We start from the raw sequence: 71,464 nt of genomic DNA, 5'->3' as shown, positions 1-71,464 counted from the left end.
TCTTTTTGCATCTATTTGCCACGTCTCTCTTACCCCTGAACACTTACCTTGTTTCTGTGTAAGTAGTAAGTCTGTCTGTCTCTGTTGTGTGTTTCTAGAAGGTTCATCAAAGTTTGACCAATTTTAGGAAAGACTCTGATTGGCCACACCTGAGTAACATGCACCCCTCACATGTACAATACATGGGATGCAGACAGCAGACTTCCATTCACCTCTCAGTAGGATCATGGACAACATAGATAAGACCTTTCTTGTCTTGGTGATGCTGAAGAGAATCCCTAGTGTGAAGGTGTCTACACCTGCTGTGTGGGGCACCCCAGCCTCCAGACCCCATCACAGTGGAGCAGCATAAGGGGAGGTTTGTTTCCTGTGGACCCCAGGAGACAAGTGGCAGAGTTTCCTCTGCTTCCTGGGGTGCACTGTCGGTGGTGCTGACTCACACTGATCCCACCCTTTCTCCCCAGCACAGTCATCTGAAGGCACTGCTGAGCTAGATTCTCCAAGGAGAGAGCTTTGCTTGGTGGTGGGCATAGTGACCTGTTGAATCCTGACAACATTTTCTCCCCAGGTGTTAAAGAGGTCACTGCACACTGAGGCTCCCTTGACGTGAGCCCAGCACTGAGGCTGGTCTCCATCTCTGTCTGTTGGTGTGTTATGCGGACAGGTGGCTGGGGGCTTGTCTTTGAGGCGAGGAGCAGGCGTCCCCTCCTCCCTGCTCCCTCACCCACTCACTCAGCCTGAGGAGCCAATGGCAGCTTGCTTCTTCCCTCCCATGGACGAGGTCAGGATGGAGAACTAGTCTTGGGGCCACTGACTTCCATATCTCAGGCTGTAAGCAGCCCCCTCCAGATGTGGGCACCGTGAATTTGTGGACAAATGCTGACACTCAGGGGGATTCTGTTCCCCAAGATCACAGTCAGAAATTCCCAGAAGGAGATGCTGAGTGGTCAGAGGTTTTGTTATCTTCCTCAGGGTGGACATGGTCACTTTCCAGAGGAGTCAGGAGGGAGTGACACTTAGAGAAATGGGGAGGACTTGTGCTGGGTGTGCAGGGAGCCCTTGCTCTCTATGGAGCTCTTTGGTTTTGACCCTGCAAAGGAGATGCAGGGCTGGATACGGAACCTGACCCAGAGTTTACAGAGACACTGAGGTCTGACTTTTCCAGTTGAAACATAAGCCCGATAATAAGGGTAAGTGCTAGAGTGTATGCTAGGACATTCTTAAAGTTCCACGTTGTCACAATGGCCCCATGCTGGAAGATGTTTTTTAATGAAAGAGTCAGAGTCTTCTTCCTGTCCAGTGACAGTTTCATAAAAAGAATTATTATTTTTTGCATCCAGATTTTATTGGATAATATAATCTTTAACTGATAATTATATCAAAACAACCAAGTATATTTTTATAAACAAGTTTTCTAACAAAAAAACCCCTGAGTCTTAGTAGGCATGCATTTTGGAGAAGGTTTGGAGTGTACTAGAAGAAAACCTGGTAGTTAGCCTTTGGCTTCATCCTCCATCACATTGGTCAGTGTGTTTTCCAGGGACTGGGGCACTCGCCAATATTCCATCAGCTTCTGCACATTTCCCAGATTCCTCTGCAGGTAGGTTGGGATCATGTGACTGGTACCAGCCAATGGAACGTAATAATGGATGTAAACTCTATCTGCTTTGTACTTTCCTATTACTGCAAATCTGAAAGCCATTGTTGAGGTGAATAAATATAAAATGCTGGAAACTTAATATCCTGAGTCCCTTAAATATTTGTAGAATTGAGTCCCCTTTATTGAGTTAAACCACTGAGGATTAATTTTCACTGCAGGTTAGTATCTTACAGCAACGTGACATTGCCTTTTCTGACTCTCTTGAAATGTTTAACTTATGGAGAGTTTGTAAGTTAATAGGGTGAGTCAACTGAGAGATGATGAATTTCCAGAAACATTCATTTCTTTGTTTTCTTTTACCCCCCAATACATAAATTCCCAGTGACTAGAACAAGTGCCTCTGTGGTGATACTGTCCTAGCCTCCTCCCTTCAGTACTGAAGGATTTATTCCCTCAGTTGCTGGCTGACCGTCCTCAGCTCTCAGCCCTTAGGATCCCTTAGGTGAGGGGGGGTGTGTCTCACCTAATCTCAGCTCACTTCCCAGGGGCACTCTCTCCAGTGACTGCTCAGTATGGGGCTAGCAGGTTCTGAAACTCCCTAATTTGGGCCAACACTGAAGGGCTCTTAAAGCTTCAGAACTCCTTTTAGATTTGAAAGAGGACCTTTTTTTTTTTTTTGGCTGTATAATAGTTCAATTCTGAAACCCTGCTTTAAACCATGAGTCACCTTACAGCATCCTTCTTTCAGTTACTATTGTGATTTATACGCATTTATTTTTGTATCTTCATCTCTTAAGTATGGGCTTCTTGGAAGGTGAAGTTATTGGCATGACTGCTCTTTCTTCCTCCTCTCCTCCATGCTTCCACTTCCCAAACTGATATATCTGTGCTTTTTATTTATATTGTCAAAGTTGAAAATTTTAACATTCTATTTTAACAATGAGTGTTTTGGGGGTTTGTTCATATTTAATTTCTAAAAGTTAAAAAAAGTTGTTTAATGCTTTATTTATTTATTTTTATATTTTATTTAGTGAGAGGAGGGGAGGCAGAGGCAGACTCCTGCATGTGCCCTGACTGGGATCCACCTGGCAAGCCCTCCAGGGGTGATGCTCTGTCCATCTGGGCATTGCTCCCTTGCAACTGAAACCATTTTTTTTAAGCGCCTGAAGTGGAGGCCATGGAACCATCCTCAGTACCTGGGGCCAACTCACTCCAATTGAGCCATGGCTGCAAGAGGAGAGGAGAAGAGAGAGAGAGAAAGAAAGAGAGAAAGAGAGAGAAATGAGAGGGAGAGGGGTGGAGAAGCAGATGGGTGCTTTTCCTGTGTGCCCTGGCCAGGGAATCAAACCTGGGACATCCACATACCACTGAGCCAATCAACCAAGGCTTTTTAATGCTTTATAAACATAATTTATGTTGAATCTTTTTAACAGTGATTTTCCTGGTTGAATACACTGTTTCTTGGGTTCCCTTCCTGCAACCCCTGCCCCTTAAAAATATGTCAAAAGTTTTATTTAACCCATTAATTAATGAAAGAACTAGCATGATGTAATAGGTACAATAGCCTCTCTTACTCATGGTTTTGCTTATGTTGTTTTCATTACTTGTGGTCAACTATGGTCTAAAAATATTAAATTGAAAATTTCAGAAATAATTAAAAAAAGCTTTGAGAGAGAGACCACATTCACATTGTTTCTATTATACTATAATTGTTGCAATTGTCCTATTTTATTAAATGTGTTGTTATTAATTTTTGTTCCTAATTTATAAATTAGTCTTTATCATAGGTGTGTATAGGAGAAACATAGTATATATGTTAATCCAAATTCGGAGGGACCCGAAATATGGAAGACAGGAGCAAGGTCCGTCGTTTACACATTAAAGCTTTATTGTCTAGCTTGGCCAAGCGGTGGGAACTCCGACAGAAATCTGACGGAGAGCGCGGCCCTTTGTTCTACTTAGTTTTTATAGTTTTGTAAGTGGGAAGTACAGAAGCAAAAATTGCAATTAGGAGCCCCTTACCGCTATTGGTTATAGTCATATGTCCTTTAACATGATAGGACCACGTTCAATTTACAAACCACACATCATTTTGGAGAAAACAAAATTTACAAGTCAACACAATGGTAGAAAGATGTCTCTTTACATATTAAAGGCTTTCCTATATTATCTAGTGTTTATCTGCTATCTCTCTGTCCAGAGTCACACACGCATTTACATAAGAGAGGCAGTTTCGGTGGGGACAAATGCCCGCAAATGGCTCATTGCTATAAGAAAAGGTTTATTTTGGCTTTTCTCTTCCTGCTAGCCATTCACCCCTTTCCCCACAGGTGTGGTGGAATGTCTGGGAATCCATGTTTTCCTTCCCTTTGTATTTACAATACAATGCCAAGGGCCATCCCGGTTATGCCAATCACACAGTACAGAGACTATTCTCACAATTTCTCTGCACACCTTAAACCAAATTAATAAAATGTTCTCCAAGCCTCCTAACATATTAATATTAATTCTGTAGCCTTTGGTACCCCACAACACCTGTGGGTGAAATGGCTCAGTGGCTCCTCAGATATAAGGTTTGTTTTCAGGCATTTACTGGGAGTCTTGGGACATATTTCCCATGGATAAGGGGGGGGGGGCTGGCTACTGTATAAAAAAATTCTTTTTTTGTTGTTATTTGTAGCTATTTCTTTTTTCAGCTTTATTTAGATATAACTGACATGTAACATTGCATAAGTTTAAGGTGTACAACATGGTGATCTGCTACTCTACATATAGTGAAATGCCTACCACAATAGGTTGATCAACACCTCTATCATCTCATGTGGTGACCATTTCTGTGTGTGTGTGATGAGAACATTTGAGATCTTCTCTTTTAGCAACTATAGTAAGTAATAAAATATTGTTAACTATAGTTACTATGTTATATTCCCAAGAATTTATTCATTGTATAAGTGGGAGTATGTCCCCTTTAACTGACATCTCCTCATTTTCCTCACTCTCTAGGCTTTGGTGACCACCATTCTGCTGTTTCTAGGAGTTTGGTTTTTCAGATTCCACATATAGATGATATCATTCAGTATCTATTTTTCTTTTTCTTTTTTGAATTTTAAAGAGTTTTATTAGGCCTGACCAGGCGGTGGCGCAGTGGATAGAGCGTTGGACTGGGATGCAGAGGACCCAGGTTCGAGACCCCAAGGTCGCCAGCTTCAGTGCGAGCTCATCTGGTTTGAGCAAAAGCCTACCAGCTTGAACCAAAGGTCACTGGGTCCAACAAGGGGTTACTCAGTCTGCTGAAGGCCCGTGGTCAAGGCACATATGAGAAAGCAATCAATGAACAACTAAGGTGTTGCAACGCGCAATGGAAAACTAATGATTGATGCTTCTCATCTCTCTCCGTTCCTGTCTGTCTGTCCTTGTCTATCCCTCTCTCTGACTCACTCTCTCTCTGTAAAATAAATAAATAAATACATAAATAAATAAATAAGAATTTTTAAAAGAGTTTTATTAGAGGAGGAGATTTATTTATATGCTGACTGCCTATGGCTGACACAGGACATCTGCAAGCCCAAAATATGCAGTGCCAAAAATAGTTCAGGGGATGCTTATATACCCTTGCTCACACATGGGCAGGGAAGAGCATGACATCATGGTACTAGCTGGCAACATCTGTTTAGAGGATACACAGAAACATTAAGACTTTTAAGGTAACACAAAGATGTTTACAAATCTTTCAGGGTTCATCTTCCCTCACTAGCCTAGAGGTATTTTACCCTCAAGATTCCAGGAAGGAGGAAGAACTACAGTCAATGCAAGGTGGTATGTAAATGCTGCCTCCTATTGAAAGAGAAGTTTCTAGGTTAACCTTTATTTTAGATTTAAAACCGAATGATCTATTATTCTTGCAGGCCAGAAACTTCTATATTCTTCTCTCTCCCCTCCCTAAAGGAGGGACTGGACAGGAAAGCCTGATAGGAAAGCCTGACCTTTCCTCCCAGAATATCAATATCAATTTTAAGCTTTTTGGTATCTTACAACACATTAAATAATAAAAAGCAGAAAATAAAGAACAGAAAGAAAAGAAGATTAGTTTAAAAATCATAAATTAATGACAAAAATTAAATATATCAATTACATTAAATATTAATGTACTAACTCATCAATTAATAGGCAAAAGCATTAGAACAGTTAACTTTAAAAGAGAACTATTTATATGCTATTCATAAATGCATATAGTTGACAATAAATGTATAGAACATATGCTAAGCAAAGATTAAACAAAAAAATACTGAAATAATTAAATTAACATCCTCATCATGAAAATAGATGAAAAATCACCAATTTATTAGTACAATGAAGGCATGCAGATTAGAAAGGAGAAAGTAAAACTCTCCTTTTTTATAGATGAATGGTCATGCATATAGAAAGTCCTAGGAGATCCAAAACAAAGCTATTAGAACTAATAGATAAATTTAGCAAGGTTTTAGAATGCAATGTTAATGTATAAAACCATTTATATTTATACCAGAAACAATTAGAAAATTATAATTAAGATTCACAATAGCATCAAAATAGACACAGAAATAAATTTAATAAGAGATAGGAGCTGAAAGCCAAGTTGAAAACTATTGTACATTGCAAAGAGAAATGATCTCAAACATATAAATGGGACAACACCCCATTTTCATGTATTGGAATACTTACTGTTATTAAAATTAAAATACTCCCCAAATTTACACAACAATTCACTCTGAATCAGGAAACACACGGAAAGCCTATTCATTTTTATTTCTTTCATTAACATTTTTATTTATTTTAATTTATTGTGTTAATATGGATTCAAGTGTCCCACTCAATGTAACATCTTCATCCCCTATCCCCATGTCCCCCATTATACCCTCTTTATCCCCTTGCCAAACTCCCTTCTCCCTTCCTTCTGGGATTTGCTGTCCTGTTATCTATATCTCTGTGTTATATATATATAATTTCACTAATTTCTTCTCCTTCTCTGATCCCATCCTCTCATCTCCCTTTCCTTTGACAGCTGTCCCTCTGTTCCCTGTGACTCTGCCTCTGCCTCTATTCTATTCCTTAGTTCACTGTGTTCATTAGATTCCACATATAAGTGAGATCATATGATATTTGTCTTTTTCTGCTGGCTTATTTCACTTAGTATAATAATCTCCAGGTCCATCTATGCCATCATAAAAGGTAAGACTTTCTTATTTTTCACAGCCCAGCTATCCCATATTTAGGAATATATCCTAAGAATACCAAATCACTGATTCAAAAGAAGATATGCACCCCCATGTTTATTGCAGCATTGTTTACAATAGCCAAGATCTGGAAACAGCCCAAGTGTCCATCAGTGGACAAGTGGTATATATACACAATGGAATACTACACATCAGTGAAAAGCCTATTCTTGAGACCATGTCACAACCCTTAGCAGACACCATCCTGCCCATTCTCCACACTCAGAAATGGACCTGTCTTACAAAGAACTGAAACTCTCAGGACAGCAGCAGCTCTGGTGCTTTCTGAAGCACAGGGAAAAAAAATTTGAAAGAAGTAACAACTTTTTGCATTCCTTGGCTAATCCCTACATGAGCATCCTAAGTAGTTATAGTAATCATAATTATAAGGAATGTTTGAATAGCTCTTTCTCATTTACAGATCACATATACAGGCACTATTTTATTTAATGGTTGCATATACCACTTGTCATGTTTTTCTGTTCTGTGCATTCTCCCTGGAGCTCTGTAAAACTGTAGCCTATCTGTACTAAAGTACAACACAGGAGAGCCTACAAATACATGAAACTATAAGACTGTCAAGGTAAATATTGCTTTTAATGTATTATTTATTGTTTCAGCAATAAATAGATTTTGTGCTAGGAACAGTGATGGGAAATATGTGACTTACCCCTTCTTCTCATGGAAGCTATAGTCTTGCTAAAAAAATCCCTAACAATTCAAATAATAATAATAAACAATCACTAATAAATAATATTGCTAAAGGAGATGTTGTAAAACTACCAAAAAAGTATTCTCAGATAAAATAAAACTGTATCTGAGCTCTAAAGGTGATCAGAAGTTAGTTAGACAGAAAGGAGAGGATAGTATATTCTGACCAGACTAAACACACAACAGCCCTGTGGCACAACTGATCATCACAATATTAAGAAATTGATAAAGGGTCACAATAATTGAAATAAGGTGAGGCAGAGAGGCAAAGGCAATGTAAAGCCAGTATCCACAGCCACTATCACAGCTGCCTGGCCCATGCAGGTTCGCATTGGATTCGGACAGTCGGTAAAGAAACAACAGAGCCAAAAACTGGTGGGCCATCATCTTTAATCCTAGCTTGCACCCGTGGGCAAGTAAAAACACATACTAGGCTCCAAAACCCACTCATTCAGTGCTCACAAAGCTACTGACTTTATCCGAGTTTCCTAGAATCAAAGGTTTCTAGCTCACCAGACTTATTCACCTCTGTTCCCCATCTCCTTCCTTCTCCCTGCACAAACTGGCTTCTCACTCAATACTCTGCCATCTTGGCTGCTTCTTCTGGCCTCCTCCACGTGGCCTCTCTCTGCTCTGCTCTCTGCTCTCTAATGCTAATCTCAGGAACCGAGAGCTTGGTATCTATTTTTCTTTATCTGACTTATTTCACTTAGCATGATGCCTCCAAGTTTCATCCATACTATTGAAAATAGTAGGATTACCTCCTTTCTAGTGGTTGAAAAAATATATATATATATAATCATCTCAATACATTTTCTTTATCCATTTATCCATAGACAGCAACTTAGGTTTTATCCATATTGTCTTGGCTATTGTGAAAAATGCTGTAATGAACATAGGAGTGCAGATATCTCTTTGAGATCCTGATTTTATTTCCTTTGGATGTATATCCAGCAGTGGGGTTGAGAACTTCCGAACTGTTTTCCACAATGGCTGCACCAATTTACATTCCCATTCACAGTGCACAAGGGCTTTCTTTTCTCCTTACCTCACCACCACTTGTTACCACTTGTCTTTGTGATAATAGCCATTCTAACAGGTGTGAAGTGATACTATGATTTTGATTTGCATTTCTCTGATTATTACTATATCAAAAACAATTTAATGAGCCTATTGGCCATTTGTATGTCTTCTTGAAAAAAGGTCCTTTGCACATTTTAAAGTTGAATATTTGTTTTATTGCTAGTGAGTTGAGATAGTTCCTTATATAAATATTTTGGGTGTTAATTCCTTGCAATATGTGCTGTGGCTTATAAATATGTTCTTTCATTCTGTAGGTTGCCTTTTCATTTTGATTATGGGTTTTTTTTATTGTGCAGAAGATTTTTAGTCTGATAGAATCCCACATGTTTGTTTTTGATCTTGTTACTTGTGTTTTAGGAGTTGCATTAGAAAAATCAGAGCCAAGTAACATGTCAAAAAGCTTTTCTCCTATGTTTCTTTCTAGGAGTTTTAAGGTTTTAGGTCTTACATTTAAGTCTTTAATTAACTTTGAGTTAATTTTAATGAATAGTTTAAAGATAGTATAATTTAATTTTTTTACATGTGAATATCCAATTTTCCTGCCACCATTCATTGAAGAGACTGCCTTCTCTACATTGAGTAATCTTGGTTCCCTTTTCAAATATTAGTTGACCATGTATGCATGAATGTATTTTTGGGTCCTCACCTGTGTCTCATTGGTCTATGCATCTGTTTTTATGCTAATATCATACTGTTTTGATTAGTTGGCTTTGGTGGCATATAATCTCTCATAGTATTCTAGTATGATCCTTTGTATATTTGTGATGTTTGTGGTAATTTCTCCTTTATTATTTCGGATTTTGTTTATATGAGTCCTCTCTCTTTTTTTCTTAGTGAATCTAGCCAGGGGTTTGCCAATTTTATTGAGGTTTTCAAAGAACCAGCTCTTTGCTGTGTTAATTTTTCTATAGATTTTTTGTTCTTTATTTTATTTAGTTCTCTAATTTTTACTATTTTCTTTTTTTATGCTGATTTTGAGTTGCCTTAGTTCTTCTTATTTTAGCTTCTTAAGATGTGATGTTAGGTTGTTTACTTGGGATCTCTCTTGTTTTTTAATATAAGCCTATAATGATTAAAACTTCCCTTTTATTACTGCTTTCAAGTACATCTCAGATATTTTGATATGTTTTGTTGTCATTTAAATTTTCTGTATATGTCTTCCCCCCCACCCTGAAGTGAGAAGCAGGGAAACAGACACAGACGCCCACATGCAACCAAGATCCACCTGGCATGTCCACCAGGGGGCGATTCTCTGCCTATCTGGAGCATTGCTCCATTGCAACTGGAGCCATTCTAGTGCCTGAGGTGGAGGCCGCAGAGCCATCCTCAGTGCCCTCGCCAACTTTGCTCCTATGGAGCCTTGGCTGCAGGAGGGGAAGAGAGAGACAGAAAGGAAGGAGAAGAGGAAGGGTGGAGAAGCAGATGGGTGTTTCTCCTGGGTGTCCTGGTCTGGAATTGAAGCCAGGACTTCACATGCTGAGCTGATGCTCTACTGCTGAGCCAGCCAGCCAGGACCTGTCTTTTGATCTCTACTTTTATTTCTCTTTGACCCAGGCATTTTGTAGAAGTATGTTGTTTAATTTCTACATTTTTATCAGTTTCTTTATTTCCCTTTTGCAGTTGAATTCTAATTTGAAAACTTTATGGTCAGAAAATAGGCTTGGTATAATTTTAATCTTCCTGAATTTGTTGATGTTAGTTTTGTGGCCCCACATTTGATCTATCCTTGAGAATTTTTCATGCACACTGAAGAAGAATGTTTAATCTGATGTTCTGGGATGAAATGTCTTGTAAATATATCTTATGTCCATTTGGTCCAATGTGTTATTTAAAGCCAATATTTTTTTAAATTGATTTTTCTGTTTGGATGATCTCTCTAAAGCCATCAATGGTGTGTTAAAATCTCCAGGTATGATTGTTTTTGTCTGTTTCTATTTTTAGATCAGTTAGTAGATGTCTTATATATTTTGGTGCTCCCTGGTTCAGTGCATAGATATTAAGAAGTGTATGTCTTCTTGATACAATGTCCCCTTTATCATTATGAAATGTCCATCTTTGTCTCTGATAACCTTTGTTGTCTTGACATCATTGTTGTCAGATATGAGTATGGCTTTATCTGCTTTTCTTTTGATATTATTTGCTTGGAGAATTGTTCCCCAACCTTTCCCTTTGAGTCTACTTTTGTCCTTGCAGCTTAGATGTGTCTCTTAAGGCAGCATATGGTTGGGTTTTACTTTTAGATCCAATCTGCTACTCTGTGCCTTTCTATTGGTGAGTTCAGTCCTTTTACATTTAGGATAATTATCGACACTTGAGGATTTCCTATAGCCATTTTATGCTTTGTTTTCTGGTAGTTCTGTGTCTTGTTTGGTTCTTCTCTTTTGTGTTTCTGTCCGTTGTTTTTGCCTTGTGGTAGTCCATACTTCTCTCTCCTATTTCTTCTTTTCTTAAGCTATGTTTTTCATTAGTGGCTTTTGGTGGGTGGTTACCATTAGGTTATTAAGAGAAAAAATTGCCATATGTACAGGAGTCCTTTGTCTTATGAGTGCTTATGTACTCCATCCTCTTTTGCTACTGTAGATTTTCATCTTCTCCCCTTTTATGTTATTGTTATCAGAGATTGTCCTTGTTTCTATTGTGACCTTGTTGGAGCATTTACTTGTAGTTTTGTTTTGTTCTTTGTATCTGATCAGATAACACCCTTAAGTATTTCCTACAGTGGAGGTTTTCTGGTAATAAATATCTTCAGCTTCTGTATGTCTGCAAACGTTTTTACTTTGCCTTCATATTTGAAGAATAACTTTGATGGATATAGTATTTTTGATTGGTAGTTCCTCTCTTTCAGTACTTTGAATGTTTGGGTCCATTCTCTTCTGGCTTCTAGAATTTCTGCTGAGAAGTCTGATGATAACTTAATGGGCTTTTCTTTATACATTATGTTCTTTTTCCTATATGTGTTGAAGATTCTTTCTCTTTCATTAATTTTTGACAATTTTATTATGGTGTGTATTGGAGTAGGTCTGTTTTGTTTAGGTAACTCAGAGTTCTGTTAGCTTCTTGAATTCAAGGTTCTAACTTTTTCCATAAGCTTGGGAAATTCTCATTGGTTATTTGTTTAAACAGGCTCTCCATTCCCTTCTCATTCTCTTCTTCTTCTGATATACCCATTATTCTTATATTGCTCTTTCTGATAGAATCAGACAAATTTTGTAGAGGTCTTTCTTTTGTCAAATTATTTCATATATTTATATTTTCATTCTGAGAATGTAAGTTTTGTGAAGATGATGAATGTATTTGTTTTTGTAACCAGAAAGAGATTCAACTATGTAAAGTAATAGAGAGAATTGTGTCATGTAGCAACAGTTCAGCCTTAAATGATTAATTTATGGGCAATTTTGTATAACTACTACTTAATCTTACATGCCCACTGAAATATTTGGAAGATAATTTTAAACATCATAACATTTTGCTCACAACTATTTTATTATGGAAATCTACAATATAATGACTTTTTAGAAGCATAACAGCAATCTTATTACCACACTTAAAATTAGATACATAATTCCTTAACACAGTGTTCAATTTTTCTGTCTCACAAAATTTTTCATAACAGTTATTTTGTTTACATATGAGTTAAAACAAAGCATAGCATTTGGTTGATATGTTCCTTCTATTTTTTTAAAAAAATATTACCTGAAAGGCAGGGAAGCAGAGAGACAGAGTCCTGCATGCGCCCTGACTGGGAACCACCCAGCAAGCCCACCAGGGGGAAAGTTCTGCTCATCTGGGGCTGCTGCTCCATTGCTTGGCAACCAAGCCACTTTAGCACCTGAGGTGAAGCCATGGAGCCATCCTCAGTGCCTGGGGCCAATTGGCTTCAACCATTCGAGCTATGGCTGTAGAATGGAAAGAAAGAGAGAGAGAGAGAGAGAGAGAGAGAGAGAGAGAGAAGTATGAGGGGGAAGGGTGGTGAAGCAGATGGTTGCTTCTCCTGTGTGCCCTGACCAGGACTCAAACCTGTGACTTTTACATGCCAGGCTGATGCTCTACTGCTAAGTGAACCAACAGGGCCTCCTCCATTTTAAAAATATATAGTTTCTCAGTTGTTTATTTTTCTTTGCAAACTATTTGATGAAGAAATAGTTGTTTGCCTAGTATAACTTCTATTGTTGTGGATTTTGTTGGTTGCATACCTGTGATGTCATTTACTGTGAGATTTGTGCCCTGAGTTCTAGAAAATAACACTAACACCAATTATTAGTATCTTTTGACTACTCACTAGTTAACAAGCTGTGAGTGAAGTGTTAGATCTGTAAGAAAAAATTTAATCCTTCCAAAATACCTAGTTTGCATTGGTAAGTACAAACCTGTTATATTTTATGTAATTTTTATGTTATGTGACTTTTAGGTGGTATGATAATAAATATTAATAAAGACATACTTTATGCACACTATCTGAAATAATTCAAATAACTCAAAAAATTTTAAGAATCACAAAATTTAAAGTTATGAGGACTGATTTCCAACTTTATAGTAATGTTATGTATTGATATTACTTTTAAAATTTCTAGCTGATAAAAAGAAATGACTATTCTCATTTTTTAGAGTTAATTTTGCTACTCTAAAATTATATGAACACTTTATAAATGAATCTCTTTAATAAAATGTAGCAATCAATAAACTTGCTTTTCTCAGTACTTCATAGAGAAAGAGCTTGAAAAGGAAAACATTTAAATATTTCTTGGACACAGTCATAATAAAATTCAATATAACCTTTATATTACAGTAAGATTCAGAGACATAACTCCCCCCCCACATGAATGCACATACACACTCACACATACACACTACCTCTAATATGTGGAGTCCTTACTGTATGAGTGATTGAAATTTAAAACTCTTCTCAGAACATTTGCACATTTTAATATGACTTATATATTTTGTCCTTACTATTATTTTTCTTTTATACATTTGGGATCATAATTGCTGATTGTTTTTAATGCATTTTATTTTACAGTAATTTTATGTTCACAGCAAAATTGGGTAGAAAGTACAAAAATTTCCTGTGTACACCCTGTCCTTACATGCATAGTCTCCTCCATTATTAACATTTCCTACCAGAGTGGTCCATTTGTTACAACTGATGAACTTACATTGACACATTATTATCACCCAGAGTCTGTAATTTATATTGGGGTTCACTCTTGGTGTTGTATAGTAGATGGGTTTGGGCAAATGTATAATAACCTGTGACTGCAATTAGAGTATCACGCAGACTTGGCTCTCGTTTGGGTTCCCTGCATGTATATTCTAATTCCTTGCCTGCATTTACAATTCTTCTCTCAGTTCTGTCTCAGGTAGTATTTTCTATTTTCTCCTTGAATCTTTTCCACCTTCTTCAAAAAAGCATATATACATACAAATCTGTTGAATATAACATACCTTGACTAAAAGTTTATGAGCCATAAAGAAGGGACATACATATCTTTTTTAAAATTTTTAATTTCTTGTGTTTACATAGATTCTAGTGTCCCCCCAAATGCATCTCCCCTACCCCATGTTCCCCACGACATTCCCCTTACCCCCCTCCCCACCATGCCCTCCTCCCTCCAGGATTTGCTTTTCTGCTCTCATCCCATCCTATCATCCCTTTCCTTCTGTCCACTTTCCCTCTGGACCTATTCTGTTCATCCCGCCTCTGTCTCTATTCTGTTCCTCAGTTCATATTTTTCATTGGATTCCTCAAATGAGCGAGGTCATATATATTTTATCAGAGAGTAAAAACCTAAAGTCATATATTATAGTTTTTGTTCTAGGAGTTGTCTTAGCAACCCTTCTGCCAATAACCTGTCACTGACCACTATACCCTATCTATTCTCTCAGCCTAACCCACTCTCAGCCTCTCTCATTCTAGGGAGAAAAATATCTGCCTGTTAAAGTATGAGAAGAAATTCTTATATTGCTGCATGTTTCAATCTCCTAAATTAGTAAAAGGTTTAAAAAACAAAAGTTCTTTTCATATGATATGATCCATCTTTTCATATAATATGATCCATTGATTTTAATAAATTAATTATGCATGTAACTAGCATTTTTCTTTTTTAAATGTTTTTTTAATTACAATTGACATTTAATATTATTTTATATTAGTTTCAGGTATTTCATAGTGTCTACACATAAGATATGGGCAAAATATATGGACTGCTTCATGAATTGCTTCCTTGCACAGGGGGCATTCTAGTCTTCTCTGTATCATTCTAATTTTAGTATGCGTGCTGCAGAATGAGCACTAACAACATTTCCTTATGTATTTGCATAGTGTCTGTAAGGCACTGCCTATATATCAAGATTATTCAGCCTGACCAGGTGGTGGAGCATTGGACAGGGACGTGGAGGATTCAGGTTTGAAACCCCGAGGTCATCAGCTTCAGTCCAAGGTCACTGGCTTGAGCAAAGGATCACTTGGTCTGCTATAGCCCCCCGATAAAGGCACCTATGAGAAAGCAATCAGTGAACAACTAAGGTGCCACAACGAAGAATTGATGCTTCTCATCTCTCTCCTTTCCTGTCTGTCTGTCCCTATCTGTCCCTCTCTCTGTCTCTCTGTCACAAAAAAAGAAATAATTATTCAAATTCTGTCAATACCTCTATGAAGTGAATACTACCATTCCCACACTATAAATGAGAAAAATAAGGCACAGAAATGTTAGATGCTGCAATTAGAGTATCATACAGACTTGTTGTCCCTGTCCAAGCCTTCTGCCTCCGTGAGCTTAAAATGTAACTGGGAAGAAAGACAAATATAAGCATACTAATGGGGACAGCATAGTGCAAAGTGTGAGGGGTGACCTCGTACATTTTGCAGCTGTTCCATGATGTCACTCTAAATTCAGTGAATGGACTCAGTAGTCACAGAGTGGAAAGACTGAGGCAACATGGTGAAAATAATCACAAGAGGCACAATGACTCCAGGTCAGGTCACTCACACTCTCAAGAGACAAGTGTCAGAGATGCCCCTCTGTTTTAAATTTATTTAGATTTTATTTATTCACTTTTAGAGAGAGAGAAGAGAGAGAAGAGGGGAGGAGCAGGAAGAATCAACTCCCTTATGTGCCTTGACCAGGCTAGCGCGGGGTTTTGAACCAGCGAACTCAGCATTTCCAGGTCAATGCTTTATCCACTGCGCCACCACAGGTCAGGTGAGAATCCCCTCTGTTGATCCCTGTGCTCTGCCAGGGTTTCCACTGGGAGACGGTGAACCGAGAGGAGGACCCAGCACCCACAGCTGCTGCTCCATTGTCTCAACAGTGCTGTCCCCCTGTGATTTCTCTCTTACAGGGTCACCCTTTCCTCAGCCAGGAATAGAGAGGGCAGGGTCCGGGGAAGGTGGACTGTTCTGCTGCTCGACAAGGCACCCAGGGACACAGAGGTTCACGGAGCCTGACCTGGACTCATCTGCCTGGACATACTGCAGTCACATTCACTCCACTGTCCCTGACCTGCCATGGTGACACAGGAAAATCTCCGTGGTTCTCTAGCAGGACTTCTTCTAGGATATGAAGCAGCTACACCTGCATTCTATGACCCGAAATAGGTCTGTGGTTTCCACTCCTGTCTAACCCTAAGTAAGGACAGAGCATTTGGTTCTTCTCAGGTACCCAGGTTATTGTCTTATTCTAATGCCCTCCTAATTAACTTTCATATCTTCTCCAGCCTAAAGAATTTTTATTTTTTCAAAGGCAAAGAGAAGAAAGAAAAGCTTTTACAATCATCATTAATTTTTTTTACAAATTTAAGGTTTTGAAAATTTTTTTTTTACTTTTTGATACTAAAATTTTGATTTTTGGTACTTTTGAAATTCGAAGTTCTTTTCCCCTAATTCCTCTGTCATATCGTCTAAAAGCTACATGACAATAAGTATGGACTTCCTTCTTGCTTTTTGTATTTCTGCTGTATCTCATCTTCATGAAGGGCAGAGGGCACATATTACCTCCATTGAAGCCTGAATTGGGGGTGAGTGACAGTAGCCAAGGGTGGGAACCAGATGAAGAGAGAAATCTTAACCTCAGCTAGGATATCTAAATATTATCAGGCTCTATTTGGTTGCTTCTGTGTTACTGGCATGAAATCTGATCTGGAAAATAAAATCAAAGGGCTGGGAAGCATACTGAATAACATAACTGCTATTCTTAGTTATGGTCCTAGTCAGCCCTGAGATGAAACAGAGGAAAACATTCATAAAAGTCCTCATAAAGGGGATTTATTGCTTCCACGGAGACATCAGAGCAGGGCAACAAGGAATTATGTAGCTGGATGGAGTATCCCAGGGATCCCCATATAGCTAATGGCTGAGAAAAGAAAAAAGAATATCAGGAGGTGAGGAGGAGAATTCCAAGGTGTCTGTGAGCTCTGAGCAGATACAGCAACTGGAGTCCCAGAAAGGAGAGAGAGGAGGGGCATTGAAGAAGGGATAAGATGAACTTGGCCAGAGAATAGCGCTGGGTCACCCAGCACATCCGCTCTTCCGCTCTCAGAGGTTGGCCGTGCACCTGCAACACCAGCACAGACGTGAGATTCCTGGGTCTTAGGGCCTCCTGTGCCAGATCTTCCTGCTTTTTCCCAATTCTACAACTTTTCAACCACAACTGTGTCCAGGACCTCTTCCCACTTTCCTTCCTCCTGTGCTGTGTCTCCAGGTCCCAGCTCTAACACGTCTGAGTCCTCACCTTTCCTTCCGGAGTGTGACTCACAGGGGCCCTTGCTGTCTGGAGGCACCACCGGAGCGCAGGCCCTGGATAATGAAGACGGTGCCCACCACGATGCCCACGAGGCCCACGGCCAGCCCCAGGGCGCAGACCACCGTCTCTGTCAGCTCTGACATCGGGGCTGGAACATCAGGCTCTGTGAACGGGAGGGTGAGGAGTCAGAACACAGAGCGCTCCTGTGCACGGACAGGGGGTGCGGAGGGAGGGGCCGTTCTGCAAAGCCGTGGGGCACAGGGTTAGGGGGCGTGTGCAGTCTGTCATAGAAACCTTGACGTGTTAGTGCTAGGGCCGGGGGAGTTAGGGGTCATCGGCAGGATGTGTGACGTGACAGAGAACAGGAGGCAGCAGGGGGTGTGACACTCACACTCACCCCAGTGCCGGAGGAGCGGCCCGTCCAGGCCCCAGTGCTCCACCCTGCAGTCATAAACCTCGTCCTCAGAAGGGAGGAAGGTCAGGTAGCTGATCTTGAGGAAGGAATCATCATTTTTGGCGAGGAAGTTGGTTTCAGAAACACCCTTTGTGACTGACTGCCCATTGCTCAGCCATGTGATGTTGACCACAGGGGGGAAGATGTTGTCCACGGCACAGATGAGGGTGTTGGGCTGACCCAGCGTCACAGGAGACTTGGGGAACACAGTCACCTCAGGAACCTCTGTGGTGAGGACACAGCACTGGATTAGATTTGTGTCCTCATTCCATCAGGAGGAGCCCTCCCACCAACATCCCCATCGGACAGTGAGGGAGCTCCTGGTCCCCTCTGCTGTGAGCCGGGGTACCTGCCCCACACGTCACCCCGTGTCCTTCTCCCTGAGGGTTGATAGTTAAAGTAGGGGGTCTGTGGGACCCCTCTTTGAAAGATATGAAGGCTATGCTATGGGTATAAGGATCCTTGAATCACATAATTTTTGAGATGGGAGTGGATGAGGGTTCAATAATTACTGTGAGAAGATCTGAGGACTCCTTTGAAAGGAGAGAGCTTTACAGAGTAGTGAGGGGATCTGTCTGAGGGAAGGAGATAGTGAGGCCTGTATGAAGGGAGGTTCACTAAAGAGACAGGACGGTGGGCACGTACCATTGGTAGCAGCAGTAGAGTTATAGAGTGTACTCATGATGCCCAAGTTGTGTTTTGATATAGCAATGTTTCTTAGCGCACCCTGTGGGTCAAAACCTCCAAATTCACTGAACACAGGCAGCCACCAGACCGTCTCCTTCTTCTCCAAATCCACGTAGAACAACTCATCCCCATCAAACTCTTCAATGAACTGGCCAGAGTCACCATAGGACTGGAAGAATTCTGCACCATAGGCAGCAACATGGTCAGCTGATGAGTGAGGGTGGAGAACAGGAGAGAAAAGGATCTTATTAACAAAGTGACAGAAGAAACTGACTTCTAGATGTTGTGTGTCCACCTCTGGCACCGTCTGGAGACACAGTTCCCAGCACCTGCTCCCTCCCCTCAGTGATGGTGGTTGTCCTGTGAGGATCCAGACTGCCTGTCCACTCTCCAAGAACAGAATCTCAGGCTTGTTTATTGCTATTCTCTGTCAGCCTGGCTCAGCATCTTATGAAAAATATTGTACTGGAATGAAACAAGGAATAAATGAATAATTGTGGCATCAGTTTTCTTCCCTAGAGATTCACTTTATGCCTGTCTGCTTTCTAAATTTTCTCTCTTACTTAACTTCTTCCTCCATTCATAACACACTCATTATGGGTCCTCTCCCCTCAGGACTGACTCAGAACAGAACATTTTCTATACAAGGATTCCTTCCTCCTTTTCTTTTTAATCAAAGAAAGATGTCTTTATTTTAAAAGAGTTTCCTGTAACTATTTATATTTTAGGGTATAAGAAAGAGTATGATAAAGACAGTGACCATATTACAAAATATATATAAAAATTAAGTGGTGTTTCTAAGGTCTCTGTGTTTGGAACAGCAGTGATCCTCAGAGGAGAGCACCTGGTTTCCTGTGAAACAACAATGAAAACTATTAGATTTAGGATTTCTGTTATTTTCCAGCCCTCCTTTTTTTTCTTGAAGGACACTACAGTTCCTCTCCTTTTTCTGACTCAACATTCACATTTGTTGAGGCCTCGAGGTAAACTCTGGCCCTTCCCTCGAGTGGACAGTGTACTTCACTGAGGATGCTGAGGTGGATGGTCAGCCAGCACAGCTGGACTCTGTCCAAATGAGTCAAGCTGGACAACGCATGAAGATACGTCTGAGCCTTTTTCTATTCCCTTTTCCCACACTTCCTCATTTACTGAGTATCAACAAGTTTCATACATTGTGGGGGACAGGGAGCAAAGCATGGATCATGCATGGTCTCTGCCCTCCGGGACCTTACTGGATAGGGGAGTCAGGTGAGTAAAGGAGCCAGTATGGTGCTGTGGGGAGTCCTCCACAACTGCCTCATCTGAAATCAAACCAAACGACATTATCTTTTCATGTTCTTTGATCTTTGCAAAGGTTTGTTTTTCTTCCTGAAATTGTCTTTGAGGACTTTTTGAACACTTCCAGTTCATTCATGAAATTTCTGTTTAGTGACCAACTTCTTAGCTAAGTTCTCTTGGTAAACACATTCTTGTCCACAATATGATCTCCAACACCTCTGTCCAATGTCCTTCTCTACACGTTTCTCTCTTCCTCCTCCCTACCCAGTGTCACCCCCAGGTTGGGAAGGTCCTCCAGCAAAGCCTCCTTGTCCTGTAATGCTTCTTCTTGACTCGCTTTTCAGACATGAATATATGAGATCATGCTCTCACCTGGTGTTCATCCTGGGCTGCACATGGTGCCCGAGAACATCACAGTTCTGGGACAGCTGCACCTAATGCTGTTTCCCAGTTTCAGCCTCACTAGGTCCCTGTCCTGCTCAGCACTGGTCCTGCCCTCCTTCCCCATGCTGTCCCCATCACTAATCTCTAATCTGAGCGCCCTCTAGGGACAGACAGTGTGTCTTTCCATCTTTGAACCTCCAGCACTTAGCTCACTGTGTGCTCAGAAATGTGTATTAAATATCAGTGGCTCTTCTCCAGGATGACAGAGATTTGGGAAGACTGGAAGACACAGAGGTAGCAGAATCCTAGGAAAGTTAGACTCAGCAGAGACCAGGCTGCATTATGACTTGTGAACCCTCAGCACTTGTTGCTAATGTGAGGTCTTTTCCCCATAAAATAATATACAGTCATGTTTTATGACTACATTTGTATAAAGACAGATATAATCCAAGCTAAATTAAAATAGTTTCTTCTTCTGATTTTATGAGAAAATAAAAGTTTCATGGGTTCCTACAGGCATAGCAGGCCCTTGGCCCTGTGACCACTGGGGGTCATGGATCGGTCACAACTGACCGGGACACGCTGGGTGACCCTGAGAACAGGGGATATGGACGTGCTCTGGAGAAGCAGGTGGAACGTCACTACAGACAATGTTAGGTGGGAGCCACCATGCGAGTAGAGTTGTTAAAGGTTAAAGAGTCCTTTCCACTTCCCCTTTGAACTACTTGGCTTTTCTACATTGGTTTTCACAAACCCAATCTTCATGCAACAAAACAACAGAAAAAAGAGCCAGATGGGTCCTGGAAAGAATGGAGGATGAAGGAATGTCTGAAGATAGGGTGGAAAGGGGTGACAGCAAAGGTAGGGGATGCAGGGGACAAGGACTGACCCTATGCTGGCCCACTCTCCCTCTCCAGAGCTTCCTCAAACGGGGTGAAGGGCAGGACGTTTGGGCTGACAGCTGGAGACTAATATAATTTAATTCACCAACTTTTCATCACAAAGTTCTCAATTTTAAAATAATAATATTCCTTACTTTATTAAAGAAAAATTATAAAGCTATACCTGTAATAGTCATAATTTAAAAATAAGAATATCCTTACATGGACAAGAGTGTGGTGGTTACCAAGGGTGGGGGGGGAGGGAGGACATGGGAAGGAGGGAGGGAGAGAGTTAGGGGGAGGGGGAGGGGCACAGAGAACTAGATAGAGGGTGACGGAGGACAATCTGACTTTGGGCGAGGGGTTTGCAAAATAATTTGATGACAAAATAACCTAGACATGTTTTCTTTGAATATATGTACCCTGATTTAAAAAAAAAAAAAAAAAAGAATATCCTTGACATTTATACGTATGTCTTCATTACTTGGGGAGCCTATCTACATACTTATTTTACCTGATGTTTTTGTGAGATGACACAGAAAAGGTAACAGATCAAGTGAGGACGTGGTAACATGACTTGTCTAAGGGCGTCCAGTGGGCTCCTTACTACTCCCCACCCTTGTCAGTTCTCAGCGTGGGAACGTATGCAAATCTGAGACAAAGAAAAGAATCCTTCTTTATGTCTATGTGGTCTATGTAATACATGAAACTATTTGCACCAGGAAGGACTACAGAAGAAATTATAAAAAGCTCCAATAGTCACTCAGAAAAATTTGGGAGCACTAGTACATGAATTTCTAGTAACAAAACACCCACTCATGAAAACACCCGTGTCTTTGAGGCAGTCTCGGCATAGAGCCCTGCAGGCTGTGTTCACTGGATCCAGCACTAGAAACAGAACACTGTCCTCAGAGAAGGTGCAACAGCACAGCTAGCAAAGACAGCAGACTGGGACTCTGGTTTTCTAAGCGGGGAAGGACCATGCTTCTTGGATCTGCTTCCTGTTGAGAATGGCTTTGAGGAATCTCTACTAGTTCTATGCGAATCTCTATGTTTTTCACCCTCCAATTCTCTGTTTCCCAAGACCAGTCCCCAATCCACTCAGTGGTGCACTCACCCTCAATGTCTTCACCTCCACAGGGACTCATCATGGTGGTCAGGGTGAGGGTCCCCCAAATCAGAGCTCCGTTTAGAGTCATTGTCTCCTCAGGGTGGTCTCAGCAACAGCTGTTCTGGGTTGTAGAACAGTGATGAGGACAGAGCTGAGAAAGAATTCTAAAAACACCCAAAGGGACTCTTCAGATTGGGTTCTGGCCAATCAGAAAAATCCACTGTGATGACACCTCAGTTGCCAGCTGAAGAGTTTGTACAAAGAGGCCTGGCAGAGAGTGGGAAACCCCCTGGCTCTGCTGCAGCCTCCACTGGGGGAGGTTTCTATGAAGGGGAGGGGAAGGTATCAAATCACCATCTTCTCTTAGTCTCTGTACCTGCTGGTGGCGAGGGGGTGAGGATTTCTGAGCAGCCATGTGGACAGATGCAGCCATCACTAATATGGCATCCTTCAGGATTTTCTGGGTTACAACCTCCAAGAATTCTCCAGAGTTGATCCCCCTTCCTGACAGCTCAGCCCCCTCCCTGCTCCCTGGCCCCATATCTGGGTGAGCTGTCTCTCTTTTTTTCTCCCACAATGCATATGAGATCCTCTAAATTTTTAGTTGACCCACATCACGGGGACCTCTGCTGGTGGGAGCCAACAAAGTAGCTTGGCCTTTTCAACTTACCAATATTTTTCACTCCATAAGATGCACCTGACCATAAGATACACTTAGGGTTTTAAGGAGAAAAACAGAAAACAAAATATTCTGAAATAATGGTGTGTTAAAATATTTAATAAAATACCATATTATTTGCTCTGTAAGACGCATGGGCATTTTCCCTTTCACTTTTGGGGCAAAAAAGTGCACCTTATGGAGTGAAAAATACGGAATATAATAAATCTGTCGAGTACTTTATTTTCTCACACCCTCAAAAGCTCCCACATTTGTAGCTGAGGAAGAAAAGATGGTGTGGTGCTTCTACACTCACTGCAGGATCTCACAACTGAATTTCTTTGTTGCTTTTAGTACTCTTCATGATCCATGTTTTGATGCTGCTTATTTAAAGGAAATTTGGGGACATTTATTATACTAAAGAAAACTGCTGGCTTACACAACGATTTCTTTAAAAAATTTATTTAGAAAATTAAATTTAACAGGTTGACATTGATCAATAAGAGTACATAGGTTTCAGGTAAACATTTCCATATCTTTAGAACAGTTGATTATGTTGTAAATCCATCACTTAATGTCAAAATATTTTTCGTCATTGTATATTTGTCCCTCTTTACTCTCTTCCCCCAACTCCTCCCCAAAACCCTCACCTCCTGGTAAGCACTTCACTTTTATTTATGTCCATGAGTCCCAGTTTTATATTCCGCATATGTGCAAATTTATATAGTTTTTAGCTCTCTCTGATTTACTTATTTCACTCAGAATGTTCTTAAGCTCCATCCATGTTGTCGTCAATGGCAATATGTCATCATTTCTTATGGCTGAGTAGTCTTCCATTGTATATATGTACGACAACATTTTTATTCAGTCTTCTGTAGAAGGACACTTTGGTTGTTTCCATGTCATGGCCACTGTCAATAATGCTGCAATGAACATGGAAGTTAATGAGTCTTTATGCACCAATATTTTCAAGGTTTTTGGATAGATATTCAGTAGAGGGATTGCTCGGTTATATGGTAGCTCCATTCTTAATTTTTTAGAAGAACCACCATACTATCTTCCATAATGACTGTACCAATTTACATTCCCACCAGCAGTGAGGGAGGGTTCCTTTCTCTTCACAGCTTCTCCAACACTTCTATTACTTGTCTTGTTGATAATAGCTAATCTAACATGTGTGAGGTGGTATCTCATTGTAGTTTTGATTTGCATTTCTCTACTAGCTAGTGAAAATGGGCATCTTTTCATATATATGTTGGCCATTTATTTATGTGTCTTCTTGGGAGAAGTGTCTGTTCAAGTCCTCTCCCCATTTTTAAAAATTGGATTGTTTGCTTGTTTGTTGCTGAACTTTGTGAGTTCTTTATATATTTTGGATATCAACCCATCATTGGAGTTGTTTGCAAATATCATCTCCCATTTAGTTGACTGTTTGTTTTGTTGTCCGTTTCTTTTGCTGTGCAGAAGCTTTTTAGTTTGATATAGTTTCACTCATTTATTTTTGCCTTTACTTCCCTTGCCTTTGGAGTGAAATTCGTAAATTTATCTCTAAGGCCAAGCTCCATGAGTTTAGTATCTATTCTTTCTTTTGTGTAATTTATTGTTTCAGATCTTTTGGTTATGCCCTTGATCAAATTTGACTTATTTTTTTGTGCAAAGGGACAAACTAGTCAAGTTTCATTTTTTTTTGCATGTGGCTTTTCAATTTTTTCAGCACCATTTATTGAGGAGGACTTCTTTTGTTCATGGTGTGTCTTTGGATCTTTTGTTGAAGATGATTTGTCCACAGATATGTGGTTTTATTTCTGGGCTCTCAATTCTGTTTCATAGGTCTGTGTTTTTGCGAGTACCATGCTGTTTTGATTATCGGGGCTCTATATTATAATTTGAAGTAGGGTAGTGTGATACTTCCAGCTTCATTCTTTTTCCTTAGGATTTCTTTGGCTAGTCAGAGTATTCTTTATGGTTTTATACAAACCTGGTGATTTTTTATTTTATTTTTTTAAAATGACATTGGGATTCTGATGGGGATTGCATTGAATCTGTATATTGCTTTGTGTACTATGGCCATTTTAACATGTTGATTCTTCCAATCCATCAATGTGGAATATTTTTTCATTTCATTGTGTCCTTTTCAATTTTTCCAATTATGCTTTGTAGTTTTTAGTATAAAGGTCCTTCACATCCCATGTTAAGTTTATTCCTAGGTATTTTGTTTTTTGTTGTTTCAATTGTAAAAGAAATTATATTTTTGAGATTTTATGAAGTTTTATCTTTGGCATATAGAAAAGCAAGAGACTTTTGTATATTGATTTTGTCTCTTGTGACTTTACTGTATCAGTTTATTGTTTCTAATAGTTTTTCAGTGGAGTGTTTGGGGCTTTCTAGATTAAAGATAATGTCATCTGCAAAAAGTGATACCTTTACTTTCATTCTTCATATGGATAACTTTTATTTTCTTCTCCTACCTGATTGCATTGTCCAGAACTATGTTAAAAAAGAGTGAAGAGAGTGGGCAGCCTTGTCTTGTCCCTAATTATAGAGGAAAAGCCTTCAGTTTTGACCAATTAGTATGACATTAGGTGTTGGTTTGTCATATATAGCCTTTATTATGTTGGGATACTTTCCTCCTATACCGATTTTATTGAGTGTTTTCAACACAAAGGGATGTTGTATCCTGTTGAATGTCTTTTCTGCATCTATTGATAGTATCACATAATCTTTGTTTTTTGTTTTGTGATGTGTTACCTTATATTGGTCGATTTATGTTTGTTGAACCACTCTGGTGCTCCTGGAATGAACCTCATTAGATCGTGTTGTATTATTTTTTAAATGTGTTGTATTCAATTTGTAAGTATCTTGTTGAGGAATTTTGAATTGGTATTCATTAGCTATTTTGGTCTGAGATATTTATTTATCTACTTATTTATTTATATATCTCTCTATCTATCTCTCTATGTATCTATCTATTTATTTATTTCTGTGTGTGTTTTCTCCTTGCCAGGTGTTGATATCAGGGTGATGTTGGCTTCATAAAATGTGTTAGGGAGTATTATTTCTTTTTCTATTTTTTTTGAAGACTTTTGAGAAGTATAGGTAGCAAATCTTTGAACGTTTGGTAGAATTCACTGGTGTAGTCATCTGGTCCTGGACTTTATTTTGAAGGAAATTTTTTTAAAATTAATTAAGTCATTTATTTTACAAGGACAGAGAGAGTCAGATAGAGGGATAGATACAGACAGACAGGAACGGAGAGAGATGAGAAGCATCAATCATCAGTTTTTCGTTGCAATATCATAATTGTTTATTGATTGCTTTCTCATATATGCCATGACCGCGGGCCTTCAGCATACTGAGTAAGCCCCTGCTCGAGCCAGTGACCTTAGGTCCATGCTAGTGAGCTTTTTGCTCAAGCCAGATGAGCCTGCGCTCAAGCTGGAAACCCTGGGGTCTCAAACCTGGGTCCTTCCGCATCCCAGTCAAACGCTCTATCCACTGCGCCACTGCCTGGTCAGGCTTGAAGGAAATTTTTTTATAGTTATTTCTATTTCTTCTCTGCTTATAGGTCTATTTAGGTTTTCCACTTCTTTGTGACTCAGTTTAGAAAGATTGTATAATAATAAGAACTTATGTATCTCTTCTAGATTGTTAAATTCAATTTCCTATAATCCTTTTAGTAGTCTAGTATAATCCTTAGTATATCAATAATGTCTGTGGTAATTTCTCCTCTTTCATTTCAGATTTTGTTTATATGAGTCCTTTCTGTTGTTTTCTTAGTGAGTCTAGCCAGGGGTTTGTTAATTTTATTGATCTCTTCAAAGTACCATATTTTTGTTGTATTACTTTTTCTATAGTTTTTTGTTCTCCATTTCCTTGAGTTCTGCTGTAGTTTTTATTATTTCCTTTCTTCTGCTTATTTTGGGTTATTTTGTTCTTCTTTTTCTAGTTTTTTTAGATGTAATGTTACCTTGTTTATTTTGGATCTCTTTTGTTTTTTTGATACAAGCTTGTAATGATATAAAATTTCTTCTTATTATTGCTTTCTCTGCATCCTCCGAATTTTGATATTTTGTGTTGTTCTTGTTTGCCTATAAGTACATTTTTTGACCTTTGCTTTTAATTCTTCTTTGCCTTAGTCAGTTTTTTAGCAGTATGTTGTTTAATTTGTACATTTTTGGGGGTTTCTTTACTTCCTTTTTGCAGTTGAAGTTTAATTTTCTAGCCTTATAGTCAGAACATATGCTTGGTATAATTTCAATCTTCCTGAATTTATTGAGGTTAGTTTTGTGGCCCAAAATATGGTCTGTACTGGAGAATATTCCATACACATTGGAAAAGAATGTGTAATCTAATGTTCTGGGATGAAATGTCTTGTAAATGTCAAGTATGTCCATTTGGTCCAGTGTGTCATTTAAGGCCAATATTTTTTTATTGATTTTCCTGTTTGGATGGATGATATTTCTTCTTTTTGAGCTTATTAAACTGTCTATTAGTGTTTTCTTGCATCTTATTGAGTATTTTCAGAAGTTTAATTTTGGATTCTCTAAAGTTTAACTCCTAGGTTTCAATGTGACTGAGCTTTCTTTCTAGAGATGCTTCCTTTTCTTTCTGAACTATGTCTCTTTCTTGTGTAGGCATGGTATTTGATATCTTCTTCCTTGATGGCATTTAAGAGTAGTATTGTTAAGAACTCGATCAAAAACAAGTAAAAATTCAAAAGGAAACATAAAATATAAAATTAAAAATAAAATATTTTAATCATGACAATTATAAAAGAGTTCTCCTAAAAACAAAGAGGAAAACCAAAAAAAAAAAAAAAAAAGGGAAACAGGACACCTACAAAAAATAGGAATAGCCTATGAAAATTCAAATGAAATGAAATTCTAAAGAAGAAAGACAAAGGGAATATTTTTGTTTTGAGACATTATTGTTTTCTTCCACTAGGTGGCACTGTATTACAAGTTTTAGCTCTGTGAGATCCTGAACTAATGTCTGCTGAGATGTTGATTTCAAAATAATGTAGGGGAGGGTGCTGTTGCCTTGGTGTGTGGGGATCCTCGTGAGGGTTTTTCTACTTCATCGTCTTAGCTATGGAGTTCTCAGGCTTCGAGGCTCTCCTTCCCGTATCTTAAAAGACCAGGGAACCAGACATGAAGTGCCTCTGTTCTTCAGGAGTGAGCATGGCTCTGACAAATTAGCTGTGGGGTCCGTCACTGCCATGCTCTGTTCCCCAGGAGGCAGGATCTGGGACACACTTTGGTTTTCTCTGCCTCTGGGCTGAGTGTGACCTGTATGTAAACCATGGGAACAGTGGCTATGACCCCTCATTCTGCTGCCACTTTGGTTTAGTGTCTTCCCTTCTGCCTCTCAATCTCACCACTCTTCTTGGCAAAAGAAGACTCAGTCACTCCAGGCTTTTCCCCTCCAAGACAAAATGTAAACAGTCTGAGCTTTCCTCCTCTCCATAACCCCAGTAGATAAAATCCCAGACAGTCCAGGCCTCTCTGCTCTCCAGAGCTGACCTTGAATATGTGTTATCTTCCACCCCCCTTTTCAACTGTTCCCATGTTTAGTCTATTTTTTTTTCTTTTAATTTTTCTGAAGCTGGAAACAGGGAGAGACAGTCAGACAGACTCCCGCATGCGCCGACCGGGATCCACCCGGCCCGCCCACCAGGGGCGGTGCTCTGCCCCCCAGGGGGCGATGCTCTGCCCATCCTGGGCGTCGCCATATTGCGACCAGAGCCACTCTAGCGCCTGAGGCAGAGGCCACAGAGCCATGCCCAGCGCCCGGGCCATCTCTGCTCCAATGGAGCCTTGGCTGCGGGAGGGGAAGAGAGAGACAGAGAGGAAAGCACGGCGGAGGGGTGGAGAAGCAAATGGGCGCTTCTCCTGTGTGCCCTGGCCGGGAATTGAACCCGGGTCCTCCGCACGCTAGGCCGACGCTCTACCGCTGAGCCAACCGGCCAGGGCAACACATGTTTAGTCTATTTGATGCACTGATCTTTCAGGCAAGCCTGTGAGCCCAGCTGGGGTTCCTTCATTGTGTTACAGCTCTTCAACTTGTTGAAATTTCAGAGATATCTGGGGTTTCTCTGTGTTGCCAGTAATCGGACGTCATCTCCCATTGTTTCTACTCATGTCAGTTCTAATTAACATGTATAACAGTCTTTAGAAACCTGTATCTTTCCCAATTCTTTTGTTCTAACTTTTAGCTACTTTACTGTGATACAACCCTAGTTTTGATGCATTGGTGAGCTTTTACTGCAAAGGCCAAGACCTCTACCATCTTGCAGTAAAGATGCTTCACACCAGTAAGAGAGTTGAGAGTAGAAAGTAAAAACAAGGTGCCCTTTGTAATCAGGTAATCAGCACTCAATCCTGCTTTTGATTTTCCCAGCTGCATCACCTTCAGCAAATCACTCAATACACATGACCCTCAGTGTTCTTCCCTATAAAATGGGTAGAAATGATTACATTATAATTTATATGATGACATGTAATTTAACCAAGTAAAAATTATTAGGTTTAAATAAAGTGCAGTGTCAGGCACATAACAAGCATTCCCAAATGATGACTGCTATATAATAACAAATATTAATAAAGATAGTGGTACTGGTAACATCACACCTGTCCAGCACCAGCCCATAAGTTTTTCCTCAGGCATACAAGCTTCTGCCTGTGGCCACCTGTGTATGTGGGCACAGAAACTCTAAGGAGTCACTGGGGAATACAGTTTCTTAGATGAGCGTTCAATGTTTTTATAAAAGTCTATTCCAAAACTTAAATTCTATTTTAAGATTTTATTTATTCATTTTAGAGAAGAGAAAGAAAGAGAGAAGGGGGGAGGAGCAGGAAGCATCAACTCCCATATGTGCCTTGATCAGGCAAGCCCAGTGTTTTGTACCAGTAGCCTCAGCATTTTAGGTTAACACTTTATTCACTGTGCTTCCACAGATCAGGCTCCAACGCTTAATGACTTCAAACAATGATTTATTATTTTCTCATGACTCTGTAAGATAGTTGATTGTGCTAGGTCCATGGGGACAATCTTCATGTTCTGGGCTGGGCTCAGGTATTCTCAGGTGGGCTCCCTCACAAGTCTATAGTCTCAATTGGTTGAGCAGGGACTGCTGGAATTCTCTCCAAGTGGGTTTGTGACCCAGCAGGCTGACTGAGGCTCGTTCAGAAGGTGCTGGAAGGCTCCCTGGTGCAGAAGAAAAATGGAGGGGCATCTTGAGCCTAAACTTAGAACTCACATCTGTGATTCCAGTACATTTCCTTAGTTAAAGCAGGTCACAGAACCAGCTCAGATCAAGAGGTGGGTTGACAGACGGGTCATATTTCTTGACAGAATGAGCTACAAAGTATTTGTGGCTATTTTTGCAACTTGCCACAATGGTCTCTGGTTGTATAGCTTATGTAAATGAGTTTGGTGTGTGAGTTAGGAGTGGCTACACATTTGAAATGAATCTTACTCATCTTTCTGTCAGCATTTTAACTCCACCCCCACTGAAAGCACAGCTCTGCTTTCTCCAAGCAGAAGGGGACCTGAGGTCTGCTGAGCACATGTGCATAGGGGCTGCAGTGTGCTCTCACACTCACGTCTTCATGGTTTTGCAGACGAAAGTGTGGAAGCCTGGAGATTAAAAGTGATCTTCTTATGCCCTTCTGACACCAGGTCTATATTAATGTCTATATTTTGCCAGTTTGAATGACATGCAAAACTTTCATTTACTGTATATCCCTTTACCTTACATGACTTATTTTTTATATAATTATCTTAAATGTTTTCTCTACATACATTGAGAACTACATCAGAGATCAGTATAGTTTTTGCTTGAACCATTAAACCTAAATTATAAAACTCAGGAAGGGGAAAAATACCCACTTTACCCATTTTTAACTCTTTTTCATTGTTTTTTTCTCCCTTTGAACACCATATGATTTCTCCTTTATGATTTTATATATTTTTGGATAACTTCAGGACTTCTTTTGTTATAGATTTAGTGGTGACACATTCTCTTAGTTTTCTTTCATCTGTGAATGTCTTGCTTCCTTTCATTCCTGAATGATAATTTCAGTTGGCATATATTTTGGGGTTGACAGTCTTCTTCTTCATCACTTGAAACATCCTGTCTCACACCATTTTAGCTTTCACAGTTTCTAAGAAGAAATCTACTGGCACTCAAATTGTTCTTCCCAGGTAGATAGAGTGTTTCTTCTTTATTTCCTTTATTCTTTTTTTTCCTGTTTTGCTGCCTTGATGAATATTTCTGTCTTTATTTTTCAGCAGTTTGACTATGATATGTCTTGGCATGGATTTCTTTGTCACTAAGCTGCTTGGGGTTGGCTCAGCTTAGTGCATTTGTATGTTTATATCTTTGCTAAAGTTGGGGGGCATCTTCAGTAATGATTTTCTTACATTCTTTTATTGCCTCATACTCTTTTCCCCCTCATTCCAGAATTCCAGTGACACAAATGATAAATTTTGGTTATAATCACATAGGTCCTTGAGGCTTAGTAATTCTTTTCCATTATCTCTTTCCTCTGTTGTTCAGGATGGTTATTTTATATTGTTCTTTTCTCTAATTTACTGATTCTTATCTCATTTACTTATAAGCCCATGAAAGACATTATTTATGTTACAATGTTTTGATCTTTAACATTTTCTTTTGGTTCCTTTTTAGAATTCCTTCAGTTTGGATTACCCATCTGTTCTTTCATTCTAGCTTCTTTACCCATTAGACTCCTTAAGAACTAAATCATAGTTGTTTAAACTCACCATTTATAATTCCAACATCACTGTCATATTTAATCTAGTCATGATGTCTTTTTTATTTAAAACTTTAATTTTATTTAGAAATTAATTTTAATGTGATGATATTGACTTATAAGAGTGCATAGGCATCAGGTAAACATTTCCATAGGAGATGAGATCAGACTAATAGCAGTGTAAGAGATATTACTGATCATTTCCCTTGAAATTTTAACAAATTGAACAGCTATAATGCAGTGAAGTAACCCCAACAGGGCTGGGAGGCTTCTCTGAAAGGTTTGCAAACTACATGGATTAAAGGTGGGAAGAGTTGAGAAGGAGGTAGAAGACAAGACACACTCATGGCTGGCTCCAGAGAGAGAGACCTGGACTGTCTAGGTTTTTATCTGCTGGGAATCTGGAGAAGGGATGAAACTGGGGTGACTTTTTTTCTGCCAAGGTGCCAGAGACAAACTCTCTTTGTTTTTCTCTGCCAGGTCTCTGGAGAAGAGAGAAGTCTGGATTACTGGGTTTCCTTCTGCCAGGAGGAATGGTGAGATTGAAGGCTGAGGGGGAAATAAATCAAAGTTATATTAAAACAAGGAGTCACAACCAGTGTTCCAGTTGTCTGCCAGAAGCCCAGGCTTGATGCAGAGACAGAGAAAACCAAAGTGTGGCTGCCCAGCTTGCCAGATCCTGCATCCCATACCCCATAGGCTATGAAGAGTAGCAGAGACAGACCCCACAACTAGCTCTCTAGACTCAGTCTCTCCTCTGAAGAACAGTGGTGCACCATATTTGGTCTTCTGGTCTGAATAGATGTGGGTAGAAGTGCCCAGAAGACTGAGATTGCTATTGCTAAGGCAGTAAAGCCCTCACAACATGCTTCATCCACCAACGTGACCACAGTCCTACCTCCATCATTATGACAGCAAGGTCTCAGCAGAGGTCAGCCCAGGAATTTCACAGAGCTAAATCTGGAAATACAGCACCACCCACTGGAAGAAAACAAACAAACAAACAAAAAACTCTGAAAACTAAAATATATATTTTTAAATTTCATATTCTTTAATTTTTTATGTATTATATTTTTCAGAAGTGAGAAGTGGGCCAGAGGGAGGAGACAGTATGACAGACTCCTGTATGTGCCCAAGCAGAATCCACCCGGCATGCCCACCAGGGGGCGATGCTCTGCCCATTAGGGCCTTGCTCTGCTGTAGCCGGAGCCATTCTAGTGTCTGAAACGGAGGCCATGGAGCCCTTTTCAGTGCTCGGGCCAACTTTGCTCCCATAGAGCCTTGGCTGTGGGAGGAGAAGAGAGAGATAGAAAGAAAGGAGAGGGGGAAAGGATGGAGAAGCAGATGGGTGATTCTCCTGTGTGCCCTGGCTGGGAATCAAACCTGGGACTTCGACATGACAAGCCAATGCTCTACTGCTGAGCCAACGAGACAGGGCCTCATATCCTTGGATTTTTATATTTATATTGTTTGTGTAAGTGTTATATTTGTTTTTGATTTCTTGGTCTTTGGTCATTGTTTTTTGTGTTTCGCCTTTTTAATTGTAATTAGTAAAAAATTTTGGTATTTTTTATATTTTTTTGTTAAAGTTCTTAACAATAACACTCTCAAATGGCATAAAGAAAAAAGAAATCAAACATTATGTTTACACAAGAAAGAGATACAGTACAGAAAGAAAATGAAAATCTCCAGAACATAATCTCTGAAAACCTTGGAGTTAAATAATAGAGAATTCAAAATTGAAGTTTTGAAAATACTTGATGAAATGCAATAAAATATTGATAGGCAATTCAATGAGCTAAAAAACAAACAAACATAAAGAGTAATTCAACAAAGAGATTGAAACTTTAAAAAATAACAAAACAGAGCCTGACCTGTGGTGGCGCAGTGGATAAAGCGTCAACCTGGAAATGCTGAGGTTGCCGGTTCAAAACCCTGGGCTTGCCTGGTCAAGGTACATATGGGAGTTGATGCTTCCTGCTCCTCCCCCCCTTCTCTATAATAAATAAATAAAATCTTTAAAAAAAATAACAAAACAGAGATGAAGAACTCAATACATAAATTGAAAATGAGCTAGCAAGTTTAGCTTTAGAACAGGCCAGACAGAGAAAAGAATCAGTGACATCAAAGACAGACAAATAGAGATGGTACAGAAAGAAGAGAGAGAATCATGAATAATAAAAATGTTACAGCTCTACAAGAATTGTCTGACTCCATCACAAGAGCAATATAAGAATAACAGGTACATCAAGAAAAAAAAGGGAGAAGAGAGTGGAGAGGCTAGTCAAACATATAATTGATAAGAAAGAACTTCCCTAACCTATGGAGAGAGTTAGATTCTTGATTCCAAAAAGCAAACAGAACAACTGGTTACCTCAACTCAAACAGGCCTTCTCCAATGCGCATCATAAAAAATCGTCAGAAACCAATTACAAAGAATGAGTCCTTAAGGCAAGTAGGAAAATAATGAACATAACATATAAAGGAAGACACATTAAATTATCATGAGTCTTCTCAGCAGAAATTCTATAAGCTGGAAAAGAGTGGACCCAAATATTGAAAGTACTGAAAAGAGGAATTACCCCACAAGAATACTATATCCATCAAAGCTATCTTTCAAATATGAATGAGAAATAAAAAAATTTGCAGAGACACAAAAGCTGAGATAACTTATCACCAGAAAACACCCCCTGCAGGAACTTCTCAGTGGGATTATTTGATCAGATACAAAGAAGAAAACAAATAAAAACTATTAGTAAAAGTTCCAAGAAGAATTACAATATAAAGAAAGATAATCTGAGGCAACAATAACATAAAAGGGGAGAGGATAAAGATGTGCATTAGCAAAGGAGGATGGAGTGCAGAAGCATTCATAAGACAAAGGGCTTTTGTACATACAACAATTTTTCTTTTAAGAACCTAATGGTAACCACCCAGGTGAAAGCCACAACTGAAACACATAGCTTATAAGAAGAAGAAACAGAAGAAAGAAGTATGGAATAACACTAAACAAACACAACTGACTGAAACACAGTAGAGAATAATCACAGGAGGCACACAGCTACCAGAAAACAAAACATAAAATGGCTATAGGAAATCCTCAAGTGTCAATAATGACCCTAAAGGTCAATGGACTAAACTCACCAATAAAGAGGCGCAGAGTATTAAGTTGGATAAAAAACAAAACCAAACTGTAAGATGCTTTGAAGAGACACATTTAAGTTGCAAGGACAAAAGTAGACTCAAAGTGGAAGGTTTGGCCTGACCTGTGGTGGCGCAGTGGGATAAAACGTCGACCTGGAACACTGAGGTTGCTGGTTCAAAACCTTGGGCTTTCCTGGTCAAGGCACATATGGGAGTTGATGCTTCCTGCTCCACCCCTTCTCTCTCTCTCTCTCCTCTCTCTCTAAAAATCAATAAATAAAATATTAAAAAATATTAAAGTGGAAGGTTTGAAAATGATTCTCCAAGCAGATAATAGTGAAAGAACAGCAGGTTTAGCCATACTGATACCTGACAATGTTGACTTCAAGACACAAAAGTAACAAAAGACAAAGATGAAAATTTTATAATGATAAAGGGGGCACTATATCAAGAAGACACAACATTTCTTTATATATATATTTGTACCAAATGAGGGAGCACCAAAATATATCAGACATCTACTAAGTGATCTAAAAATAGAAACAAACAAAATCAAATTTATACTTAGAGATTTCAACATACCATTGAGGGCTTTAGATAAATCATTCCAACAGAAAATCAAAATAGAAATATTGATCTTAAATGACACAAAAGACAAAATGGACATAATTGATATTTATGAGACATTTCATCCCAGAACATCAGATTATGCATTTGTTCCCAGTGTGCATGCAACATTCTAAAGGATAGACCATATATTGGGTCATAAAACTAATATCTACAAATTCAGGAAGATTGAAATAATACTAAACATATTGTCTGACTGTAAGGCTTTGAAGTTAGAGTTCAGCTGCAAAATGGAAGTAAAGAAAATCCAAAGAAATGTAGTAATTAAAGGACATAGTTCTAAAAAATGACTGGATCAAAGAAGAAATAAAAGCAGACATCAAAACATATATACTGAACAGGAAAAATGTCAACATGACATATCAAAATTTCTGGGATGCAGCAAAAGCAGTAATGAGAAGGAAGTTTATGTCATTACAGGCTTATATCAAGAAACAAAGGAGTTTCCAAGTAAACAGAATAACAACACATCTTAAAGAACTAAAAAAAGAAAAGCAAGGCCAACCCAATGTCAGCACGAAAAAAAGAAATAGTAAAAATTAGAACAGAACTAAATAAAACAGAGAACAGAAAAAGTATAGAAAAAATTCATACACAAAGAGCTGAATTTTTTACAAGATTAATAAAATTGACAAAACCATAGCTAAACTCACTAAGGAACAAGGAAATGACTCATAAACAAAACATGAAATGAAAGAGGAGAAATTACCACAGCCATCACAGATATATCAATACATAGGATCAGAGTAGGATACTATGAAAGATATATGCTATCAAATTTAACACTCTAGAAGAAATGGATAAGTTCCTAGAGTTATACCATTTTCCTAAACTGAGTCAAAAGAGGTAAAAAACCTAAATAGACCCATAAGCAGGAAGAAAATATTGGGTTGGGGAATAAGTTCATAGTGTTTTTATATTTTCTTTTATTTTACAATGATTTGTTTGCTGTTTGGCAAAGGGTAAGTATTCATTCGATAAAACTCTTTCTGCTCTACAAAACTATGTTAATTGTATTTTTGAGTTATTTAATTTTTTATTAGTTTTGAGGCTTAGAAATGGAATACCCAGGAGGCAAAAATCAACATTTTCGACACCTGCTCTTCTTTGCTTTTCATCAAGGTCAAAAAGCTGCCGAAGCAGCCCGGGACATTTGCGACGTGTATGGAGAAGGTGTCATAGGCGAGTCTACAGCACGGAAATGGTTTGCAAAGTTCAAAAATGGCGACTTTGACGTCGATGACACGTGCCGCAGCGGAAGGCCTTCTGAATTCAATGAAGAACTGGGAAATGCTCGAAAAGAATGCCATGGTCAACAAGGAGCTCTACATTGCCCAGCTACACCGCGTGAATGAGGCTATTTGACTGAAAAGACCTGATCGACATGGTCAAACCATACTCCTTCACGACAACGCCAGGCCCCATGTTGCACAAGTCGTCAAAGCCGCACTCCAAGAGCTCGAATGGGAGGTCCTTCAGCATCCACCATATTCTTCGGACCTTGCACCGACTGATTACCATCTTTTCCGCTCCCTGTCAAACCATATGAAGGGCGTTACCTTCGATAACAAAGAGGTCCTTAAAAACTGGCTCAACAACTTCTTTGACACCAGACCAGGCGATTTTTGGCGGAACGGCATCAACAAATTGGTCGAGAGGTGGGAAGAGGTTGTAAACAGCAACGGCAAATATATAATTGATTAACTTATTGATATAATTATTGTTTTTTGTTTAAATAAAAGTCTTCGGTAAAAACGCTACGAACTTATTCCCCAACCCAATAGAAACAACTATCAAAAACTTCCACCGAAATAAAAGTCCAGGACCAGAGAGCTACATTAGTTCATTCTGCCAAACATTCAAAGAAGATATGGAACGTATCCTTCTCATAATCTTCCAGAAAAATAGAAGAAGAAATATTCCTTAACACATTTTGAGGCCAACATAAGCCTCATACCGAAACCTGGCAATGACAACAGAAAAAATTAAAAATATAGATCAATATCTCTCATGAATACAGATGCAAAAATCCGAAACAAAGTACTAGCAAATCAAATACAATAATACTTTAAATAAATAATACATCACAATCAATGAATCAGTAGAATTCATTCCAGGAGCCCCAGGATGAGCTCAGGATCAAACGCATCTCCTTGCTTTTTTCTTCATAATGACGGTGTAAGAGGTAATTCCATCATGTGAATAGAGATGAGGAAGAACAAGAAGCCTTCTCTATCTTTGTTAGTAATGTTGAAATAGATGAACTTACTGCTACTATGTTATAATTAATATGTATGTAGTTCCCAGCATTTCATCCACGTCTGCGTTCATGACAGTGGTCCTGTGAGGTGCGTGTTCTTCCTACGGATGAGGCAAAACTAAGTCCTTCAGGCTGAAATATTTTATCTGTGGTCACTCTGCTACTATTCAATTTGACTCTTTCTTCAGATTCTCTAAAATGTGATTTTTTTTTGTATTTTTCTGAAGCTGGAAACGGGGAGAGACAGTCAGACTCCGGCATGCACCCAACCGGGATCCACCCGGCTCGCCCACCAGGGGCAACTCTCTGCCCACCAGGGGGCGATGCTCTGCCCCTCCGGGGCGTTGCTCTGTTGCAACCAGAGCCACTCTAGCGCCTGGGGCAGAGGCCGAGGAGCCATCCCCAGCGCCCGGGCCATCTTTGCTCCAATGGAGCCTCGGCTGCGGGAGGGGAAGAGAGAGACAGAGAGGAAGGAGAGGGGGAGGGGTGGAGAAGCAGATGGGCGCTTCTCCTGTGTGCCCTGGCCGGGAATCGAACCGGGGACTTCCGCACGCCAGGCCGACGCTCTACCACTGAGCAATCTGGCCAGGGCTTTAAAATGTGATTTTAAAGATAATTTTGGTCCCTGGCTGGTTGGCTCATCGGTAGAGCATCGGCCTGGCATGCGGGGGACCCGGGTTCGATTCCCGGCCAGGGCACATAGGAGAAGCGCCCATTTGCTTCTCCACCTCCCCCTCCTTCCTCTCTGTCTCTCTCTTCCCTTCCCGCAGCCAAGGCTTCATTGGAGCAAAGATGTCCCGGGCGCTGGGGTGGCTCCTTGGCCTCTGCCCCAGGCGCTAGAGTGGCTCTGGTCACAGCAGAGCGATGCCCTGGAGGGGCAGAGCATCGCTCCCTGGTGGGCAGAGCTTCGCCCTTGGTGGGCGTGCCGGGTGGATCCTGGTCGGGCGCATGCGGGAGTCTGTCTAACTGTCTCTCTCCGTTTCCAGCTTCAAGAGAAGAAAATTAAAAAAAAAAAAAAACAAGAAAAAAAAATATAATTTTGTGTACAGAAGAGGACCTATTTATATGAGTCATCACAGAAAATGCAGAGAACTCTTTTCCTAGGGCATCATGTGGGGACACATGTGAGTAGCTTCATCAAGATTTTAAAAATTTAGGAATAAACACTTTATAATTTTTAATAAAGGGAAATACTATTCTGGGAGCAGTATTTCTAATTCTCTACTGGCATTAAGGAGGCCACAAGACCCTTTAAAATAAACAGTTGTTTATTTTTGTATGGCACTTCCAGTGACAAGATGATTATTATGTTTAGGGTTACCCTACTGACCAAGCACAGGTGCCAAGGGATGCTGACCAAGGAAGATGATTTCTCCCTGAGTTTCCACATGCAAGGAGTCCACGCCTTGAATCTTCCACAGGAAACAGGGGACGTCCCCAGGGCAGAGTGTTCCTACTGTAACCCTGGCTCTTGTTCATGACTGTTTCTTTAATCTCATCATCTATACACTTGTGCACACTCTGCCCTTATCCTAAGCGCCCTGACTCTCAGGGGCCTGGCAGAGTGAGTCAGGGTGAGGTGCCTGGAATCAGGTGGTGGTTTGTGTGAGTGGCTTTTGTCCCAGGCCAGGCCAGCAGTGACAGCCTGAGTAATGTAGCAGGGTGTGGACACTGCAGAGAACTAGAAAAAGTAAAGGTGCTGGCGGTCAGAGGAAGCAGCTGGCAGAAGCCCAAACCAGAGTCTATTGATGAGATTTCAGCCAATGAGGAAGAGGAGTCTAAGCTGACACTTCAGTTGCTGGCAGAGACGTCTGTGTGAAGAGGCCTGTGAGATGGGGAGTCCCAGGTGTGAGGCAGCCTCTCTGCACAGCCCAGAGCAGAAGCGACAGGATTGTCCTCTCAGGACAGCAGGGAGGGTGTAGGCCAGAGGCCTCTGTTTATTCTGAGGGACCCTGAAGTGGGGGGTTAGGGAGCTGAGACACCTTCAAGTTCCCCCTCATTCTGTTCCTTGTCCCCCAATCCTATTTCTGGTCCGAGTTGGATGCTCGTCCTCATTCCGGAGTGACCCTGACCCTGACACACCCTGCTGGGGACGCCCAGCAGGCTCAGGGGCTCTGGGACGGGACACCCGACAGAGAACTGGAGACCTCACCACCTGCATGAGCCATGGATGGGACTCCTTGTCATTGCCTCCTCCTCATTTCTGTTTACCTTGTAAATGTCCTTTAATCTGCTTTTAGATCCTATCTTCAATTTTAAAAGGAGAGACCCTAAAATGCAGGGAAGGAGGAGAAGAAGGGAGAGGAGAGAAGGACATACTTATTGTCTTGTTTATTCATGTTTGCGAGACATTGTTTCCATTGCTCTATAATGTTTAATTCTCCCCCTGGTCATGGGCGAGAGGAGCCTGGTAAAGATCACAGTCAGTGAAGAAACCTCACCAGTAGCTCTGCCATGTGGGTGGCACTTAGGGGCCAGCACAGCACACACTGTGACTCTGAACATCTGCTGCCTCGGGGACACTGTTCAGGCCCAGGAATGCCTTCTCCACATCTCTGCTCTCTGTCCTGGAAACTACAGGTGACTGTGTGGGAACGCTGTGTTTGTGGGCTGTGCCTTTGCTGACGTCTGATCCACCTGCTTCATGGCTCAGGGGGGATTTAAGCAGCTGGAGAGCTTATAGAAGAAAAGTCAAGTTTTCAGATACTTTCCTTCAAAGAGCACCAATACAGTGATTCCTGTACAACGAAGAGTCACGTGTTGGTGGGGCTGGGAGTAGAGTTCTGTGCTTGTTTTCTTGTTCCTAATATTCCTAAGAGTTAAACTTGGTAGCAGAGAAATGTTTCACAATATTAAACATTTTATTACTCCTAACTTTTTTTTTTTTTTGTATTTTTCTGAAGCTGGAAACGGGGAGAGACAGACAGACTCCCACATGCGCCTGACCGGGATCCACCCGGCACACCCACCAGGGGCAATGCTCTGCCCACCAGGGGGCGATGCTCTGCCCCTGAGGGGCATCACTCTGTTGCAACCAGAGCCACTCTAGCGCCTGGGGCAGAGGCCAAGGAGCCATCCCCAGTGCCCGGGCCATCTTTGCTCCAATGGAGCCTTGGCTGCGGGAGGGGAAGAGAGAGACAGAGAGGAAGGAGAGGGGGAGGGGTGGAGAAGCAGATGGGTGCCTCTCCTGTGTGCCCTGGCAGGGAATCAAACCCGGGACCTCTGCACGCCAGGCTGACGCTCTACCACTGAGCCAACCGGCCAGGGCCCTCCTAACTTTGTATATACAAAGATCAAGATGTAAAATGCATGAAACAAGGTCCACATTTTTCAAAGAGAACCCTGAAGCAAAAATGTTGTGGATTCTCATAAAACACATATGAGGTAGAGCTGCAGCTTGAAACCATCTCCTATAGCATCAACGTTTGTAAGGTCTGACCCCTGGTGTATTCTATACACTTGAAACTAATGTAATAATGTATGTCACTGTAATTGAAAAATAAAAAATGATTTAAAAAACTCCAGATAGCTAGCTCAGTTAGTGAGATTATTGTATGGATATGACAATGTAGTGGGTTTGATCCCTGGTCAGGGCACACACAAGAATCAATCAATGAGTGCATGACTAAGTGGAACAACAAATTGATGTTTCTCTTTCTCTCTGTGTCTCTCTAAAATCAGTAAATTAAAATTTAAAAAAAGCTGTATTTGTTTTAAAAAAAGAAAAACCATCTCCTCTTAGAGCTCTTTCTTCCCACCACATCTTAAGGCTCCTCAGAGTGTCTCTCTAAGATAAGAGAAAGGAACATCTCAGTGACAATAATTTTCTCTCCCCTGATAAATCATCTCTCACTTACTTTGCACTACTAAAAGTCTCAAGTGTAAGAACAATAGATTTTAGTTAAATGTCACAAAGATGTCTGCTCCTCAATCATTTTTCTCTCTTGGTTCTTTAAACCCCTAAGGCATTCAATCTTCAAATCTTCTCCAACTGAGAGAAACTCTTCACAGGTTCATTCAGTGCAATTTGATGAGGACGCGGTTCCAGGCACTGGATAAAGAACCTTCACAGAGAACATCTGCCCAGAGACAGATGATGCACGTCAGCTCCAGTGCTGATTGGCTCCCTTCCTGGGACTCTCAGATCCCACCGTGCAGGGACGCTTTCACAGGGTTTATTCTCTGGAGTGGCTCCAGCGGGGTCATCAGGGGCAGCTGTGTTCACCAGCATTACTTCTTCCTCTGTCACCGATCATGTCCGGGAAGACAGCTCTGCAGGTCCCCGGCGGCCTTCGGACGGCGGCTGTGCTGGTGACGCTGGTGGCGCTGAGCGCCCCCGTGGCCGAGGGCAGAGACTCTCCACGTGAGTGCAGGGCAGCTGACCCCAGAGCCGCCAGCCTGGGAGGGGCCCTGAGGGACCCAGGCCGGGCGTGGGGTGGCTGTGACCTGAGAATAGTCTCCTGTCACACGTGTCCTCTCTCTGGGAGAGAGAGCTCTGTTACATCCTCACTTCCACCTTCTAATGACGAGGTGAGGACAGTCCCCATCCACCAGCTATAATGGAGTGAGGACAGGGTGCGCCTAGGACCAGGGACAGGAACAGGGATATTTATGAAGATAGAATTTCTCCAGAGAAGAGACACAGGATTGTCCTCTTGGGGTCCCCACGACCCTGTCTGGACTTTGTGCTAAGGGCCCTGGGCTGGGAAATGTCGGGGAGCAGTGGTCTCCGTGGGGTCAGACTTGAGGAAAGGGACCCCACCTTCCTGAGCCCGAGTGGAGGGTGTGGAGGTTATGTCCTGGAATCTGGGTGCAGCTGAGTGGGGCCCACAGACACGGAGACTCGACTTCAGGGTTCCCTGCTCTGTGGTCACCTAGTGAGTGCAGTGGGGTTCAGGTCGTGAGTGGATGGAGGACTGGACTTAGGAGGAGAATGTGAGGGGGACTCACACACACTGGAAACCAGGTACTTCAGACACCGGATCCCACCTTCACGTCAGTCCTGTCAGTGTCCTGACCCCTGGGTGTGGGGGTGAGGGTCTTTCTACACAACCACACTCACGGTGTGGACGCTCTGAGGAACCGTCCCCGCTGGTAACCCGCACAGCGTAGCTGGGATCTGATTTATCTCGTTGGAAAGTCTGCGCTGTTCCCATGAAGAAAATGTTCGTTTCTGGGAGTCGGGGTGCCGGGTCCCTGCTAACCACACAGTGTGGGAAGGACGGCACTTAGTCGAGGTCACGAGTATGTGTTTCTCCGGGCGAGGACAAGCTGAGTTCTAGACGGTTCTCTCCTTCCCTGTCCTTCCTTCGTGGACACGCGTCTCCGAGGCCCCGGGAGTCCATGGAAAATGGGATTTCCTGTGGGAGGTCCTGCCGGCCCGAGTGCGGGACGGATGTGAAGTCACCGCACCGCGTTCCCGTCCCGGCGGTCAGGCTCCGGCGGGGTCACCGGCCGCAGGCTTGTCCTCGGGGACACTTCCCCCTCTGTCCCTCCCTCTCCGCGGGCAGCTCCGGACGCCCGGGGCAGGGGTGGGGCGGAACATTCTCGGGCGGAACCCAGTTCGAGCGGCCGCGCGGGCGGCGGGCTGAGGCTGACCCCGCGGTCCCCGCAGGAGACTTCGTGCACCAGGCTAAGTCACTATGCTACTTCACCAACGGGACGCAGCGCGTGCGGTTTGTGGTCAGCTACTTCTACAACCGGGAGGAGCTCGTGCGCTTCGACAGCGACGTGGGGGAGCACCGCGCGGTGACCGAGCTGGGGCGGCCGGACGCCGAGTACTGGAACCAGCAGAAGGAGATCCTGGAGCGGACGCGGGCCGCGGTGGACACGGTGTGCAGACACAACTACGAGATGGACAGCGCCCTGATCTTACACCAGCGAGGTGAGCGCCGCCGTCCACCCTCGGCCCGGGACGGGTCTCCGCGCGGGGACGCGCGGCATCAGGACCCAGTCCCGGGCGCGTCCCTGGACCGAGGGAGGGACCGAGGGCGGCACTGACCCGGCAGCCGGCCCGGTTCCCCGAGAGCCCCCGGGTACCCAGTGCGGCGGCGGGGGCTCCGTCTGCGGTTCTTTCCGCGCCCAACTGTGGCTTCCTCGTCCCTCCCGTCTGCCCGAGCTGCCCCTGTCCCCGTGTCCCCCTGTCCCCGTGTCCCGCCCCCAGAGTGCTGTCAGATCCCAGCCGGGCCCTCTCCAACCTGACCACACCGGCGGGGTTCGCGGCTACACAGCTGCCACCGGACCGCGCACACGGGCTGTGTCCGAGCCATGAAGTGCGATGTTTTAGGTTTTTGTCTCAAATTATTTATCTCAATTCTGTTTTCTTAAATGGCTGTCACTAGTCCTGGACCTCTTTGAGGGGAGGGACTGTCATTTATGGTTGTGTGTCTCCTGCCTGACACACTGACCATCTCAGTGGGAGCTCATAACCTCTGTGAGGTTCCTGCATAAATGTTCTAGCCGCAGGCCACGTCCACCGAGGCTCAGTAGGAAACACAAGGGTAAGCAGAGCCTTAAACACTGACTTGATTATTTTGTGCAGTTTTGCTTAATGCATTAAAGTAAACTATTCTCAATTTGGATCTTCATAATTCAGAATTTGTGAGTGCAAAGTCAGAGGGCAAAGTTCTTGCTCAAGACAAAAACACTTGAATGGTGTTGTAAGGTAGAATTTAATTTTTTAGAAGAGCTCAACAAATACTAAAATAGAAGTGAAGTTTTGAAGTATACAAATTGATGCTATTAAATTATTGAACAAAAATTGGTTTAGGTTTATTTTGACCTAGATCTGCCTCCCTTCCCTCAGAAGCAGCACTTACTTCAGGGGTAGATAATTAGAGTGTTAATTACAGCCATTTAATGAGCATCTATTTCTTAGACAATTCTCTTACCTGACACCACCTCTGTTATGCTACTTAATGTCACATCTACTTGTGTGTTAGGAGTTAGGGTGACCACCTTAATATAGTAATATTGGTACATAATAAACTTTAAGTATTTATCCCGCAGTAATTTACCAGGTCCTGAAGCCTTCCCACATTCACAGGTCATTGTGTTCTAAGTCACAAGTCACATGTATACACACATGTACATAATAGAAACAAAGTCTCACTAAAGCCAGTTACGACCAGAAGCAGCAAAATGAGTCTGTTCTCACCTATTTTCAGTGTTGGAGGGACAAAGTGATACTTTTAGAGGATTACAAATTCACTGATGACTTCCTAATCTGACCCCAGAGTTAAATACACACGTTCACATAACTTTTAGCTGATTTGCACTCTCCTTTCTTGCCTTCTCACCCACATCCTCATGCCACCAAATACTTAGATTTTTACTATTTCAGGTCTTTTCCATAAAAATTATTCTAACATTTTTCTCTTGCACTTGTGTCATCTGTGTTTACTTCCAGTCTGTCTAAGCCGACAGATTTTTATGAGTCCAGGTAGCTGACCATGATCGTAGTCAGTCTCCAGGAGGAGAGCCCGAAGAACAGTTAAAGTCTAAGGTGGAAGCGTGATCCCTTCCAGATGGTGGCTCAGAGGTGTCTATAATATAAAGGGTGCTGAGACCACCTGCTGACCTCAGCATGTCCCCCTTACTTACCTGGTCACTTTACATTCTTGTCCACCCAGCCCAGCTCTGCAAGAGTCTCACAACACTCTCCAGAGAACACACATGACAGGAATGTCTGGTTTCAGAACAAGAAAACAATTCTTAATAGTGAGGGGGTGGAGTAAGATAGGCTGCTAGTAATTCCACTCACTTGAATGTTAAAAGAAAATTAGGGGGAAAAAAAGAAAAGAGAACCTAACACATTATCAAGTAAATAAAACACACATGAACTATTTAGTATAGTTTTATACTATAATAATAATGGAAAGGTAATAAAACACCTGGAGAGGTAAAAAATAAGATGTGTGAACAGGTACAGAGAGGTGAGGTGCATTTGACCATAAGTGGCAATCTGAGAAGATAAAGGAATCAAGACAGAGGCAAATGCATGTTTATCAGTGTTGCTTGTTTTCAGGCTTCCCTTTCTTTTTTTTCAAAAATTATAGACTATGAAAATAACATATGTTTTTGTCTTTTATTAGATTGCAAGTTCTATAAGGGCAGGGTCCATACTCTGTTGTTTATCTTTCTGTTCCTAGTGCTTGTTAAATTAATATTTGTTGAATGAACTAATAAATGAATCAAGAAGTCAATAAAATATAGGTGGCATGTAGCTGTGGACATGGGAGTGTATGTATTTAATAATACACATTGTTATGGAGAGCTCACCCCAGGACGGCATCTGAGCTTGGTTAGGCTGAAAGCTGAGAGAGATGCTTTGTTGGTGGGCAGCATGTAAGAAGTGCTCTTGCTCTTGAATTCTGTTATATATATTACACACTGAGAATGATAGAACAGAGCCTGTTTGAGAAATATGGCTTTCAAGGAAGGATGTGATGGTCACTGCTGTCCTACTTTGTTGGATGTAAAGATGTCTATACATTCTTAATTCTCAGCCCATGTGGAGCCATGACCAGTGCTGATAATGTCATGGCCTCAAGAGATTCAAAACTAATGTATTCTCTCTACTGTGAGGAGCAGTGGGACTAACAGAAAACAGTGTCACTGCCCGAGTGTGAGTCACTGGACCAGATCCCAACGGTCACCATCAATAGGTGTGATTGAAAAGAAATCTGGGGTTATTATCTTTATCTTAAAAATGTTAAGAATAGCAGCTGATATAATACAGCAATTTAGAATATTAAAGGGCTTCCTTTTTATCAATTGGTATGAACAGAATTATGTGCATAAAATGATTACTGTTATATGTTGAGACTGAAAGGTAAACGGACCGATGTGTTTATCTGAGCTAACAAAGTGGCCGAGCTTGGACCCTAGTCAGACCCGGAGTCAGGCATCTTTCACTCCGGTACCAGGAGGACGCTCCCCGTGGGGAGACTGGCCGTGTGCTCTCACGTCTCACTGTCTTTTCCTGTTGTCACCCCCTCAGCGGAGCCCACGGTGACCATCTCCCCAGCCAAGACAGAGGCCCTGCACCACCACAACATGCTGGTCTGCTCCGTGACGGATTTCTACCCCAGACAGATCAAAGTCCGGTGGTTCCGGAACGACCAGGAGGAGACTGCGGGCGTTGTGTCCACGCCCCTTATTCAGAACGGGGACTGGACCTACCAGGTCCTGGTGATGCTGGAGATGACCCCCCAGCGAGGAGACGTCTACACCTGCCGCGTGGAGCACCCCAGCGTCCAGAGCCCCATCACCGTGGAGTGGCGTAAGGGGCAGCTGGTTTCCCTTCACCGGGGGCCCCACAGGCAGAGAATAAACGGGGCTTCGCTGCCCGTCCCACCTCGTCCCTGTCCCTGATGTCACTACTGAGCTGGTGTCACAGGACATAGAGCCCCTCTTGTGCCGTGGCAGAGCCATCAGAGGATTCCTGATCTCATCGTCTTTCCTGACACTAGGAGGTCACCATACACACCGTGGCCCAGAACCAGCCCTGGGCTCTGCAGGACTGACTGTGTAGCTGGGGACAGGGCTCCTAGGGTCCAAGGTTAAGGACGTGTCCCAAGGAGCAGGGTCCACCCCCTCTCTCTCACCCACCCGCTGTGCTCAAGGATTTACTGTCTGGTCCCTCCCCAGGGGGGTCAGATGGAGAAGTAGGTCCCCCTGACACCCCACCTCCTGTACCTCAGACTGGACTTCCGGCTCCCCAGAGGGACACTGAGGGTGTGGGGACCAGCGCTGACACCCGGCTCTGCTCCCCAGGGGCGCAGTCTGAGTCTGCCCAGAGCAAGATGCTGAGCGGCGTCGGGGGCCTCGTGCTGGGGCTGATCTTCCTGGGGCTGGGCCTTCTCATCCGTCACAGGAAGCAGAAGGGTGAGGGCTCTGGGGACCTGGGGAGGTGGGCTGTGGCTGAGACTCTGGGGGGGTCTGCTTCCGGGAGTAACTCCCCTCCTGACCTGGGAGGAAAGGGGCTGGGCTGGTGGTGGGGGGCAGAACAGCCTGGAGGGGTTGTGGACTTGACTTTACTGGGTGAAAGGTAGCCCCCCACAGACATGACTGGTGGGTGGACCCCAGACTTCTTACTGTTCATCCCTGTCTCACTGGCCCCTTTCTGAAAGCCTCTTCTTTAAAGAAGGTCAGAGAATTGGCTTCCCTTCATTCTAGTGACAGATAATTCATTTTGGGGGGAATTTTAGAGTGGGTGGTTAAAGCCTTCTGGTTGATGGGCAATAAGGACATAAATTTCCAATTATATTTAATGGCTTATCTGGTTTCACTTTGGGGTGGCAGAGGGACTGCTGTCTGTGTAATGAGACCTTCTCTGTACCACTTCCTTCTGCAGGATCCCACGGGTCTCCGCCAGCAGGTACTGTTTCTGCTCAGTGTGTGTGTGTGTGTGTGTGTGTGTGTGTGTGGTGGGTAAGGACAGGAAAAAGAGGGATGGTTGTGAGGTGTGTACCCCGTCACAAAGGTCTCGGTCATGGTCTATTCCTTGCCACAGGATCAAGAGTTCGAGAAGTTCACCAAGTGTCTGTAGGAAGGTGTTATTCAGAAACAGGGCTTAGCTCTGGTGGCATCTTTCACAGAAAGATAATTTGGGTGGTAGACACCAGGATGATGCCCACTTTGTGCTACATGCTAGTGGCTGCTGCCTGTGGGCATTTATAAGTGACTCAGAGGCTCCTGGTGGTGGAAGGAAGGGGAGTTATTAAATTTACTAAAGAGATTGAAATGCTCCTCTCCTCCCAGAGAGATAACAGCTGTGCCCCCACCTCCTGCATGTCTGTGTGGAGCTGAAGTCCTCTTTAGTTGATATTGGGGGAGCTGACACCATACGTCCCAGCCCTCAGCTTTCTCTGATGTGCAGGGACCCCGAGAGGAGGGGACAGGGCTGTCCTCAGGGTGCCGGGTGCTGACCATTGTCCCCTCCGCAGGGCTCCTGCGCTGACGCCTGAGGACACGCTGGCTGGAACTGGCTTTGTTTCTCCTGTGATGCCACTTGTCCTGGCCCAGACTTCCAGCTGCCTGTCAGCCTGTCCCCCTCCGAGACCAGAGTCCTACAGAGGCTCTGATGCAGTAGCTGCTTTACCTCCTGTGACCCCCACAGCGAGGCTCTGGCTGTTACCTGGATTCTGTGCCTGTAAGGCCCCAACACATTTCTTTTTGGTTTGTTCATTTGTTTCTGTTTCCCCCACAGACTGTTCAAGAGAAGCACAGTAAAGCCTTTACCTGACTATAGAGCTTTTGTCATAATTAAACATGTTATGCGTTATCTGTGTCCTGAGTCTTTTTAACGGGGTGGAGGCAGGACCACAGCAGAATGAAGGGAACATGTCTTGTTCCTTGAGGGAGACCAGGGGCATCTCAGGATGCCGTGTTAGATGTGAGCAGAAGAGATAAAAAAAATCAATTTAGATGTCATCGTTCGTGGCTCATTAGTATTGCTGTTCAGTACGGTGACCTTGGGTGTTTCGGCCTCTCTTCCAGTTTGGTGAGTAGTGTCCCTGTATGCACAGTGGAACCCTGGGGCACAGATATAGTGACCTCTGGTGTCGCAAAGAACCAAACTGAGCTCTCAGATATATCTTCTTCAGTCACTTGGATCAAGGTCAATATTTATTTTTGGAAAAGTATAACCAGCAATAAAAGTAACACTTTTGGTTCCAAATAACTGAAACCCAACTGAAGTTTAATTTGTTCATGTTACAAGGAATCCTGGGGTCTAATTGATTTAAGAAGAGACTAGATCATAAAAAATAATAATAAATTTTAAAAAAGAGACTAGATGCAGATATTCAGTGAGATCTCTCCTCTTTAGGCTGTATCTCTTTCTGTGAACCCTTTTCTCTCTGACTGAATCTCTGTTCCTGTGTATTTTGTCAGTTTGTCTGCATCCCTGCATCTCTCACTCCGTCACCGTGTCCCTGCGTCTCTCACTCCGTCACCGCATCCCTGTGTCTCTGTTTCTTTCTAGCTGCACTTTTGTCACTATTTACCTGCATCTTCTGACTGCTCTGTATTTATTTTTGAATCTCTATTTTCTGCACCTGTCTTATTACCTCACAATTATCTCTGTTTCTGTGTATATGTGTGTCTGCCTGTCTCTGTTGTGTGTTTCTAGAGTGTCTACCAAAGTCTGAACACTTTTAGGAAAGATTCTGATTGGTCGCACCTGAGTAATGTGCACGCCTCTCAAAAACATCAGGTACATGGGATGCAGCCAGCGAGCCTTATGTTCACCTCCTCTTAGTAGGAACATGGCTGGACCTTTCAGGTCTTGGTGATGCTGAAGTGACTCCCCAGTGCGTGGTGTCTACACCTGCTGTGTGGAGCACCCCAGCCTCCAGACCCCATCACAGTAGAGTGGCATAAAGGGCGGTTTGTTTCCTGTGGACCCCAGGAGATAAATGGCAGAGTTTTCTCTGCTTCTAGAGTGCATTGTTGGCCGTGCTGACTCACATCCATTCTACTTCTTGTCTCCAGCACAGTAATCTGTGCAGATTTCCCAAGGATAGAGCTCTCCTTGTCGGAGGGCATAGTGACCTGTTGAATCCTGATGACATTTTCTTCCCAAGTGTTAAAGAGGTCACTGCATGCTGAGGCTCCCTTGACATGAGCCCAGCACTGAGGCTGGTCTCCACCTCTGTCTACAGGTTTGTTAGGCAGACAGGTGGCTGGGAGCTTGGCCTTTAGGTCATGGAAGACCATGCCATTGAGGAGCAGGCATCCTCACCTCCCTGCTCCCTCACATACTCACTCAGCCTGAGGAACCAAAGACAAGTCCTTCCCTCCCCTGGATGAGGTCAGAATGGAGATCTAGTCTTGGGGCCACTGACTTCCATACGTCAGGCTGTAAGCAGCTCCCTAGACATGGGCACTGTGAATGTGTGGACAAATGCTGACACTCAGAGGAATTCTGTTCCCCAAAATCACAGTCAGAAATTCCCAGAAGGAGATGCTGAGTGGTCAGAGGTTTTGTTATCTTTCTCAGGATGGACATGGTCACTTCCCAGAGGAGTCAAGAGGAGTGACACTTAGAGAAATGGGGAGGATTTGTACTGGGTGTGCAGGGAGCTCTTACTCTCTACATGTAGCTCTTTGGTTTTGACCCTGCAAAGGAGATACAGGGCTGGATACAGAACCAGACCTAGAGTTTAGGGAGACATTGAGATCTGAGTTTTCCAGTTGAAACAGAAACCCTTGTAAGAGTAATTCTGGGACATTCTTTAACGTTCCATGTTGTCAAACTGGCCCCTTGTTTAAAGATTCTTTTTTAATGAGAAAGTAAGAGTCTTTGTCCCTTGCAATGACAGTTTCACAGAAACAACTATATTTTAAATACATTTTATTGGGGTGACATTGGTTAATAGGATTATATAGGACTCAAGTGTACATTTCTATGATACATGATCTGTATATTGCATTGTGTGCCCACCATCCAAAGTCAAATCATCTTCTGCAGATTTCCCAAGGATAGAGCTCTCCTTGTTGGAGGGCATAGTGACCTGTTGAATCCTGATGACATTTTCTTCCCAAGTGTTAAAGAGGTCACTGCATGCATCCTCACCTCCCTGCTCCCTCACATACTCACTCAGCCTGAGGAACCAAAGACAAGTCCTTCCCTCCCCTGGATGAGGTCAGAATGGAGATCTAGTCTTGGGGCCACTGACTTCCATACGTCAGGCTGTAAGCAGCTCCATATATTTAGACCTCATTACACCCCTTCACCCCCTTGCCTCTGGTAACCACCATACTGTTGTCTGTGTCTATGAGTTTCAGTTTTACATCCCACATATGAGAGAAATCATATGGTATTTAGCTTTTTCTTTTCTTTTTTTAAAAATAATTTTATTTTTTTAATGGGGTGACATCAGTAAATCAGGATACATATATTCAAAGATAACAAGTCCAGGTTATCTTGTTGTTCAATTATGTTGCATACCCATCACCCAAAGTCAGATCGTCCTCTGTCACCTTCTATCTAGTTTTCTTTGTGCCCCTCCCCCTCCCCCTTTCCCTCTCTCTCTCCCCCCTCCCCCCGTAACCACCACACTCTTATCAATGTCTCTTAGTCTCACTTTTATGTCCCACCTACGTATGGAATAATGCAGTTTCTGTTTTTTTTCTGATTTACTTATTTCACTTCGTATAATGTTATCAAGATCCCACCATTTTGCTGTAAATGATCCGATGTCATCATTTCTTATGGCTGAGTAGTATTCCAGTGTATATGTGCCACATATTCTTTATCCAGTCATCTATTGACAGGCTTTTTGGTTGTTTCCATGTCCTGGCCACTGTGAACAATGCTGCAATAAACAAAATTAACATACAGAAGTCAATAGCCTTTCTATATGCCAACAATGAAACATTTGAGAATGAGCTCAAAAGAATAATCCCCTTCACGATTGCAACAACAAAAAAAAATACTTAGGAATAAACATAACAAAGAATGTAAAGGACTTATATAATGCAAACTATAAACCATTGTTAAGGGAAATCAAAAAAGATATAATGAGATGAAAAAATATTCCTTGTTCTTGGTTAGGAAGAATAAATATAATCAAGATGGCCACATTACCCAAAGCAATATACAAATTTAATGCAATTCCCATCAAAATTCCAATGACATTTTTTAAAGAAATGGAGCAAAAAACCATCAGATTTATATGGAACTATAAAAAAACCCAAATAGCCAAAGCAATCCTAAAGAAAAAGAATGAAGCTGGGGGCATTACAATACCTGACTTCAAACTATATTATAGGGCCATGACAATCAAAACAGTATGGTATTGGCAGAAAAATAGACACTCAGACCAATGGAACAGAATAGAAAACCCAGAAATAAAACCACATATATATGGTCAAATAATTTTTGATAAAGGGGCCAACAACACACAATGGAGAAAAGAAAGCCCCTTCAATAAATGGTGCTGGGAAAACTGGAAAGCCACATGCAAAAGAATGAAACTTGACTACAGTTTGTTCCCCTGTACTAAAATTAACTCAAAATGGATCAAAGATCTAAACATAAGACCTGAAACAATAAAGTACATAGAAGAAGACATAGGTACTAAACTCATGGTATTTAGCTTTTTCTGACTGACATTTCACTTAGCATAATATTCATAAGGTCCGTCAATGTTGTCACAAATGGCAGTACAGTATTTCATCTTTTCTTATCTCTGAGTAGTATTCCATTGTATATAATATGTACCATACCTTCTTTACCAAATTTTATGTCAAAAGACACTTTGGTTTTCTCCGTGTCTTGGCCACAGTGAATAATGCTGCAATGAATGTAGGGTAGGAGTGGATATACCTTTGTGAATAAATGTTTTCAAAATTTTGGATTAAGTAGTTAGGCAAGGAATTTCTGGGTCATATGATAACTTTATTTTTAATCTTTTGAGAAACTACTATACTGTTTTTTTTATAGTGGCTCTACCGGTGTATATTCTCACTAGCAGTGAATGAAGGTTCCTTTTTTTCACAACCCCTCCAACACTTATTACCAGTGCTGTTGATTATAACCATTTTAATAACTGTGAAGTATTATTACTTTGAAGTGTTTATCTTTTAATTTCTTAATAGCTATTGAAATTGAATATCTTTCTATGTATCTATTGGCTATTTGTCTTCTTGAGAGAGGTGAGTGGGTGTCTGTCCACTTTTTTAAATTAAATTATTTGTGTTGGGTTATATAAATTCTTTAAATATTTTGGATATTAACCTCTTATTAGAGCTGTTGTTTGTAAATACTGTCTCACATTTTTATCTTTGTAGAGGGTTTTTTTTCTGTGCAGAAGCTTTTTAGTCTTAGATAATTTCATTCATTTATTTTTGTCTTTACTTTTCTTGCTTTTGGGGGTCAAATTCATAAAATATTCTCTACAGTCAAGGTCCATAAGTATAGTACCTATATTTTCTTGTATATAATTTATTGTTTCAGTTATTATATTTATGTCTTTGATCCATTTTAAATTAATTTTTGTGCAGGGGGACAAACTATAGTCAAATTTCATTCTTTTTTTTTTTTTTGTATGTGGCTTTTCAATTTTTCTAGCACCATTTATTAAAGAAATTTTCTTTTATCCACTGTATTTTTTTATTCCTTTGTCAAAAAGATTTGCCCACATATATGTAGTTTTATTTCTGGGCTCTCAATTCTGTTTCACTGGTATGTGTATCTGTTTTCTGCCATTGCTGTTTTGATTATTGTAGCTCTGTAATATATTTTGAAAACAAGTGGTGTGATACCTCTGGCTTCATTCTTTTTTCCTCAGGACAATTTGGCTATTAGGGGTGTTCTGTGGTTCCATACAAATCTGATAAATTTTTGGTCTATTACTTTAAAAAATGTCATTGGGATTGTATTAAATTTGTATATTGCTTTAAGTAATATGGCCATTTTAACTATGTTGGTTCTTCTAATCCATGAACATGGAATATCTTTCCATTTAGTTGTCTTTTTCAATTTTCTCTAGTAATGCTTTGTAGTTTTCAGTATATAGGTCTTTCACATTCTTTGTTTAGTTTATTGTTGGGTATTTTATTCTTTTATTTGCAATTGCAAGAAAAATTATTTTTTTAATTTCTTTATCTGAAGTTTTATTATTAGTATATAGCAAAGCAGTAAATTTTTTACATTGTTTTTGTATCCTGCAAATTTTCTGTATTCAGTTATTGGTTCTAATAAAATTTAGGGGGAGTATTTAAGAATTTCTACACACAAAATCATGTCATATGCAAAAAGTGACACTTTTACAGCTTAATTCCCAATATAGATGCCTTTAATTTATTTCTCTTGCCTGATTGTTCTGATTAAAACTTACAAAACTATGTTGAATAAGAGTGATGAGAGGGCATTGTTATCTTGTTTCTAATTGTGAAGAAAAGCTTTCAGTTTTTTACCATTAAGTATAATTTTGGCTGAGGGTTTGTCATATAAGGCCTTTATTATGTTGCCGCAGTTTTCTTCTATACACCCCCCCCCCCTTTTTAATGTTTTAAGTATAAAAGATGTTGTGTCTTATCAAATGTGATTTTCTGCATCTATTGATAGAATCATATAATTTTTATCCATTGCTTTGTTAATAGTGTATTACATTAATCAACTTGCATATGTTGAACAGATCTTGTGCCACTGGAAAAAAAACCCCACTGAATTGTGTTTTATTATTATAATTTTTTATTTAGAAATTAAATTTAATGAAGTTACATTGGTCCATGGGGTTAGAGAGGTTTCAGGTGTACATCTCCACAGCACATGAACTATTCATTTCATTGTGTGCCCATCACTCAAAGTCGAACCACTTTCTGTCACCGTATATTTGGCCCCTTTACTCCCCTCCCAATCTCCCTTTGCTAACCACTTCACTTTTGTCTATGTCCATGAGTCTCAGTTTTATATCCCACATATGAGTGAAATCTTATATTGTTTTAAGTTTTTCTGATTTACTTATTTCCTTTAGCATAATATTCTTAAGGTCGAACCATGTTGTTGTAAATGAAAATATATCAACATGTCTTTATTTTCTTAAAAATTTTTATTTAGGATCTTGGACAGTTGGCTCAGTGGTGGAGCGCTGGCCTGGCTTTTGCAAGTCCCAGTTTCAATTTCTGGTCAAGGCAAACAGGAGAAGTGCCCAACTGCTTCTCCACCACATCCTCCCCATCTCTATCTCTCTCTTCTCCTGAATCATGGCTGGAATGGTTCTAGCAATGTTTATACTGGATGCTGAGGATGGCGCCATGGTCACACCTCAGGTGCTAAAAATAGCATGGTTGCCTAGCAATGGAGCAGAGGCCCAGATTGGTAGAGCATCGCCTCATAGGGAGTTTGCTGGGTGGATCCTGGTTGCAGTGGTGCAAGAGTCTGTCTCTGCCTCTCCACCTCTCACTTAATAATGATAAAAAATTTTATTTAATAAATTATATTTAACAAGACAACATTGATCAATAGGAGTACATAGTTTTCAAATGAACTTTTCTATAGCATTTGAATTGTTCATTATGTTGTGTACCCAACTCAAAATCAAATTATTTTCTGTCACTGTATATATGTCCCTCTTTACTCCCTTCTCCCCATGCTTACCCTACAACCTCTTCCTCTTCCCCATGAGTCTCAATTTTATATTCTACCTGCATGTGAAATCATATACAGTTCTTAGATTTTTCTGATTTACTGTACCTACCATACTTATTTCACTCAATATAATGTTTTCAAGGTTCATCCATGTTGTCCTAAATGACAATATGTCATCATTTCTTATGTCTGAGTAGTATTCCATTGTATATATAATTATGTACCACATCTTCTTTATCCAGTCCTCTATTGAGGTACATTGGTTGTTTCCATGTCTTGGTCACTGTGGATAATGCTGTGATGAACATGAGGGTGCATGTATCTTTACATACCAATGTTTGGGAGTTTTGGGGGTAGATAACCAATAGAGGAATGGCTAAGTCATATGGTAGTTCTCTTTTTAGTTTTCTGAAGAACCACTATACTTAATTACATAATGGTTGTACTAATTTACATTCCTACCAGCAGTGAGTGAGGGTTTCTTTTTCTTCACAGCCTCTCCAGCACTTGTTATTACCTGTCTTGTTGACAACAGCCAATCTAACAGGTGTGAGATGGTATCTCATTGTAGTTTTGATTTGCATTTTTTGAATAGCTAGTAAAGATGAGCATCTTTTCATATATCTGTCAGCCATTTGTATGTCTTCTTGGGAGAAGTGTCTGTTTAGGTCCTCTTCCCATTTTTTAATTGGATTATTTGCTTGTTTGTTTGTTGCTGAGTTTGTGAGTGTTCTATATATTTTGGATATTAACTCCTTATTGGAGCTGTTGTTTGCAAATATCATCTCCCATTTACTTAGCTGCCTATTTGTTTTGTTGTCAGTTTCTTCTGCTGTACAGAAGCTTTTTAGTTTGAAATAGTCTCACTCATTTATTTTTGCCTTTACTTCCTTAGCCTTTGGGGTCAAATTCATAAATTGTTCTCTAAAACCAAGGTCCATGAATTTAGTACCTATGTTTTCTTCTATGTAATTTATTTTTTTCAGATCTTTCATTTAGATTTTTGATTCATTTTGAATTAATTTTTGTGCAGGGGGGGGACAAACTGTAGTCAAATTTCATTCTTTTTTGATGTGGCTTTCCAATTTTCCCAGCACCATTAATTGAAGAGGCTTTCTTTTCTCCATTGTGTGTTTTTGGCTCCTTTGTTGAAGAGTATTTGTCCATATAGAAGTGATTTTATTTCTATATATATTTTTTCATCTCTGTTTTCATTTCTTTTTTGACTAAGTCATTCTTTAGAAGTATGTTGTTTAATTTCCAAATTTTTGTGGGTTTCTTAACATTTTTTACAGTTAAGTTCTAATTTCAAAGCCTTATGATCAGAAAATATGCTTGGTATAATTTTAATCTTATTAAATTTGTTGATGTTAGTTTTGTGGCCCAAGTTATGGTCTGTCCTTGAGAATATTTCATGAACACTCGAGAAGAATGGATAATTTGATGTTTTGTGATAATATGTCTTATAAATGTATATTATGTCCATTTGGTCCAAAGTGTCATTTAAGGAACATATTTCTTTCTTGATTTTCCATTTGGATGATCTATATAAAAGCTGTCAATGGTGTGTTGAAATCTCCAAGTATAATTGTGTTTTTGTTTGCTTCCTTTTTTAGATCAATTAGTAGATGTCATATATTTTGGTGCTCCCTGGTTTGGTGCATATATGCTAAGAAGTGTTATGAATTCTTACTACAATGTCCCCTTTATCATTATGAAATGTCCATCTTTGTTTCTGGTTACCTTTGTTGTTTTGAAGTCAGCATTGTCAGATATGAGTTTGGCTACATCTGCTTTTATTTGGACATTATTTTCTTGGAGAATCATTTTCCAACCTTTCACTTTGAACCTACTATTTTCCTTGTAGTTTAGACGTGTCTCTTGAAGGTAGCATATGGTTGGGTTTTGCTTTTTGATCCAATCTGCTACTCTGTGCTTCTTTATTGTGAGTTCAGTCCATTTAGATTTAGGGTAATTATTGACACTTGAGGATTTCTTTTTTTCTTTCTTTCTTTCTTTCTTTCTTTCTTTCTTTCTTTCTTTCTTTCTTCATTATAAAGAGGAGAGGGAGAGACAAAGAGAGGGACAGAGAGAGAGAGAGGAGAGACAGAAGGGGGGAGGAGCTGGAAGCATCAACTCCCACACGTGCCTCGACCAGGCAAGCCCAGGGTTTCGAACCGGCGACCTCAGCATTTCCAGGTTGATGCTTTATCCACTGCGCCACCACAGGTCAGGCTGAGGATTTCTTATAGTCATTTTATTTTATTTTATTTTATTTTTTTTTAATTTATTCATTTTAGAGAGGAGAGAGAGAGAGAGAGAAAGGAGAGAGAGAGGGGGGAGGAGCTGGAAGCATCAACTCCCACACGTGCCTTGACCAGGCAAGCCCAGGGTTTCGAACCAGCGACCTCAGCATTTCCAGTTCGATGCTTTATCCACTGCGCCACCACAGGTCAGGCCCTTATAGTCATTTTATGTTTTGATTTCTGGTAGCTCTGTGTCTTCTTTGGTTCTTCTCTTTTTTATTCCTGCCAGTTTTTTGTTTTTATTTTGGTGGTATTCCATACTTTTATCCCCTGTTTCTTCTTTTTATAAGTTGTGTGTTTCAATAATGGTTTGTTGTTGTTTTTTGTGGGTGGTTACTATTAGGTTATTAAGAAATAAATGTTCATATGTACAGGGGTCCTTTGTCTTATGAGTGCTTCTGCACTCCATCCTCCTTTGCTACTGCAGATCTTTATCCTCCCATTTTATGTTATTGTTGCCACAGATTATCTGTTTTTATTGTGACCTTGTTGAAGCTTTACTTGTAGTTTTGATTTGTTTTGTTCTTTGTATCTGGTTGAATAACCTCCTTGAGTATTTCCTGCAGTGTGGGTTTTCTGGTGATAACTTCCCTCAGTTTCTGTATGTCTGTAACAGTTTTTATTTCTTCTTTATATTTGAAGGGTAACTTTGATGGATATGGTAATCTTGGCTGGTAATTCCTCTCTTTCAGTACTTTGAATATTTGAGTCCAATCTCTTCTGCTTATAGAGTTTCTGCTGAAAGGTCTGATGATAACTTAATGGGCTTTTCTTTATATGTTATGTTCTTCGTTTCCCTAGCTGCCTTGGGGATTCTTTCTTGGTCATTGATTTTTGACATTTTTATTAAAATGTGCCTTGAAGAAGGTCTGTTTAGTTTCAGGTAACTAGGCATTCTATTTGCTTCTTGAATTGAAGTATCTAATTCTTTCTATAGGTTTGGGAAATTCTCATTATTATTTATTTGAGTAGGCTCTTCAATAACACATTTTTTTATCCATTTACCTAAACAATGAATTAGGTTGTATTCATATTGTCTTGGTTGTTGTGAATAATGTTGTAATGAATAAGAGTGCAGATATTTTTAAAGATCATGATTTCATTTCCTTTGGATGTATACCCAGATGTGGGACTGGGACCTTTCATTGTGTTTTTTGTTTGCAGGGTTTTGTGTTTTTCTTTTTACAGTGGCTGTACCAGTTTATATTTCTACTATCATTGAACAGGGGTTTGCTTTTCCCTTCAACCTCAGCAGCACTTTTCATCTTTTATCTTTTTGATAATAGCCATTCTAACAGATGTGAACTGATATTTTATTTTGATTTTGATTTGAATTTTTCTGATTATTAGTATATTAAATGCTTTTTCATGTGTCTATTGCCAGTTGTATGTCTTCTTTGTAAAAGCTCCTTTGCACATTTTAAAATTGAATTTTTGTTTCATTGCTATTGAGTTGTATGAACTTCTTATATATATTTTTTGGGGATATTAATTCTTTGTAATATTGTGGTTTGCAAATATTTTCCCTCATTCTGTAGGTTGCATTTTCATTTGATGATGAGTTGTGCTGTGCAGAAGCTTTTGAGTTTGATGTATTGCCACTTGTTTTCTTTTGATTGTGTTACTTGTGCTTTATGTACCACATCTGAAAAATCATCTCTAAGTGACATGTCAGGAAGCTTTTCCCTATGTTTTATTTTAGGAGTTTTAACACCTCAGGTCTTACATTTAAGTCTTTATTTCATTTTCAGTTAATTTTTATAAACACAGTGGTACCTTGACACAGGAGCACTTTAAATCATGAGCAATTTGAGACATGAGCAGTCACTCATGGGATTTTTTGCTTTAAGTCACAAGAGAATATTTGACTCACAAGCTTCCACCACCCTCCACTAGATAGTATTAAGTGTGTAGAGAGTAAGTTATGTTAAGCAATAGTGCACCAAATAAAAACCTCCTCCCTCAGCATCTTCACCTGAACTTGAAGGTAAATAACATTTCAGAAACTGGTTTATTTCTCTACATTCCCTCTTATAATGTATATATACATATTTGTTATTTATAAAGTACATTCTTTCTTATAATGTATATATACATATTTGTTAATTATAAAGTACATTTTCTTATTTAAAAGCATATAAATCAAAATTTTTGTGTGTTTTTTGGGGGCTGGAATGGATTAATTGCATTCCCATTAATTTAAAAGGGGAAGTTCAATCCGACACACAAGCACATTGAGTCACGAACTTGGCCATGAAAAATTAAACTCATGTGATCAAGGTACCAATGTAGTTTAAGATAAGAGTATCTCTATAAGGTGACTATCTAATTTTCCTGCCAGCATATATTTATTTTATTTTTATTTTTTAAATTAATTTTAATGGGGTGACATTGATAATTCAGCATACATATGTTCAGAGAAAACATCTCCAGGTTGTTTTGACATTGGATTATGTTGCATTCCCATCACCCAAAGTCCAATTGTCTTCCGTCACCTTCTAAATGGTTTTCTTTGTGCCCCTCACCTCTCCCAACCCCCACCCTCTCCTCCCCCTCACCCTGTAACCCCCACACTCTTGTCCATGTCTCTGAGTCTCATTTTTATGTCCCACCTATGTATGAAATCATACAGTTCTTAGTTTTTTCTGATTTACTTATTTCACTCAGTATAATGTTATCAAGGTCCATCCATGTTGTTGTAAATGATCCGATGTCATCATTTCCTATGGCTGAGTAGTATTACATATATGGCATATTATAGTATATACCATATATATATTACATATTTAGTATATATGTACCAAAGCTTTTTAATCCACTTGTCCACTGATGGACACTTGGGCTGTTTCCAGATCTTCACTATTGTGAACAATGCTGCCATAAACATGGGGGATTCTTCTCTTGAAACAGTGCTGTGGTGTTCTTGTGGTATATTCCAAAAAGTGGGATAGCTGGGTCAAAAAGCAGTTTGACTTTTAATTTTTTGAGGAGTCTCCATACTGTTTTCCACAGTGGCTGCATCAGTCTGCATTCCCACCAGCAGTGTAGAAGGGTTCCCTTTTCTCCATATCCTCGCCAGCACTTATTCTGTGTTGTTTTATTGATGAGCGCTATTCTGACTGGTGTGAGGTAATATCTCATTGTGGTTTTAATTTGCATTTCTCTAATGATTAGTGATGTTGAGCATTTTTTCATATGCCTATTAGCCATCTGTATGTCCTCTTTGGAGAAGTATCTATTCATTTCTTTCACCCATTTTTTTTTATTGGATTGTTTGCCTTCCTGGTATTGAGTTTTACAAGTCCTTTATAAATTTTGGTTATTAACCCCTTATCAGAGGTATTGTCAAATATGTTCTCCCATTGTGTAGTTTGTCTTTTTATTCTGTTCTTATTGTCTTTAGCTGCACAAAAGTTTTTAATTTAATATAATCCCATTTGTTTATCCTGTATTTTATTTCACTTGCCCGTGGAGGTAAATCAGCAAATATATTGCTGCAAGAGATGTCGGAGAATTTATTGCCTATATTTTCTTCTAAGATGCTTATGGTTTTACAGCGTACATTTAAGTATTTTATCCATTTTGAGTTTATTTTTGTGCATGGTGTAAGTTGGTGGTCTAGTTTCATTTTTTTGTGGGTAGCTGTCAAATTTTCCCAACACCATTTGTTGAAGAGTCTGTCTTTACTCCATTGTATGCTCTTACCTCCTTTGTCAAATATCAGTTGTCCATAAAGTTGTGGGTTTATTTCTGGGTTCTCTGTTCTGTTCCATTGGTCTATATGCCTGTTCTTATGCCAGTACCAGGCTGTTTTGAGTACAATGGCCTTGTAATATAACTTGATATCAGGAAGTTGATACCTACCACTTTATTCTTTCTTTTCAAGATTGCTGAGGTTATTCGTGTTCTCTTTTAGTTCCATATAAATTTTTGGAATATGTGATCTATATCTTTGAAGTAAGTCATTGGTTTTTTAATAGGTATTGCATTGAATTTAAAAATTGCTTTGGGTAATATAGACATTTTAATGATGTTTATTCTTCCTAACCATGAGCATGGTATATGCTTCCACTTGTTTGTATCTTCCTTGATTTCTTTTATCAGTGTTTTATAATTTTCCAAGTATAAGTCTTTAAAATTTGTGGTTAAATTTATTCCTAGGTACTTTATTTTTTTGGTTGCAATGGTGAAGGAGATTGTTTCCTTAATTTCTCTTTCTGACAGTTCATTGTTAGTGTATAAAAATGCCTCTGATTTCTAAGTATTAATTTTATATCCTGCCACTTTGCTGAATTCATTTACCAGGTCCAGTAGTTTTTTGACTGAGACTTTAGGATTTTCTATATACAATATCATATCATCTGCAAATAATGATAACTTTACTTCTTCTTTTCCAACTTGAATGCCTTTTTCTTCTTCTTGTCTTATTGCTGTGGCTAGGACTTCAATATTGAATAAGAGTGGTGAAAGGGGGCACCCCTGCCTTGTTCCTGATCTTAAGGGGATTGCTTTTAATTTTTGCCCATTGAGTATGATGTTGGCTCTGTGTTCATCATAGATGACCTTTATCATGTTAAGGTATGTTCCCTGTATTCCTATTTTGCTAAGAGTTTTGATCATGCATGTGTGCTGGATTTTATCAAATGCTTTTTCTGCATCTATTGAAATTATCATGTGGTTTTTCTCCTTCCTTTTGTTTAAGTGATGAATCACATTGATTGATTTGCGAATATTATACCAGCCTTGCCTCCCTAGAATAAATCCCACTTGATCATGGGGTTTGATTTATTTCATATATTGCTGTATCCGGTTTGCTAATATTTTGTTGAGGATTTTAGCATCTAAATTCATCAGGGATATTGGCCTATAATTTTCTTTCTTTGTGTTGTCTTTACCTGGTTTTAGAATCAGAATTAGGCTTGCCTCATAAAAGGAGCCTGGAAGTCTTTCTTTCTCTTGAATTTTTTGAAATAGCTTGATAAGGATAGGAGTTCTTCTTTGAATATTTGGTAGAATTCACTTGTCAAGCCATCAGGCCCAGGACTTTTCTTTTTTGGGAGTTTTTTGATAACTATTTTGATCTCGTTGGTTGTAATTGGTCTGTTTAGGTTTTTTGATTCTCCAGATTAATTTTTGGAAGATTATATGTTTCAAGGAATTTGTCCATTTCATCTAGGTTGTCTATTTTTTTGGCATACAGTTCTTCATAGTATTTTCTTACAATATTTTGTATTTCTGTTGTGTCAATTATTTCTCCACTCTCATTTCTAATTTTATTTATTTGAGTCCTCTCTCTTTTTTTCTTTGTGAATCTGATTAAAGGTTCATCGATCTTGTTTACCTTTTCAAAGAACTAACTCCTGGTTTTATTGATTCTCTGTTTTGTTTCTTTAGCCTCTATGTCATTTATTTCTGCTCTGATCTTTATTATTTCCTTCCTTCTACTACATTTGGGCTTTACTTGCTGTTCTTTTTCTAGTTGTTTTAGATGCAGGGTCAAGTTGTTTATTTGAGCTTTTTCTAACTTCTTAAAGTACGCCTATAGTGCTATGAACTTCCTTCTCAGGACTGTGCTTGCTCAATCTCACAAATTTTGAGTGATGTATGCTCATTATCATTCGTTTCTAGGATTTTTTAATTTATTCTTTGATCTCATTAATCCATTAGTTATTAATAACATGCTATTTAGTTTCCAGGTGTTTGAGTATTTTTCAGTTTTTGCCCTTCCCCTGCTGGCTGGATTGCAGGCAGCCCAGAGCTGGGCTTGACCACTTTCATGCATTTCCTTCTCCCCAGCCAGGCAAGACCAAGCTCACACCTGGGCCTCAGTTGTGGCCAGCTGGCTTCCGCCCTTGCTGACAGACCTGCCAGCATTTATTGAAGAGACTGTTTTTTCTACACTGAGTATGTTGGTTCCCTTGTCAGGTATTAGTTGGCCATATATTCATGGATTTATTTCTGTGCTCTTAATTGTGTTCTATTAGCTTATGTGGCTGTTTTTATGCTAGTATCATTCTGTTTTGATCAGTATAGCATTGTGTATAGCTTTAAATCAGAAAGTTTAATGCCTTTAACTTTTTTTTCAGGATTTTTAGAGAGCTATTTAGAGTACTTTGTGTTTTCACACAAATTTAGGATTGTTTTTTCTATTTTTGTGAAAAATGGCATTGAAATTTGGTAAGAATTGCATTGAATTTATACATGGCTTTGGTATAGTATGGACATTTTCATAATATTAATCATTCTGATCTGTGATATTAAATATATTTTCATTTATTTGTATCTTCTTCCATTTCTTTCATCCAGGTCTTATAGATTTTAGTATACAGATCTTTTACCTCCTTGGTTAAATTTATTTGTAAGTATTTTATTCTTTTAGATGTTATTATGAGTGGATGGTTTTCTTTTTAGACAGGTTTTTGTTAATATATAGAAATGCAACTAATCATTTTTTGTGTGTTTTGCAACTTTACTGAATTCCTTCATTAGACCCAACAATTTTTTCTGGAATCTTTAGGATTCTCTACATATAATATCATATATTTTCCTTTCTGCAACAACCAGTGACTTTGCTTTTCTCAGTGCTTCATGGGGAAGAAGTCTGTGTACGGTAGCATTTGTATATTTGTGCAACACTCTTCATAATGATATTCAATTTAACCCTTCTATTACAGTAAAATTCATACACACACACACACTCTCTCTCTCTCTCTCTCTCTCTCTCTCTCTCTCCAAAATGCTAAGCTCTTACCTCATGAATCATTAAAATATAAGACTCTAGTGAGCACATTTATATTCTCAGGTGATCTGTATATTTTTTATTAATATTTTTACTTTATACATTTGGGGTTGTAATTGCTGATTTTTTCCCCAATTTAATGCACTTTATTTTAGAGTAATTTTAGGTTCACAGCAAAATTGGGTAGAAGGTACACACATTTCCTGTGTATACCCTCCCCTCACATGCATAGCCTCCTCCATTGCCATCATTTTCTACCTGAGTGGTACATTTGCTATAAGTGATGATCTTACACTGATAAATAGGGTTCACTGTTGTTGTTGTATATTAAATGGGTTTGGGAAAATATATAACAACATGTTTCTACCAGTACAGTATCATACAGAGAGTTGTTTTACTGCCCTAAATTTCTCTGTGCTCTGTTACATGATCACAATCATCCCTGGTTCAGATTCCCTGCAAGTACTAATTCCTTGTCTGCATTATTAATTATTCTATCTCAGGTAGCTTTTTCTCCTTAATCTTTCCCCCTTCCTCCCAAAAGTAGACATGCATAAAAATCTGTCACATAAAATACATCTTGCCTAAAAGTTTATGGGCCATAAGGAAAGACATATCTTTTATCGGAGAATAAACACCTAAAGTTATAAATTACAATGTTTTGCTTGAGTTGTCTTAGCAACTTTTTCACCAATAACATGTCACTGTCCACTATGCTCTATCAATTCCCTGGGCTTAACTCAATCTCAGCCTCCCTCAATCCAGAGAGGAAAATATCTTCCAATTAATGTAAGAAAGAAATTCATCTATAGCTCCATGTTTGAATCTCCTAAATCATTAAAGAGCTCAAAAAACATTTTAAGCTCACTGAGGCAGATGGCATGGGCAGGGACAGTCTCATACATTTTGCAGCTCTTCCTTGATTTCATCCTAGATGCAGTGAATGGACTCAGGAGTCACAGAGTGGAAAGACTCTAGCTGAAAATGACCTCAAAGGACACAATGACTCCAGATCAGGTCCCATACACTCTCAAGAGTGAAGTGTTGGACATACTCAGGAGAGCCACAGAGTCATTGACTCTGCAAGTGTTTCCACTGGGAGAGGTGAACCGAGAGGAGGACCCAGCAACCACAGTTGCTGCTACATTGTCTCAACCATGCTGTCCCCCTGTGATTTCTCTCTTATAAGTTAATGTTTCCTTAGTGAGGAATGAAGAGGGTCAAGGGGCTGAGGATAGCGGGCTGTTCTGCTGCTCGACAAGGCACACAGAGACACACAGGGATTCACTGAGCCTGACCTAGACTTATCTGCCTGGACACCCTGCAGTCACATTCACTCCACTGTCCCTGACCTGCCATGGTGACTCAGGAAAGTCTGTGGTTGTCTAGCAAGACTTCATGTAGGAGGAGAGGCAGCTACACCTGTATTCTATGGACCCGAAAGAAATAGGTCTGTGGTTTCCACTCCTGTCTAACCCTAAGTAAGGACAGAGCATTTGGTCCTTCCCAAATATCCGCATTTTTGTCTTATTCTAATGCTCTCCTAATTAACTTTCATTTCTTCTCTTGCCCAGAAAATTCTTACCTACTCAAGGGAAAAAAGAAGAGTAATGTTTTTATTATCATCATTCATTTTTTACAAATTTAAAATTTTGAGAAAAAATTTTGATGTTTGGTACTTTTGAAGTTCAAATTTCCTTTCTCCTAACTTATTTCTCTGTCTTAACTTTTATAAGCTACATAACAATAAGTATGGACTTCCTTCTTGGTTTTTGTGGTTTTGCTGTAACAAATCTACATGAAGGGCAGAGGGCATATGTTACCTCCATTGATGCCTGACTTGGGGGTGAGAGACAGTAACCAAGGGTGGGAACCACATGAAGAGGGAAATCTTAACCTCATCTAAGAGATCTAAATATTTTCAGGCTCTATTTGGTTGCTTCTGTGTTACTGGCATAAAATATGGTCTGGAGGATGAAATCAAAGGGACCCAAAGTGTAAGCATTTGATATTCTTAGCCGCAGTCCTAGTCAGCCCTAAGATGAGAGGAACATATTTATTAAAAGACATCGTAAAAGGGATTTATTGCTTCCATAGAGACATCAGATCAGGGTCACAAAGAATTAGGTAGCTGAATGGACTCTCCCAGGAGTTCCCATAGTAAGTAATGACTGAGAAAAGAAAAAATATCAGGAGGTGAGGGGGAGAATTCCAAGGTGTCTGTGAGCTCTGAGCAGATAGAGCAACTGAAGTCCCAGAGAGGAGAGAGAGGAGGGGCATTGAAGAAGGAATATGATGAACTTGGCCAGAGAATAGCGCTGGGTCACCCAGCACGTCCTCTCTTCTGCTCTCAGAGGGTGGCCGTGCACCTGCAACACCAGCACAGACGTGAGATTCCTGGGTCTTAGGGCCTCCTGTGCCAGATCTTCATGCTTTTCCCCAGTTCTACAACTTTTCAACCACAACTGTGTCCACGACCTCTCCCCACTTTCCTTCCTCCTGTGCTGTGTCTCCAGGTCCCAGCTCTAACACGTCTGAGTCCTCACCTTTCCTTCCGGAGTGTGACTCACAGGGGCCCTTGCTGTCTGGAGGCACCGCCGGAGCGCAGGCCCTGGATAATGAAGACGGTGCCCACCACGATGCCCACGAGGCCCACGGCCAGCCCCAGGGCGCAGACCACCGTCTCTTTCAGCTCCGACATCGGGGCTGGAACATCAGGCTCTGTGAACGGGAGGGAGTGGAAGTCAGAACACAGAGCGCTCCTGTGCACGGACAGGGGGTGCGGAGGGAGGGGCCGTTCTGCAAAGCCGTGGGGGGCGGGGTTAGGGGGCGTGTGCAGTCTGTCATAGAAACCCTTGACGTGTTAGTTCTAGGGCCGGGAGAGTTAGGGGTCATTGGCAGGATGTGTGACGTGACAGAGAACAGGAGGCAGCAGGGGGCGCGGCACTCACACTCACCCCAGTGCTGGAGGAGCGGCCCGTCCAGGCCCCAGTGCTCCACCCTGCAGTCATAAACCTCGTCCGCAGAAGGGAGGAAGGTCAGGTAGCTGATCTTGAGGAAAGTTTGATCACTTTTGGTGAGAAAGCTGGTTTCAAAAACACCGTCTGTGACTGGCTGCCCATTGCTCAGCCATGTGATGTTGACCACAGGGGGGAAGATGTTGTCCACGGCACAGAGGAGGGTGTTGGGCTGACCCAGCATCACGGGAGACTTGGGGAACACAGTGACCTCAGGAACCTCTGTGGTGAGGACACAGCACTGGATTAGAATTTGGAGTAGCTCTGCCCTGAGGTTCCCACTGAGTCCTGGAGGAGCCCTCCCACCAACATCCTCATCAGACAGTGAGGGAGCTCCCGTTCCCCTTCTGCTGTGAGCCGGGTACCCGCCCCCATGTCACCCCATGCCCTGAGGGCCTGATGGTTGAGGTAGGAGGTCTGTGTGACCCTCTTTGAAGGATATAAAGGCTGTGCTGTGGGTATAAGGAGTCTGGTATCACATGCAAAGCTATGATTTTTGAGATGGGAGAGGAAGAAAGTTTAATTATTACCATGAGGCGATCTGGGGACTCCTTTCGAAGGAGAGATATTTACAGAGTAGTGAAGGGATCTGTCTGAGGAAAGGAGATAGTGAGGCCGGTATGAAGGGAGGCTCTCTAAAGAGACAGGATGGTGGGCACATACCAGTGATAGCAGCAGTAAAGTTGGAGCGTTTAGTCAAGGCATCCAAGTTGTGTTTTAATGTAGCCACACTTCTCAGTCCACCCTGAGGGTCAAAACCTCCAAATTCACTAAGCCCAGGCAGCCTCCAGACAGTCTCCTTCTTCTGCAGGTCCACGTAGAACTCCTCGTCTCCATCAAATTCAAACACGTACTGGCCAGAGGGACCGTAGGACTGGGAGAAGCCTGCCCCATAGGCAGCGACGTGGTCAGCTGGTGAGTGACGGTGGGGAGCAGAGAGGTGAGAAGAGAGGGAGAAAAAAGAATCTTATCACACAAAACAATAGACAAAACGGACTTTCAGACATTGTGGCTCCGCCTTTGGCACAGTCTTTGGACACACTTCCAGCTCCTGCGTCCTCCATCAGCGACTGTCTCCACACCACCCTGAACTCACCAATCTCGTCTGGTCTCAGAAACTAAGCAGGATCGGGCCAGGTTAGTGCCTGGATGGGAGAGTCCAGGCTGCACTTGGACGTCTGTTCCACAGAACAGACTCTCACAGTCCTGTTCCCTGCTTTCTCTGCTGGCCTAGCTCAGAGCCTTGTGATTAATATTGTATTGGGAGGAAACAAGGAATGAATGATTGATCGTGGTATTGATTTGCTTCAGCTCCTTCTGCTTCATACATGTTCTCTCTCACTGAATTTCTTCCTCAGTTTTCATAACACACTCATGATGGGTCCTCTCCTCTCAGGACTAGCTCAGAACAGAACATTTTCTATACAAGGATTCCTTCCTTCCTTTTGTTTAATCAAGGAAAAACACACAGATCTTTTTTATTTTAAAAGTGTTTCCTTTAACTATTTTAGAGTATTAAAAGTGTATGGTAAAGACCGTGACAATATTATAACATATATAAAAAGTAAGTGATTCTTCCAAGGTCTCTGTGTTTGTAACAGAGGTGATCTTAAGAAAAGAGCACCTGATTTTTTCTGAAATAAAAGATAAAAACTATCGGATTTTGGATTTTTATTTCCTCCCTCCCCCCACCTTTTGTTTCTGGAAGGATATTACTAAACTTTCATTTTTCTGACTCAGCATTTACATCTGTTGAGGACTCACAGTCCACTCTGGCCCTTTTCTCGAGTGGACAGTGTACTTATCCGAGAGTCCCACAGCAGAATGGCAGCCTGCACAGCTTGACTCTGTCCAAAGGAGCATGACTGGACAATGTGTCAACACACATCTGAGCCTTTTATCATGTTCTCTCTTCCTCATCGACCATCATCAAGGTGTTAGACATTGAAGAGGCAAGGAGTAAAACACGGATCATGCGTGGTCTCTGCTCTCAAGGAGCTTGTTGAATAAGGAAGTCCCAGGTGAGTAAAGGAGCCAATACAGTGCTGTGGGGAGCCCTTTGAAGGGTGAAACCAACATCCTCCACAAATACCTCATCTGACAGTCAAACCAAATGACATTATTCTTACGTGTTCCCTGGTCTTTACAAGGGTCTCTTTTTCTCCCTGAAATGATCTTTTAGGATTTCCTGGATACTTGCAGTTCATTCTTGAAGTTTCTCCTTAGTGTCTAACTTCTTAGCTAAGTCCTCTCACTAAACACATTTTTGGCCACATTATGATCTCCAACCCCTCCGTCCAATGTCCTTCTCTACACATTTATCTCTTCCTCTTCCCTACCCAGTGTCACCCCTGGGTTGGTCACTTAGAAGGTCCTCCAGCAAAGCCTCCTTGTCCTGTAATGCATCTGCCTGACTCCCTTTTCAGACAAAAACACAGGAGCTCATCCTCTCACCTGGTGTTCATCCTGGGCTGCACACAGTGCCGGAGAACATCACAGTCCTGGGCCAGCTGCTCCTAATGCTCTTCCCCAGTTTCAGCCTCACTGGTCCCTGTCCTGCTCAGCAATGGTCCTGCCTTCCTGCCACATGTCGTCCCCATCACTAATCTGAGCGTCCTCTGTGGGCATAGTGTGTCTTTCCATCTTCGAACCCCCAGCACTTAGCTCACTGTGTGCTCAGGAGTGTGTACTCCATGCCACCTGCTCTTCTCCAGGAGGACAGACATTTGGGAAGACTGGCAGACACAGAGGTAGCAGAATCCTAGGAAGGTGAGACTCAGCAGAGACCAGGGCTGCAATAGGACTTGTGAGCCCTCAGCACTTGTTGCTAAGGTGGGGCCTTTTCCTCATAAAATATATAATATACGGTCGTATTTTATGACTACATTGGTATAAAGACAGATATAATCTAAAATAAATTAAAATAGTTTCTTCTTCAGATTTTAAAATAATGTAAAACACTTTCATGGGTTCCTACAGGCACAGCAGGCCCTTGGCCCTGTGCCCACTGGGGGTCATGGATAGGTCCCACCTGACCAGGGCACGCTGGGTGACCCTGAGAACAGGAGATGTGGACGTGCTCTGGAGAAGCAGGTGGAACTTCACTACAGACAGCGTTAGGTGGGAGCCGCCATGCAAGTAGAGTAGTTGAAGTTTAGAGTGACCTCCTTCCCACTTCCCCTGTGAACTACCTGGCTTTTCTATTTTGTTTTCACAAACCCAACTTGCATGCCAATAAAACAACAGAGAACAGAGGATGAAGGAATGTCTGAAGAGAGGGTGGAAGGAGGTGACAGCAAAGGTAGGGGCCCAGGGACAAGGACTGACTCCGTGCTGGCCCACCCTCTTTCTCCAGAGCTTCCTCAGACAGGGTGAAGGGCAGGCCATTTGAGCTGACAGCTGGAGACTAATATAACTTAGTTTACCAAGTTTCCATCATAAACTTCTCAGTTTTAAAATAAAAATATTCTTTACTTTGTTAAGGAAAAATGATAAATCTATACCTGGAATAGTAATAATTTAAAAACAAGAATATCCTTGACATTTATACGTACGTCTTCATTACTTGGGAAGCATTTCTACATACTTGTTTTACCTGATATTCATGTGAGATGACACAGAAGAGGTAACAGATCAAGTGAGGACGTGTGTGGTAAC

At 40.9% G+C, this 71,464-nt stretch overlaps 3 protein-coding genes and 1 pseudogene across 3 annotated transcripts in view; 1 reads left to right on the top strand and 3 right to left on the bottom strand.

The window, feature by feature from the left end:
• Positions 1-14,836: 14,836 nt before the first annotated feature.
• LOC136321689 (U6 spliceosomal RNA) lies at positions 14,837-14,936 on the bottom strand (annotated as a pseudogene).
• Positions 14,937-16,890: 1,954 nt separating this feature from the next.
• LOC136321079 (HLA class II histocompatibility antigen, DQ alpha 2 chain-like) lies at positions 16,891-22,322 on the bottom strand. The gene is made up of 5 exons (XM_066254154.1): positions 22,186-22,322; positions 18,484-18,732; positions 17,782-18,063; positions 17,373-17,547; positions 16,891-17,195 (listed from the first exon to the last, which is right to left on the bottom strand). Exons 1-4 carry the CDS (start codon positions 22,265-22,267, stop codon positions 17,393-17,395), a joined length of 768 nt encoding a protein of 255 aa, XP_066110251.1. The 5' UTR covers positions 22,268-22,322; the 3' UTR covers positions 16,891-17,195; positions 17,373-17,392.
• Positions 22,323-41,805: 19,483 nt separating this feature from the next.
• Positions 41,806-48,929, top strand: LOC136321076 (HLA class II histocompatibility antigen, DQ beta 1 chain-like). Its single transcript, XM_066254149.1, has 6 exons — positions 41,806-42,005; positions 43,257-43,526; positions 46,644-46,925; positions 47,420-47,530; positions 48,000-48,023; positions 48,592-48,929. The coding sequence occupies exons 1-6, from the start codon at positions 41,897-41,899 to the stop codon at positions 48,603-48,605; spliced, it is 810 nt and encodes a 269-aa protein (XP_066110246.1). The 5' UTR covers positions 41,806-41,896; the 3' UTR covers positions 48,606-48,929.
• A 17,942-nt stretch (positions 48,930-66,871) lies between these two features.
• LOC136321078 (SLA class II histocompatibility antigen, DQ haplotype D alpha chain-like) overlaps positions 66,872-71,464 on the bottom strand; it is a 5,288-nt gene continuing 695 nt past the window's right edge. The window contains exons 2-5 of the mRNA XM_066254153.1: positions 68,471-68,719; positions 67,748-68,029; positions 67,337-67,511; positions 66,872-67,159 (exon numbers count right to left, since the gene is read on the bottom strand). Of these exons, the coding sequence (XP_066110250.1) occupies positions 67,357-67,511; positions 67,748-68,029; positions 68,471-68,719 (686 nt within the window). The 3' untranslated portion in view covers positions 66,872-67,159; positions 67,337-67,356. The remainder of the gene's footprint in view (positions 67,160-67,336; positions 67,512-67,747; positions 68,030-68,470; positions 68,720-71,464) is intronic.

This window comes from Saccopteryx bilineata, chromosome 1 (assembly GCF_036850765.1).
Source record: "Saccopteryx bilineata isolate mSacBil1 chromosome 1, mSacBil1_pri_phased_curated, whole genome shotgun sequence".
In the NCBI taxonomy this organism is placed as follows: Eukaryota; Metazoa; Chordata; class Mammalia; order Chiroptera; family Emballonuridae; genus Saccopteryx; species Saccopteryx bilineata.
This window is presented reverse-complemented; position numbering and strand designations above follow the sequence as displayed.

Excerpts from the sequence above, each read along its gene's own strand:
- LOC136321079 (XM_066254154.1), bottom strand. The coding sequence starts at position 22,267 with ATGACTCTAAACGGAGCTCTGATTTGGGGGACCCTCACCCTGACCACC. Across the intron at positions 18,064-18,483 it reads CTCTACTGCTGCTACCAATG|AGGTTCCTGAGGTGACTGTG; the intron begins GTACGTGCCCAC and ends TCCTCACCACAG. Across the intron at positions 17,548-17,781 it reads GCCGCTCCTCCGGCACTGGG|AGCCTGATGTTCCAGCCCCG; the intron begins GTGAGTGTGAGT and ends TCCCGTTCACAG.
- LOC136321076 (XM_066254149.1), top strand. The coding sequence starts at position 41,897 with ATGTCCGGGAAGACAGCTCTGCAGGTCCCCGGCGGCCTTCGGACGGCG. Across the intron at positions 43,527-46,643 it reads CCTGATCTTACACCAGCGAG|CGGAGCCCACGGTGACCATC; the intron begins GTGAGCGCCGCC and ends TCACCCCCTCAG. Across the intron at positions 47,531-47,999 it reads CCGTCACAGGAAGCAGAAGG|GATCCCACGGGTCTCCGCCA; the intron begins GTGAGGGCTCTG and ends TTCCTTCTGCAG.